General features: G+C 41.2%; 2 protein-coding genes across 3 annotated transcripts; one reads left to right on the top strand and one right to left on the bottom strand.

Moving 5' to 3' along the window:
- Positions 1 to 29466: 29466 nt before the first annotated feature.
- PROK2 (prokineticin 2) lies at positions 29467 to 43668 on the top strand. Of its 2 annotated transcripts, XM_087431345.1 has the most exons (4): positions 29467 to 29632; positions 32995 to 33120; positions 41089 to 41151; positions 42465 to 43668. In XM_087431345.1, exons 1-4 carry the CDS (start codon positions 29537 to 29539, stop codon positions 42567 to 42569), a joined length of 390 nt encoding a protein of 129 aa, XP_087287471.1. In that variant the 5' UTR covers positions 29467 to 29536; the 3' UTR covers positions 42570 to 43668. The 2 variants fall into 2 exon arrangements, with proteins under 2 accessions (XP_087287471.1, XP_004419979.1); XM_004419922.3 differs by lacking the exon at positions 41089 to 41151.
- Positions 43669 to 55578: 11910 nt separating this feature from the next.
- Positions 55579 to 58114, bottom strand: GPR27 (G protein-coupled receptor 27). The gene has a single exon (XM_087431340.1). It carries the CDS (start codon positions 58039 to 58041, stop codon positions 56911 to 56913), a length of 1131 nt encoding a protein of 376 aa, XP_087287466.1. The 5' UTR covers positions 58042 to 58114; the 3' UTR covers positions 55579 to 56910.
- Between the last annotated feature and the right edge of the window lie 13975 nt (positions 58115 to 72089).

Below are 72089 nucleotides of genomic sequence, written 5' to 3'. Positions count from 1 at the left end.
ACCAGCAAATTAGACCTTTCTATCTCTTTATTTAACATCCAGTTCCATGAATTTATCAGAGTTCATTACAAAGGTGCAAAATTTAAAGAAATGCTGCTAAATTCATTTATGATTAGAATTAATGACTTTGAAAAAGACTTCTCATATTTTTAGAGACAGCCATTATTTATTATTGAATTTATATGGCTTTGGGTAATAAACGTTCAATCTTTTCTCACTTACTTCTGTTATTTATAGTTTGGATTTTGTAATACAGCCACAAAAAAATCTCAAAGAAATCAACTTTTTCTTCCAAACACATCAACGACATTCAGAAAAGCAATAGCAAAGCTTTCTTCTTGGCCATGTTAGTGGTTTTCAGTGGGGGGAAGGAGGGACAGACTTTGCCCTTAGGGTATATTTGGCAATTTCTGGAGATGTTTTTGGTTGTCACACCGTGGGAGGGTGCTACTTGCTTCTAGTGGATATAGACCTATGGATGCTGCTAAACATCCTAAAAGGCACAGGACAGCACCCACAACAAAGATTTATCCAGCCCAAAATATCAGTAGTGCCAAGATTGAGAAGCCTCAGCCTACGTGGATATATCTCATTCAAAGAATGCTCCATTTAATTCAATGTTTTCTTAAATGAGATCACTTTCCATCTTGTGACATAGATTTAGAGCAAGACCAACTAAACCGATGAATCTGGCTCAAAGGATCTTTTTTCCCTAATAGTTATAGTAATAATGACTTTGGCATCTGGAACCAAGATGGTAGAGTTAAGTGCTAAAATGGAACCCTTAGATATGGATAAGAAAAATGACTTTAATTTGTCCAAGCATTTATATTATTTTCAAGGAGCCATCTTTCTCATTTTAAACTGAAAGCGTCTGATGACCTAATAGGTTTCAAGTTGTTAGCATACTGGTTCATGGTGTTTAAAAGAAATCTAGTTAGGATTCTGATTTAAATGAGAAGAATCTACTTCCAGAGTCAAGAATGACAGCAAACAATGGAAAGATCAAAAGGTCGGATTCACTGTAACTCATATTTGCTTGCAACATTATTTATGGTCAGTTTCAAGGTAGAAATTCCAGACTTTTGATAGAGATAGATATTTGATTTCAATATTGTAGAATTTCTTTTTTAATATTCTAGACTTAGCTCTTGTTTTAATCTGTCTTTCATATGTATGCATAGGGAATCTGGTTAATTTGATATAATTTAACTTGGTACTTTTAGTACCCCTATGATAACAATGATCAAACTTTTTATAGGTCTTATTTATTTAAAGGAAAATCTAATCATTATGAAACAGCCCAATGAAGAAGAATGAAAGAAACTGAAATTCTTCTCATCCAAAAGAAAATAACAATCAAGTATTACAGAGTAAAAAGATTAGAATCCCAATTTGCTAAACTTCTTCAGAACTAGGGTATTCTGAAGGAAACCTGGTTAAATATCTAACATATGTTGGTATATTCTTTGATCTTATTAAGTAGAATGAATATAATTGAAGCATTCATAATTTAAGCATTGTGTAGCACGATATTTCTTGTAGTGAGGGAAATGGTTTAATGGTTATGTGCTTATTGTCAGGGATTTTTAGGAAAATAAATGTTATTAGAATATCAAATCCATGATTTCACTGACATTACTGTTCTCAAAAATGCTCTCTTGGTATTAGACCCAACTGAATTCAAAGACAAATATGAAGTAAATAATAGTACAGGTGGTATGCAGACGTGGCAAAAATTGCGAGTGGTATGCAAATACATGAAAGCCTGGAGCAATTCAAAGTCATGGTTCTGAACATTTTCACTGTGTAGCATTTTGGGTAAACAAAGGAATAGGAATAGAGGCATGATGACCTCAGCATGCATCTTTATGTTAGTTTTTATAATTAATAACAATTCATGTTTATCGGGCCCTTGCAATGATGCCCAATAACACTTATATAGTGCTTACTACATGCCAGGATGTTGTAAGGATGTTGCTTGTTTGTTGTTTTTTTCAATTCATTTAATCCACATAGCAACCCCAATTAATCAGTCACAGCTAGTCCATGGTGAACCTGGGATTTGCACCCAGGCGTTGGCCTCTGGAGTCTGTACTCTTCACAATTATGCAATACTGTGTCCCTTGTGATAAAACTAAGTGCCACGCACCGTGTCAAGGGCTTTCACATGTTATCTCATTATACCTCATAGTGCTCTTCGGCTGAGCCGCATTATCTCACTGAATACACAAGGCTGGTGGGACGAGCCAATTCATTTCTCACTAAGTTGTATAGAGAGATACACTTACAATGACTGAAGAAGTTGATGAAAAGCAAAGTGGAGAGGACACAAGAAGAGCCATTGAGATGTGAGAAGAAAAAGAAAGTAGAATTTTGATGCACATTTATTCCTTACCTCATCCTTTTCAAAGTTCATTCTTTGTGTACGGTTATAATGTATTCATAAATCAATGCAGTAGTGTGTGATGTAATTTATAAATAAATATACATATATTGGCAGTGCTTGAGCAAAAATTTTATACTGATGGATACATATTTTACAGTAGCTCCATATTTTCTCCCTGCCTGGGCCATTCCCTGAGCATATACAAGTCAACTTGAAAACTTACATTGTCTCCTTAAGGCCTGTATGTATGTATGACTTCATTTACTATGTGCACATTTAAATTCATTCACTCAGCACATTGTCACTAATTCCCAGGGAGTACCTCAGACATGAAAAGAATATGTCATTTTGAGGTTTCATCTACAAAATGAAACCAAAAACAAAACAGCTGCTCAATTTGGAGAAAATATCCCATTGCCTAAAGGAATCCAAGAGATTAGATGAGTGAGCCATTGGGGTATCCATTTAACAAATATTTATACAGACTTACGCAAGGCACAGCAGGTGCCATACCTGTGTGGGCTCTGTCTTCATGTTGCTGACAGTCTAGCCCAATGGTTAAGAGTACAAATCCCTGGCTGTATGCCTTTGGGCAGGTTATTTAGCTCCTCTGTGCTTAAGTTTTCTCATTTGCACAATGGACACACTAACAGCACCTACCTCAAAGGGTCGTAGTGAAGAAGGAGATAAATTAACATATATAAAGGGCTTAGCACAGTGGTTTCCACGAAGCACTATATTCACATCTCTGTGTGATGGTTAATTTTATGTGTCAACTTGGCTAGGCCATGGTGGCCAAATAGCTAGTCAAACATTATTCTAGATGTTTTTATAAAGATATTTTTTTGATGAGATTAACATTTAAATGAGTGGATTTTGAGTAAAGCAGATTATCTACATTGTGGATGGGTCTCATCCAATCAGTTGAAGGGCCTAATAGAAAAAAACCTGACCTCCCCCAAGGAGGAGGGAGTTCTGCCAGCAGACTGTCTTTGAACTTGAACTGTAGCTCTTCCCTGGATCTGCAGCCTGCTGGCCTGGCCTGCAGATTTTGGATTTGCCAGCTTCCACAGTCATGCAAGCCAGTTCCTTAAAATAAGTCTCTCTCTCTCATTCTTTCTCTCTCTACCTATATACACACACACATTCTATTGGCTCTATTTCTCTGGAGAATCCTGACTAATATACTGTGGATAATGGTAGCTAGCATTAATTAAGCCCTTCCTGCATGTTATTTAACACTTCTAATATGATCTGACTTATTCTTCATAAAAATCCTATTACCCCCGTTTTACAAATAAGAAAAAGGCACCTAAGAGAGGCAGATGACTTGCCCAAGGTCATCCAGCTAGTATAGGGCAGAGGCAGGAGCCAGTGCCCTCCCCCTCCCCCACCCCAAGGAAATGCTGCCCTTGTTTAATTTAGGATTAAAGGTTAGGACCGCTAGTTCTGGGTGGAGTGATTTGTCTTCAGCATACCCACAATGCCAGGTAGAAATATTGATGTGGCTATTTTAACCCTTTTTAAGCTATTGAGAGATACTAAACGACAAATAATAAATGCCAAATGAATTTTGCCCACCTCTAACTGTAATTCTTGCCTTGGTTGAACTGTGGAACTGCTTCAGCGAAGTTGTTCATAATATCATAGCCAGAAGCCAACCAGACAGCAAAGAACGTGGAGACCACCAAGTCCCCTCATGAGGGCTATTTGACAAGTTTAACATCTTAAGTGAAATTAGCCAGGGTTTCTAGAAGAGCAACTGTGGTTTTTGGAGGGAACAAATGTCTTTTGAGTTAGAGGGAAGGATCAGGTGTTTGAGAATGGACTTTCAAGACCTCTTCCCCATATCAGTGGAGCACATTATGGAATTAGCAAATCCAATCAGGCCTCTTCCAGTAAATAACTCTGATTACTGAATGAAGCTTATCTGAGAGTTCACCAAGAGCATTTAAACCAGTCCTAGAGCCATCAGGCAAAACCAAATTAGCTAGCATTCACAAACAATTTCCTTTTACATGCAAAGCTCTTTCTAAAAAGAAAATTAAGAGTTCAAAAGAGCTGTAAGGGAATATTTTCACAATCTGTTCCACTGGGTAACAGATTGAATTTAGCCTCAGCTGGTGATTTTTGTCTCCTTAATTATCGGCAATAACAACACTTTAAATTGATACGGTGCTTTTAACTTTGCAAAAGATGGTCAAGTTCATTTATCAACTGATCTACTTTGTTGTACTGTGCTATAATTTTCAACTGACAGTCCAAGACAGCAGGCTAGCACATTATGAAGAAGGACATGCTAAGAAGTGTTGTCAATGTCTGGTTTTTTTCTAAGTATAATTTAGGTAATGGCATGATTTTAAAATATTTTGATATCTGATATAACTTATCTAGTCCCTAGAGCATAAAATATCTAAATGAAGGTAAATGAACAGAGAACACTTGATAATGTGAAATAAAAAAAATTTTTTTTTTATTTCACATGCACATTCTAAGTATAAAAATGAAAACCAAAGCCAACTAGGAATGATTGGGGCACTTTCATTGCTATGTATCTCTCTCTGTAAGTTTAGGTAATTGAGAGTTTACTGTACTCGAATGCTTCCAATCCAAAAAATACTGGAACAGGATTAAGAGCAAGGGGCTTAGAATTGGCTTTTGAAAGATACATGCTGTGCCTGACTATAGAAGCATCTTTCTCTGGTTTATAAAAAAATATTCAGATACTCACCATAATAAGAAAGTGATAGTTATGTCGGCAAGCCCTTCAACTATAAAACTTGCTAAATGGTGTTTAAAACAGCAGGAGAGCCTTTGCCTATACATTTTGTATTACTGTTTTGAATTGTATGAGATAAGATTATACGGCATATTTTTAAATTACGTGATAAAGGAAGGCAAAACTCTTAAAATATATGAGGCTCTAAACTTATATTTAGATATTTCACTATATAAGAAGAGAAGTTTGCAAAATGAAATTAATAGAGATATGCTTATGCAATTTTGGAAGGTAAATCAAAGAGCTAAGGCTATATGATGTGGAATTTCCATTCAGGAATAAGACGAAGATAAATTAGTCAATGAAAGGTACACGTATACATAAAGTATGTACAGTATTGGATTATAGTCTTTCATGTTTGAAAAGAGAAAGACATTATCAAATAACTATAAATGGTATACTGCTACATCAGAATGAACTCTTCTAGCAAGGATTTTTATACCAAAATTGCAAAACAATTACGTCTGTCTGTAATTAGTCAAAGTTCACACTTTGGTCTCCATCCATTGTATTTCCATAATTCTAGCTATTCCTGTTCCAAATTTGGTGCTGCACACATCCAAGCACCAAACTGGAGGTTTGTTCTCCTTGCATGTGCTCAGCAAAATTACTGTTGTCATTGCCCATCAACCCAAGAACAATGTTTCTGTCTCTCTCTCTCTCTGTATCTTCCACAAGCTCTTTATCTGTAATGGCAGAAGGAAAGACTCCTGTTCTGGGGACAGAACCCAGGTCTGTAGCATTGTACAACTCCAGGGGTAACATTCACATTTTAATCTAAGTAAATCTCTAGTGTCGTTCATACAGACTACCATGTGAATGGTACCCTTGGAGTGAAGCAAATGCCCTCAAATTGGCATAAGCTATAGAAATTAACAAAAGAGGGTAAGGTTATATCCAGAACACAGTGTTTCTCTGCTGTTGGGCTTTCTCTCTCCACCTTTACAAGGACCAGACACCTCCATCTCAGCCCTGGCTTTGCTTGGCCACACAGTTCGGGCATGTAATAGGACTGACCAGATTTGAAAATCTAAATGGCCCAACATGGTATCCACTTCTTGGCCCAATTAACTGCTGCCACAGAAGTGGTTTTGTGTGGTCCACTTAGCAAGAGATAGAATCTTTGAGAAAGGGGTATGGATCAGGCAGGCAAGTTGGCTACTGGGCTATCTGTGGTTACATAGGTAATGTGGGATTTTGTCGGGAGAGTTTATACTAAGAATATTCTGATTATGCAGGAGTCATTGACCCTAAGATACTTACTCTTCCATAACAGGAAACCTGCCTTCATCAGTAGATTTTATTATTTATTTTAAAATATTTGCTTCCCTTCCCTGTGAGTAAATTATAGTTTCCTGCCCCATTGAAACCAGGCTTGGCCATGTGACTTGCCTTAGCTAATGAAATACTAGTGAAAATGATGGCTGTCACTTCCGAGTAGAAGCTTTAAGAGCTATTATGCACTTTCCCCATTGCTCCTTTCCTTATACAATCGTAGAAACAATGTTTTAGAAAGTTCTTCCTGTAACTTAGGTCATGGAGCGATGAGACAGAACCAGATGTGATTATCTCTGCCTTTTGATGGGAGTGTTTATCCATTAATATTTAATGTAATTATCAATATGACTTTATTTAGTTATATCATTTCATTATTTTTTCTGTGTTCCCCTCTGCCTTTTGTTCCTCTGTTTCCTCTTTCCTGCCTTCTTTCTGGTCATGTTATGGAAACTCTTGATTCTGTTGTATTCTTACAAAGAGTGTTGATGGTTCTGTTTTAGCAGGGAATTAACTGGGACAGACTCAAAGTGTGAACTCTGTGTGGCGTATGGAGGGCAGCAGCTCAAATCTCAATGCTCCTCTTAGCCTTCCTCCAAGCTGCTTTGAGTCTGCCTCACGCATGCATTGTTCAAGGATCAGAGACTTGGGCAAAGTCTATGCACAGAATTTGAGGCTACTCTGCTCCAGCTCTCTCTTTTCTGGGATTCCCGCCTCACTTTCCAGCAGCAGTGGCTGCCCCAGAACCTTTGGTTCTTCAGGCCAGAAAGACAGCAGATTTTCTAGTGGAATTTTAGCCCACCCATGCTGAGACTGCAGCCTGATCTCAGAATGAAGCTGTAAAAATGGGAAACTCATGCTCTGATGATCCCTTTTCCAAGCTTTGACTGCCTTCTGAAATCTGCCTGCTTTTGCTCACTCTCCAGAGCCTTCAAGTAGTTGTTTTTTTATGTAATTTGTTCAGAGTTCAGTATTGTTACCTGTAGGAGAAGCAGGCTATAAGGAGCCTAATCTGCCATACTGGAGGTAGATCTCTCTAAAGCCAGTTCTGAGATAGGTGTATAATGAGAATTAGAAATAAGCTTTTGTGACTGAAAGCCATTGAGATTTGAGGGCATATTTGTTTCTGCACCCTAACTTACCCTAAACTGACTAATTAGCCAGCTAGGGCAATCTGGAATATCACTAACCATTTCACACCTCTACTGGTAAAATCTATTCAAGGACAAATGAATTTCCCCAAATTGTTCTGATTTTATGAGTTTTACTTTTCTACTTACACTGTTAAGATACTTTAAGTGGTATTCTTTCCTTCTTAATCTCATCTCCAATCATGAAGAATAACGTTCTTTAAATTTGAAAGCCATTCTTTATTCCTTGTTTCCACATTCCGTCCTTATCACTGAAATCACAAGGCTTGGAGACCAGGATTCACGGATCAAAATTGAATGCACATCTACCCTACTGAGTCGCTGGCAGAACGAGGCCTGGTAAAATTACGAAATAGTTTATTTAAAAATATATAATTAATTGAATTCTGCTAAAATGTGGTTATATAAAGAAGCTGTATAAAGTAAAGATAAAAGCAAATTAGGCAAAGGAAAGTGTTTTTCTTGGGAATTGCCATTTCAATGTTCACTTCCCCTAAAAATGATTCAGTAGAAGGGAGGTCTTTCTTCATACAATACAGCCAAACAGGTCTTTGGCATAGATGTTATGTGTTCCTTTAATAAAAATGCAAGATTCTGGGGGCCAGCCCAGTGGCGTAGTGGTTAAGTTTGCATGCTCCGCTTCGGTGGCCTGGGGTTTGCAGGTTTGGATCCCCGGCACAGACCTACGCACCACTCATCAAGCCATGCTGTGGTGGCCTCCCATAAACACAATAGAGGAAGATTGGCACAGATGTTAGCTCAGGGCTAATCTTCCTCAGCAAAAAGAGGAAGATTGGCAACGGGTGTTAGCTCAGGGCAGATCTTCCTTACCAAAAAAAAAAAAAAAAAAAACCCTGCAAGATTCTGAATGTGCAAGCTTCAAACTTTGAGTAAATACTTCTCTCCTTTAGTTGATTAAAATCATGATTATTATGATTTTGTTATTATTATAATTATTATTAAAATCATTATTATCGTTAAAATCATACATACATATATATACACACACACATACATACAAACACATATATATTTATATTTTTTCCCCTAAGCTGATTACTTTGTAGTCTGGGATCTAATTGGTAACAAAATTTCTTCATAAAAGTCTATAGGAGAGTTGTAGATTAGAAAAATATTTTTGAAATGCATCACTGTCCTGAGTATTGTTGATTCCCATTTAAATTAAAAGTAAAGTCTGGGAGGCTGACCACAGGTGATGTCTTACACTCATCCTAACCTGCTCTTTCTTATTTGAACACTCATCTATAATTATTTTGTAAATAGTCTGGACACAGGTCCATATAGCTCAACTTATTATTTCTATTTTATATTTTTCCTTTACATATTTTAATCAGATTATCCAACCCTTTATTCAACAAATATTTATGGAATGGCTCCTTTGTGCCAAGCACTGAGGATACAGGGGTGAACAAGGCAGAGTTGCAGCCTCCATAGTGCTTCCATTCTAGAGAGGAGGCGGACAAACAAGCACACACTATCATTTCAAGCTGTAAAAGGTGCTGTAAGAAACATAAAGCCAGGTACGGGGCTAAAACCCACTGGAACTCTCTTTTTCTCTATAATTTCTTTACCTTTGCGTCATCACTAATTACAGTGACTGTTCTGAACTGTAAGTAAGCCCTGCACAAGAGATCGATGCTTTATCCACATTTTGCTTCTATCCACCCCAAATCCAACCCACTCCACTGATGCTGCTCTCAAAGAGGACACAAAAATCTCCTTGTTTCTAAATCCATTGAACACTTCTCACTCTTTCTGAGTTGACTCCCTTGCAGCATCTGACAGTGTTCCTGCGTCTCCTTGAAAAGCTCTCCTGCCCTGGGAACATCTCTGGTCCTGCTGTCTCAGCTTCCTCTGGAGCCTCCTCTTTGTCCTTCTAGTCATTATACACTGGCATGGCGGGGCCTCGGAAGGCTGGGTCCTTGACCCTCTTTGCTTCTCTTACGTCTTCTCCTTCATATATCGCATATATCCATTTCTCTAGCTGAGATATTGCTCCCAAACTCCAGACTAGTGTCACCAACAGCCTCAGAACACTTCTACTTGGGTGTGTCTCAGGCTTCTCAGATTCAAAATGTTCAAAACTGAATTCACCCTCCCTGCTTCCTCCCCACCCTACCTCACCTCCGACCTGTTCCTCCCTATCCATTCCCCATCTCAGGAAATGGCACCACCATCTAACTCTTCAGCAGCCCAAGCCAGGAAGCTGGGTGCCATCTTCTTTCTCTCCCTCACCCTCCACATCTCCTTAGCTACAAAGTACAATCAAATTGACTGCCTTAGTATTGCTCAAATCCATCCACATGGCTTCATCCATCCACCACTCCCGCTCTCTTAGACCAGGCTGCAGTGTAGTCTGTATGCTCTTGGATTTGCCCTTTCCAATTCATTCTTCACACTGCAGCCCAGACGAACTGTCTAAACTCTAACCTGATTGTGGTTGTCCTAGGCTTGAAGCTCTTAATAGCTTCTCTCAGGACTGTATTAGACATAAACCTATGCACCTTCTTAGATTCTTTCAACTTCCTCCTTTCTGAAGGAGCTTAGCTCTGCTGGCTGGGCCCAAGTTGAAGTGGTGGACTTGTGTGGCCTTCAAGTCTCACACACGAACCTCTGTTTTGAGCCATCCCTCAACTTCCAAAATTGTACAAATGTCACGTGATGGGGCATGAGATCTGGCTTCCTGGGCAGACCCCAAGGTCCAGATGACACAACCCAGAAGTATGAAGAAGTTAACTCCCAATGGATCTTCCTCAAATAATGGGACACAGAGATTGAGGGGAGCTGGACAGATAAATTTCCCCTTCTTTCTGCCTTCGTGGACTACTAAAAGAGGGGGTTTCTTCTTATGCCCTTTCCAGAGAAGTCCCATGTCCCAAGCATATTCACCTGCTGAGTTACCTGCTCTGCCTCTTTCTGGCTCATTGTAACATGGTGGCCACCAAGGTGATGTATTACAGTTTTCTTGCAATGCTTCGCTTCTTCACTTGCCTACTTCCCTTTTTAACTTACCCTCGCTGCCCTGTGCGTGCATCTCCCAAATTCAGTCAGTGCTTTCACTCTTGCCTCAGGCTCTACTTTCTCGAGGACCTACGCTTAGACAAAGACCAAGCCTGGCCACTGCTTACCTCCGGAAGTCTGTCTCTCTTCCCATCTCTCTGAACACTTTCCTAGCTACACACTCTTGGCAGCCTTGTGGACGTGCCATGTTCTCTCTTTCCTCCTGCAGGCCTTTGTACGGTCCCTCATCTCTCTCCTGGGAAGTCTTATGTCTCATCTGGGAAGCATTCCTTGACACCGTTGTTGCACCAAACTGGTTTAGGTACCACGTACAGATGCTCCCATGGTGCGGGCACTGTGTTTCCCCTGTGAAAGTGCTTATTGCTCAGCATGGTGATTGCTGTTTGCTTGTCTGTCTTTCCCACTAGACAGGAAGTTACTCACTATTGTTCCTCCAGCACCTGGCACAATGGCTGACACGTAAGGGCCCAATGAATATTTGATGACTGACTGAATGAATGAATACCTGTTTTCAAAAGGGGACAAATTCTGTGAAAAAGGGTACACTAGCAATAAAATTGTGCTAGTGTTCAATTATGTGCTAAGAAAGATTTAGTACATTTTTTTTTTAAACTGAAGCATATTCCATTGTTTTGGTTTTTTGTTGTTGTTTTTCTCATTGTAACCCTTCATAACAGTAAACACTATGTATTTTAATGGTTAGTTTTATGGTTGGGTATAAGTTTGTCTTCAGAGCCAGACTGCCTATGTTTAAATCCCAGCTCTCCCACTAACCTGTTTTGGGATGTGTGTGCGTGTCCTTGACATACACTTGGACATAGGTTTACTCATCTGAAAAATGAGGTTAATAATAGCCTCTACCTCATAGGATTGTTTAGAAGAGTAAATAAGTAAAATAGCTAAAGAGCTTGGTTCAAGGTTTACCACATAAAGATGAGTAAGAATTGGCTATTATTACTGTCATAATTTGAAGAAGGCACTGTTAGTATCACCTCCTAAATAATTTTCCAGGCCATTAGGTGGGATGTTTCTGGCTGCAAGGTACCCAAAAGCCCATCCTAAATGACTCAAACCATAAGGAAATATATTAGCTGACATAACTGGAAGAAGTGGAACCATTGTAGCTCAAAGATGTTGTCAAACATCTGGTTCTATTTCTCTGTTCCATCTTTCTCATGATGGTTTAAGCCTAATTCTGGAGCACCTCTTGACTGCAAGATGGCCGTCAGTGGCAAGTGGAGCTATATGCTTCTTTGTTCTCAACCACCTGGCGGGAGAGGGAAAAGCCACACCCCCAAGCACGAAATATGAATCTTTCCTTCATTCTAATTGGACCAACCTTAGCTATGCGACCAATCAGAATCTTGGGGGCAGGGCAGGGAGGAGGGATGGCATGTGATTGGCTCAGACTGCTCAGGATCCACTTCTAGAGCCTAGTCCTGGGTTACATTCCCCTAAGTAATGGAACATGTGGAACGTAAATACTTGACCAGAGTCTGGGTTCTGTTAGGAAGAAAGACGGGGGTGAATGGAGGCTGTTTGGGCAACCAACAATGTTCACCACAGTGTTTACTATTGCTGTCAGGAAATATGGACGTGCCTCTATTAATCAAGAGGATGATTTCTAACACGTTGAACTGTGATTAAAGACTGTGTTACTGGGGCCAGCCCCACGGTGTAGCGGTTAAGTGCACGCGCTCCACTGCTGGCAGCCTGGGTTCGGATCCTGGGCGCGCAGCGACGCACCGCTTGTCAGGCCATGCTGTGGCGGTGTCCCATATAAAGTGGAGGAAGATAGGCACAGATGTTAGACCAGGGCCAGTCTTCCTCAGCAAAAAGAGGAGGATTGGCATGGATGTTAGCTCAGGGCCAATCTTCCTCATCAAAAAAAAAAAAAAAAAGGAAAGAAACTACATTACCAAATGTAAAAAATAAAAGTATATATTTATACATATAATTTATACATTTATAGCTAATAATTATTGAGAGATTGCCTTGTGCCAGACACTATGTTAAATCCTTTACACTCCCTATTTCCTTCAACATTCACAAACACCATTATTCATTTAATTAGCAAATACCTATTGAGCATCTACCATATTTCAGGCACTAACTGGGAATATAGTAACGGCCAAAAAAGACCAAAACTCCTTGCCCTCATGCACCCAACATTCTGTAAATAGGAAACTCAGGCCGAGAGAGATTGAGTGAATTGCCCAAGATCGCAGAGAATGTGGCAGAGCTGAGATTTGAACTCCAGGAGTCTAACTCCAAAGTCAAGAGTGGGTTGTAAAAGGAAAATGTTTGCTTGGCTCTAAGGGAAATAATATAAATGTGAGGTAAGATATTAACTGAAATTCAGTCCGAGTGCTCAGCCAATCCCAGACTCCCTTCTTTCAAGCCTCTGCTTCTCCAGAGATGGCTCTCTGCAGCGTGGAGGAGGAATTGTTCCAGGGGTTGGGCACCATCACCTGCAGCGGAATCCCCACTGGAGACCACCCAGGACACTGAAGGGTAGAGAGCAGGCCATGGGAGAGTCCACTCGAACCAGGGGTGTAGTGAGCAGACTCCATGAGCATGAGGCCACACAAGAGCTCTGCACAGGAGAGGTAGGCTCCCAATAAGAACTATTCCTTCTTCCTGGACCTCCAGCTCTCATTTGTAGTAACTGCAGCTAACGCTACCTAGAGCTTCGCTTCTGTGACCGGTGTAGCCAGCCTGCTCAGCAAAAGGGGAATTTTGTGGCATCTAGTAGGGTGAGACTTCTGGACTTCTGAGTGGGAACGTAAGCTAATCGAAGAATTATACACATTAAAAAAAACCTAGGCCCTCTCATATTATAATGATGTGTGACCTCAAATTTAAGTAAAAATTTAATATCCAACTTTGACCAGGTTATTCGGAACTTGAGTTCTATTAGATAGAATCAAACCCATATGGAGAGTTAGTTACTAATTATAACTGAATCATATGAACTTGACTGAGTCAAATGTGTCTTTTCACTAGAACTGGTTGTTTGATTAAGTTAACATTGTTTGTTTGTTTTTTTAACCAGTCTTGCAGAGGTTTTCAAGCACCCACTATGGGTCGTTAGGAAAACAAAACCCCTGGTTTGTGAAGCCAGAGGAAGTTGGATTTTTCTGTTACATGCAGCTAAACTTATTCCCAAGTGGCTCCTAAACCTTGGAGGAGGGTTGGCCTTAGAGAGGAGAAGTTCAATTTCACCGGAGGGAGGAAGCAGAAGGTAAGTACAAAAGTAGGTAGAAAGGCTTCTCCAGTGAGCTTCTTTATAGAGATGCAGGGTTATCATGACACTTTAATACAGTAGCACCAACAGAAGAAGTAAAAGGACGTGGTTTCTTATCTTTGTGGAGTCTTCACCTGCAGTAAAGGGTTCATTTAACCCAGGGTTCTCAACCTCAGCACTAGTGACATTTGGGGCCTGACCATTCTTTGCTGTGGGGGCTGTCCTGTGCATTGCAGGATGTTTACCAGCATCTCTGGCCTCTACCCACTAGATGCCATTAGCACCCCCTCCCCCTAGTTGTGACAACCAAAAATGTCAAATGTCCCCTGGGGAGCAAAATCGCCCCTAGGCGCAAACCACAGTGGTTTAACTTGTGACCTTTTTCTTTCATAAAGCTATTTAAAATCTGTAAGTTTTATCTTAATTATCTACAAACTTTACCATCAATGATACGTTATATCCAAAAGACAAGAGAGCTGTGAAGAAAATAATCTTCTTTTGGTTCGATAGGCCTACCTTCTTTTAAGTAAACACAGTCTGCAATTACGTACACTTAATAAGTGTACCTTAGGGAAGTCATTTCTCGCTATGTGTCTCAGTTTCTGCATCGATAAATGGAGAAACTTACGTAAGATAGCTCAGAAGTATTTCTCTCCTTTAAAATTAAAATTATTCCATGATTCACTGAAAAATTTTTTGAGTTACCCTGGACCTTAAATGGTGATTCAGTTTACAAAAATGTGATTTACATGCAAATTTGGGGAAAATAGGTCTCTAGAATGAGGCATACTGTTTTTCCTTCTTTGTTGAGGAATGTAATTATTTTAAGGTAGGAAAATCGTCATTGATATATATATATATTTTAAAATTCTACAAAGTAATTGTACTATCATTAATTCAAGGCCAGCCTTTTACATTGTTATTTTCTGAAAGCATTCATTACCAGGTTCTTTGCATTCTTTTACAACTGACATGGCCTCAGTCAAAGAGAATATGCCAAGAAAAGGTCAGTAAATGCTGAGGTGAATCAATTTGCATAGGAAAAAATAAAGGAGGAGGGTGTTTCCATGGCTTCTAATAGAAGCCAAGAGAGAAATGTGAAAAATGAAAACTAGTTTGCAGTGGCAAACAAAATGAACTGGTCTATAAATATTTCATAATTTTAGCACCATAAAGTCTCATTGTTTGGTGGTTATCTTTATTATGAGTAATCATGGGTTGCTTTTTTGTTTGTTTCTGGCTTTTTCTGCTGATCTCTGTGCCATACATCTCTGAAATAGCACCCACTAATTTCTTTTTCATTTACCTCATTCTGGTATAGAGAGAATATATGTAGTCATCAAGTAGGAAGTTAGAGACATAACTATCCAATTTAAACATGTAAAGTACATTATTAGAGTCAAAGAGTATGGTGTATAAAAATGAAAACCCAAAGATAAAGTCCTCAGTAATGTTTTCCTTGTGAAAATAGAATGATTTTTAAGATATCCTCTGTTTTCCTAAGAGGGTGAGAAGGTCCTCATAGGAGCCGTTATATTGCTGCTTCTGTCTCAGGAGGGTGTAGCAGAGATGTGTACAGAGTAACCCTCTTTGCTCAGAAGTGGGCCACATACCTCTTGCCTTTACCTGTGCATGTCCATCCTCTCTTCCTTTGTTGACAGCATTTTTGTTCTCCTGAGGAGCACCACCCCTTTCTCACCCTAAGTTCAAGTAGTCTGAGTAGCATGACCCTCATATGTGCATCATCACACCCCCATATCGCAAGCCTATCCAGTAGCACATTCCATCTCTGTGGCTATAGTGATTGGTTCAAGGATGAGCCCCTAACCCAAAATGGTCCACTGAGACTCAATCTGGGGATTTCTGCTGAAATTATTTGGGGGCAGGGTGGGGGGGCAATTAGGGCCCCGCTTTGGGTAAATGAGGAACAGAGAGAGTGTCAGCCTGGAGCTCCTGGGCTACCTCACTCAGCAGAGCCAGACAAAGGAGACCAAGCCAACCCAAAACACGACTGAAGAGCAGCCTGGACCCACCCCTGGTCTCTTCCATTTCTAGAGTACATAAATTCTTTCTCTTTGCTTAAGCCAGTTTGAATTGGATTTCATTACTTACACTTGAAAGATTCCTGAGGAATTCAGAACGTCAAGTTCTGCAGAACCTGGAGAAGACTAACGGCTCAGAGATGCCTGTGGAATGGAGTAGAAGAAGAATCCATGTTTGTTTAGGGATCTGTACATAGCTGACAAAACTACCAAGACAAGTTAGGAAACACTTAACAAACAAAAAAATCAGGATATGTATTTGGGGAGGAGAACTCAATGGGCAGTGTTCAAATGCTGAAGCTGGGTGTCGGCCACATGGGCACTTATTTTACTATTATTTTGTAATGTACATGTGAATTTTATACTTTTATGTATAGATTATATATTTCAATTTTTCTGAGGTTAAGAAACTTGCACAAAATCACAGGGCTTATAAACAGGGTAATATTAGTACTTATTTCACAGGGTTGTGAGGATTAAATGAGGCAAGGCACACTAGGCTTTAGCATCATGCCCAACACACAGCAAGTATTCAATAGATGTTCGATGCTGTCCTAATAATAACTGTTTGGGAATGTTGGGAGGATTATAGAAGATAATACATATTAAACACTTAGCACAATTTCTGGCATCTAGTAAGTGCTTATTTTAATGTTTGCTACTATCATTTTTATGAGAACTAGTTAATATGTTTTCCTGGCCAATATATCTTCCATAGAAGCAGGTCATCCGTGGTATTTGTGGGCTGAGCCTTTTTCTCCTACTATTCAGGCTGTCGTGGTATGAGGCTTTCTGTTCTGAAAGGATACAGGTAGAGATATTGGTACATCTTTTGTATTCTTTTTCAGCCTTATGTTTTAAGAATCTTCACAGCAGTGTAGAAAAATTTTAACTTGTACCTGTATTGTACAATACAGTAGTCACTAGCCATGTGTGGCTACTTGAATTTAAACTCAATGGAAAATTTTATTCCTCAGTTGCACTAGCCACATTTCAAGTGCTCCGTAGGCCTATGTGGCTAGTCGAACTGTCATGGACTGCGTGAATATGGAATATTTCCATCACTGCAGAAAGATCTATTGGACTGCACTGTGCTATACTGGGAATGATTAAAACCAGAACTGGAAAAGCATCCCCTCCCAGCTCCCTCAATTTGCAGAGCTGGGAAGGGATTTACTTTCTGGGGAAAGCTTCCTGAATGTGTCCCAAAAGAGGTCACAGAATGACCTCACCTTGATTCGATGACAATAGTCCAGTGTCTACCTAAGACTTGCACACTCAAAGCCTGACCTGTCTGCACCTCCAGAGAGGGAGCAGGGCACTTAGGATAACCAGGCCTCCTCTGTTTGGGTCATGAAATCAGAATGCTAATCTGTCGATATAGAATGAAACCCTCACTGCCCAAGGACTGGTGCTCAGACCCTCTGGCTCCCATGGCCTCTCCCTGCATGTGTAAGCAGAGAGCTGCGGTGATCCAGAGTCAGAGCAAGGGCAATGGTGTGTGTGGTCTGAATGTGCTAGTCCCCAAGTTCAAGGGAGACCTGCCTGTCACTGGACCTGGACAGGCACATGGTCAGGCCGGGAGCCTCGGGCCTGATGATGGTCAGCATTGCTGAATTGTACTCTAGGACCCCCTTTTCCTTCCTTCCTCCCTTCCTCCCTCCCTCCCTTCTTCCCTTCCTCCCTTCCTCCCTTCCTCCCTTCTTCCCTTCCTCCCTTCCTCCATTCCTCTCTTCCTTCCCTCTATTCCTTCCTTCCCTCCTTCCTTCCTTCCCTCCTTCTTTCCTTCCTTCCTCCCTGCCTCCCTTCCTCCCTTCCTTCCTTCCTTCCCTCCTTCCTTCCTTCCTCCCTCTCTCCCTGCCTCCCTTCCTCTCTCCCTCCCTCCCTTCCTTCCTTCCTTCCTCTTCACTTTGAAATAATTTTAGACTCACAAGACATTGCAAGAATAATAGAGTTCCCTAGTAGCCTTCCCCCACCATCCCCCAACAGTAGCATCTTACATAACCAGAGTACATTGTCAACACCAGGACATTGACGTTGGCACAATACCCTTTCCCTTTGATAATCTCAAACGTTTTATCGGCTCCTTACACTGCACCAGGCATATTGTTGTTTAATTCTTGTGACCAGCCTATACTGCAGGTATTATTATTATTAGCTCCATTTTATTGATAAGAGGACTGAAGCTCTGAGAACTTAAAGATCTTTGCCAAGGCTAGCCCGGCTGTAAATGGCAGAGCAGGGACTGGACTCCATCAAATCTGACTCCAGTCTTTAAATACGAATTGAGGTAAAGACTTTAACAAGAAGGCCTGTCTACTTTCACATCCTACATCTCTGAGTTGATTCAGTACCTGTTAAATCTGCACCTGCCCCAGTAGGGGGAAGGGAGAGCAGTTGACTATAGTCCCAAATTCTGACAACATGTTGCTAAACCCAAAATTTACTCAAACTTTTAGTAAATTTATTGTAATGTTTAAGAAAGGTGAATAATAGCATTCAAAATATAAAGTGTTCTGCAGAGTAGTTGTACATTTTATACTCTTTGACTTCAAGAGCTCATCGTTTGATATCATGGCTCATTATAATTCAGGCAAAAATACCTACCAGACGCCTAATATTGGGGAGAGCAGAAAAATTATAAACAGACTTACATTTACAAACTAGGACTATAATAATAGAAAGGAATATGCAATGATAACGGCTAACAGTTTTCAAACATTCTTTTTTTGTGTGTGTGAGGAAGATCAGCCTTGAGCTAACATCTGCTAATCCTCCTCTTTTTGCTGAGGAAGACTGGCCCTAGGCTAACATCCGTGCCCATCTTCCTCCACTTTATATGGGACGCCGCCACAGCATGGTTTGACAAGCGGTACGTCAGTGCATGCCCGGGATCTGAACCGGCGAACCCCGGGCGGCCGCAGCGGAGCGCCCGCACTTAACTGCTTGCGTCACCGGGCCGGCCCCTCAAACATTCTTATATGGCAGGCACCGTGTTAAGCACTTTAGATATTTAAATATGTCACTTCCTTTATTCCCTACTCCATGATGAGATCATTGTCATCATGATCATCATCATCATCATATAATAGTAACAAACAAAGATTGGGTGCATACTGTATGCCGTGCAGTCTGCAAAGCACTTTACATGATCTCTTCTAATACTTTCAGTCCTTGTTATTCCCTACCTGTCATTTCCTACCCTTTGGGTAGGTGTGAGGATACTGACAGCTCACATGTATTGAGCTCTTATAATGATGCAGTAGATGGATCATTTTGATTTCTTATTTCATTTAGTTCTCATAACAACCCTCTGAGAGTGGAACCATTATCCCCATTTTACATACGAGGGAGCTGAGGCTCAAAGACATGAAGTAACAGGTAGCAGGTGAAGGAACCCTGATTCAAATCCAGATGTGCTTCTCAAGCGGTCGAGGGGTGCACTCCACATGCTCTCAGATTTTAGAAAAGACAGTGCAATGCGGGCTGCAGTCATTTAAAGAGGAGGCTGTGCATAGCTCTGGCCTTGAAGAGCGAATAAGCAGCGAGACAGGAGAGGGACAGTCCTGCAGGAGTGAAGGCAGAAGCAGGGATCCTCATGGCTTGTGTACCGTCAGGAAAGAACCCCATCTGATTAGAATTCGGAGGTGAGACTGCTGAACGGGGAGACTGGGTTGAAATCACAGAGAACCTTGAATACTTTTCAGAGGGGTGCAGACTTAATGAGATGAGCTATTAGTTTAGGAAATCAGTTCAGGAATTTGAACATGGTGATGGTGAAACCGTTGCTCTAAGAAGAACCACCTGGCAGCAATGTGCAGTGTAGACTGGTTCTCACAGCACTTTCTCCCAGTGCCCACAGGCAGAGGCAGGGACCCAGTGGGTCTCTGGTGAATGAAATTGCCTGTGCTCTCCCTTCTCAGTTCCCCCTGCACGATCTGCAAATAGAAGAGCCAGAAAAGAAAGGCAACCAGGAAGAATTTTATCTGACAGGGTTCTTATCAAAACTTGGGTGTTCCACTAGGAAAAAAAAAGTTTGAAATCTGTTTTACATCAACAGAATGTACAAGAGGTCAATTTACAGATCAGATTGGCAATTCGTTAATTTAAAAATAACTGAATAACTAGAAGCACTTTGTGCTGGGATAGGATTTGGGGGTTTGCATCAGCTTTAAGGAAGACTGTGAGCCCCTCCATCAAGGCTGAATTCTGGAGCCCCACCCACCTTGCAAGGAAAACAGGTCTACTCAGGCACCCCAGTAAACATCTCCTACCCCCTCTCCCTCTCTGTACTCCTCCATCTCCAGTTATTATGACGGGGGTCTATTAAACAGACAAACACAAGAGAAAATGGAGGGGAGAATGCTGTAATAAGATCATAAAAGCACAATTACTATGGATCATTGGCTAGGGCTTGGAAATACTTTCATTATAGTGAATTGCATCTGTTGGCTCGAAACGTTTTAGAAGTAAACAAATGAGTAGCAATTTACTACCTAGGATTCTCAAAGTGAGAGTTTATCCCACCAAAAGTAATTTTCCAATCCCTGCCCCTCAAGCCTACGCTATCCTTTTTGCTACATCATGGGCCAAGGGTTGATAATACTTCTGTACATTTAGCAAACCCAACGTCTGCCAGACTAAGTGAAGTTATCCACCAAATGACACCGGTGGGTAGAGACTCAGGGTACTTCAACATCAAATGCACAACTTGATCGCCCTCTCTCACTGTAGGGACAGTGGGACCAGCAACTGCAGTGACTCAACATAGAGGGCAGGAATCTCCATAAAGAGGCCTCTGGTTTTGGAAAAAGTGTTTATAACTGTTTGTAGATGGGCACCCATATCTCAAAGAGGTGTACGTATAGTTAAAAACAACTTGAACTAGGGAGCAGGAGAACCATGGCCTACTCCTAGCTCTGTCTCCTAGTTCCTCTGAGATGAAATCTTTTGGATTCTCAGTTTCCTCATCTGTAAAGCAAGTGGAATGACTTAGAGTATGTCAACATTCCTTGTATTTGACTGATGAGCTCATCTAAGACTGGCTACGTGTTCAAAACACTATTCTAAATTCAGTGAGTTATTTGTTAAGGCTTGCATGTGGTCAAGATAAGAAATTTAGATTTGCCTAAAATTTTATCCCTGACACATGCAAAAAGTTCTCTGTCACCAAATATTTTGTACACGCTGGGTCACACCAAGTTGGCCCGGTTTCCTCTTGCAGGACTTCTCAGGGCCTTTAATGTATTGATACAAATTATGACTCCTTAAGAGGTCTCCAAAATTATTTGATCATAAAACTCAATATTTTTCCAAGGAGAAACACTCACTGGCAGATGCTATGCTGGAGTCCTCAGCCTCCAGTGTTAGGCTCAGTCTGCTGACCCTTCTGCCTAAAAAAGCAAGCAGGACGCCTTTAATAGGCTACTTACCTTAGGAGAGCAGAGGTACCAGTCTTCTCTCTGAACTCTGACAAACGAGCATGCAGAGCAGAAACGCTGATCGCCTATTTCCTTTACAAGAAAATAATAGCTCTTCTGAACCTGTTCTTGAGGGAATCACTCCAGAAAAAATTCCCTCCAAACAAAAGGTCTAGGGTTGTACCTGTTCTCTGCCATTTTTTTTTTAATTTTATTTATTTACTTTTTTCCCCCAAAGCCCCAGTAGATAGTTGTATGTCACAGCTGCACATCCTTCTAGTTGCTGTATGTGGGACGCAGCCTCAGCATGGCCAGAGAAGTAGTGTGTCAGTACACGCCTGGGATCCGAACCCAGGCCACCAGCAGCGGAGCGAGCACACTTAACCACTAAGCCACGGGGTCGGCCCCCTCTGCCATTTTGTTTTGAAGTCTTGATCTCTGACTTGAAGGAGAGAGAGAGAGAGGAGAGGTTTCAACACGAGTTTGAGGAATATTCACACCATAGTGAGTGTTTCTTGCTTCTGGCTATTGACTACCTAAATTTTTTATGGCAACATTTAAGTAGAGAGTATAAATAGGAGAAGAAGCTATAGTACTGAAGTATCTGGCAACAGACCGACCTGACTTGAAACCCAGCTCTTCTACTCAGAAGTTACTGTGATTCTGTGTAACATAGTTAATCTCCCCTCATCTCACGTTCCTCATCTGTAGAATGAGGATTGTGATGGCAGCTACCCCATAGGGTAACTGGGTATTATGCGAGATGTATTGAGATTTACTGAGTACCTGCCATGTGCAAGCAGAGAGAGAGTCAGCCTTTATGTTTAGAAATGGAGGCTCTATTAACTGGTTTGTGCCTTAGATTCCTATACCCAGATGCCTTATTATTCCAAGTTCTTTTCCTTGGTAGAAAAATAAATATGATTCAAATTTAGAGGAGGAAAACACATTGCTAAATGAAATTTACTTGTGTGGAATCGCTAATAAATGTTGATCTAAAATAATAAAGAAGTAATTACCTAGCCCCAGGTTTTATCTTAAGAAAACTCTTTACTCTTTGAGACGTTCTCGTTCTCTCTTTCTTTCTGGAAAGTTACCAAATATGCTACAGATTTGCATAACAATCTCTTCCTTTTAATGGCATACACAACATATAAGGCCTAGCCTTAAGGCCCATCTTTAGTGCTAAACACGAATATTAAATATATTCAGCATTATAATGAATAAAACCTAAATCTTTTAGAACCAAATGTTCATCCTGACCCCTCATACTATTTCAAATGTATTTTATATTCATTGTTTTAAGAAAACTCTTTCTCCTGGATTAATATTTCAACGATTTAAAAATAGGTTAACTTTATTGTACATTATCACTTGAATAGACCAAATAATTTTAGTGCCTCCAAGACAATTGGCTTTCAAACCAAAGCATGGTGATTTATTTTTAAAAATAAAGAGAAATCATCAGCATTGAAATACATTAAAATAGGTGTCTTATTTAGAATTATAAAAGCAATTCCATTTTTCATGTCACATTTAAAGCATGATTATTATTTTTAAAAGATATTTCAGACTGATACTGTGGGTTTGTGAATGAGAAAAGCCACCGTGTAACAGTGATAAAGGATAAAGGGTGAAAAAACAAGCAGAATATCTATTTAACTTTTTTTGAACCCATCTAAATGAAAATCATTTATGTAAAAGACAAATGGGACCTAGCTATGAAGTTACCAGGCCCACCTATTATGCTGTAATAATTAGAAGTCATATGAAGAAGATACACAAAAATAGCAGTCCCCCAGCAAACTGGAATCAATTTTAAAACTAGAGCTTCATATACAAGAGTAATAAAATTCTCTTCATTTATATAGTTGAGACAATGTTGCAGGCTTCCAGTTCAAGAAGGCAAACCGAATACACATGTATTGCCCTTTCTCCTCAAATTCCACCACCAAATATTTATTGAGCACCTACTATATAACAGGCAATTGAGATGAAAGTGCATACAAGGTGACCATGCTAGGGGCCCATCAGGAAGCCAGCTCTTGGGGCAAATTCCCAAACTCAGGAAGCAGATGAATTAAACTGAGGAGCCAGAGGGAACATCAAAGGTACAGCCCGTACAGGCCCAGGAGAATTTGGTGGTAACATATTTGCCCTGAGGAGCAGTAGAGAAACTCCAGACTCCTCTTCTTTATCATGTAGAGCCGGAGTTGGCAAACATTCCTTAAGGAGTCAGATAATACATATTTTTGGCTTTGCAAGCCACACAGTCTCTCTCTCAAAAATACTCCACTCTGCCGTTGTAGCGTGAAAGTGATCATAGACAATATGTAGACACGTGTGGCTGTGTTCTAATAAAACTTTATTTACAAAAACAGGCAGTAGGTCACAGTTTGCCAACCCCAGATCTAAATTTTTACCATTGTGGCTATATTATATGAAATGGAGAAATTAAAAACAATTTTAGGGGGAAACTACCTTGCCAGAATTTTATCTCCAGCCCAGTCCCTCCTCCGCACCTCAGGCCTGTTTGACTGCCTTTCCCCCCACCCAGCAATTTCCAGCATCCCCGATGCTGATTAGTTATACAAGGTGAATCCTGGGGATGCATCTTGACATTTCCTTCTCCACTCTTTATCTCAACCAACAGTAGACTCTCTACCTGTTTCCCTTTGTAAGTGAGTCAGTTCACTCTTTACTGCCAGTGACTTTAGCAGAAGCCTCCCATCAGATCCATTCTCATCTACTGTATCCTGCCTCCAATCCCTTCTCCACATTTTCAGTAATTTGTTCAACAAATGTTTATCGAGCGTCTACTATGTGCCAGGCACTCTTCCAGGCACTGGAGGTAAATTGGTGAACAAAAAGACATTTTTTAAACATCCCTGATCTCGTGGAGTTTATATTCTGGTCTTTGTGTGGGGTGGGTGGGGCAAGGCAATAAACATAATATATAGGAAAATAATAGAGGATGCTATGCTAGAAGGTGTGAAGTGCTATAGGACAATGCAAAACACGAAAAGGAGTAGAGTAAGGAATATCCGGAGATCTGGGGCAGTTGTGAATTTAATTAGGGTGGTCAGAAGAAGCCTCTTTGAGAAGGTGAGATTTGAGCAAACACTTGAAGGAGGTGAGGGAGTCTGTCAAGTTCTTGTCTATTTGGGGGAGGAGCAATCCCAACAAAAAGAAGTTTCAGGACAAAGTTCCCAATGGAGGAGCATGCTGTGTGTTCTAGGCCCTCCAGGACGCCAGTGCGGCTGGAGCAGAGCTGGTGGGAAGAGATGCAGTGGTCACAGTACATAAAGTCAAAGATCTCAAGTCTCTGTGAGGGAAACGAGAAACCACTGCAGGGTTTTGAGCAAAGAGTCTGACTTACATTTAAAAGAAGAGCTAAGGCAGTTGGGGTGATGATAGGATGTAGGGGGCAAGGGTGAAACCAGGGGGCCTGTCAGGAGGCGATGACAGTAATCCAGGCTGGAGACGATGGTGGCTCAGAACAAGAAGGGTGGCCATGACAGAGGGCAAAGCGGAAGTGGTCACATTCTAGATATATTCTGAAGGCAAAGTCAACAAGATTTCCAGATGGATGGGACATGAGATATGAGAGAAAGACAGGGTCAAGGGTGACTCCAGGGTCACCTCAGAAGGATGGAGTTGCCTTCAACAAAGAGGTTTGTGGTGGGGGCCATGAGGAGTTTGGTTTTGGACATGTGTCAAACTGCAGTGAGGGCCTTCTTCTCAAAATCTTCTCCTGTCGTGCCTGGCTGTCCTTATGTTTCCCTCTTCCCTGGCCATATAAAGCCTGAGATCCTCAGTGTGGCCCAGGTAAGGCCCTGCATTGGGTCCCTACCACCTCTCTGGCTCCGTATTTGTACCAGACTTCCCTTTAGACTCGTTCTTCGGGCCACACTGGCCTCCTTTCAGCTCCTTGAACGTGGATGCTCTTTCCAATCTCCAGCACAAGCTGTTCCCCTGCCTGCAATGCCCCACCACCCTCTACTCCCGCTGCCCCCATTCTTCATCTCAGTTAAATGCTGCTCGAGCTTCAGACCTCAGCTCACACTCCATCACTTTAAGGAAACCTTCAGGTCTCCTCATATGCTCTCTCCTAGTGCACGACATTTGTTTCCTGTAATTATATAATTGTATGATTATTTGATTCACGTACTTCTTCCCACTAGACTATAAGATCCCAGGGGGCTGGATTCACATCTGTTTTGCTCACGTTATACCTCACGCAATATCTGGCATATACTAAGCACTTACTAAATGTCTGTTGAATGAATGAATTATGGTTTGTTACCCAATAAAAGAAAATGTCAGCTTATACATTTACTCTCTTTCAGAGTCTTTGTATAATTCTAATATGAGGACTACTGAACTAGAAAAAACACAAAGGAACTAAAACAACATTATCATTTATAATAATTACTAATATCATTATGCTCATTAAGGATCCAAACCATGACTGATCCCTTTCCTGTAAACTGTGGTGCTGCTCACCAGATTTCTGGTTCTCCTCAGAAACCAGCGTGTATTACACATTTGCATTGTCCATCCCCTTGAAGACAAAGTCACCTGACTTGTTTTGGCCATTAAAACATGAGCAAAAGTGATGTGCATCAATTCCAGGCAGAGGCATCTGAAAGCTGGTGTGTAACCCTCCAGCCCCACCCACCTCTATTCGTTTCCTGTGGCTGCCATAAGAAATTACCACAATTGGGTGGCTTAAAACAACAGAAATTTATTCTCTCACGGTTCCGGAGGCTAAAAGTCTGCAATGAAGATGTCAAGAAGGCCATGCTTCTTCTGAAGATTCTCGATAAGAATCTTTCCTTGACTATTCCAGGAATCCTTGGTGTTCCTTGGCTTATAGATGCATCACTTCTGTCTCTGCCTCCATCGTCACATGGGCCTCTCCCTGTGTGGCTCCTCTGTGTCCAAGTCTCCCTCTCCTTTCTCTTATAAGGATACCCGTCATTGGATTGAGGGCTCACTTTAACCCAGTATGACCTCATCTTAAATTGATTACTTCCGCAAAGACTACTTCCAAATAAGATCACATTTACAGGTCCTGGGGGTTACAACTTGAAAATAGCTTTTAGGGGGAAACAATTTAACCCATTACACCACCCTGCAGTGGCAATCATGAGGTACACGTCAGATGGAGCCTTCATCAGCCTGGGTCCCCGAGTGACTTCTGTGAGACAGGTTTGTGTCTCTCATTTCAGTCACATGTCCACTGAGTAGCGTGGCAGGCTGAATCACCTGCACCAGGTAAAATATTTATCCCTCTAGCTTTTTGACAACCACATTTAATTGATTCATGTAAATTAAATGTGTCTACATTGTATATATTTTCTTGTGGCCTGTCTCTGGACTGTCCTCCATAGGATATATTCCTGTTGATCATCAGTTATTTACTGAGTGCCTGCTATATGCCTATCATTGTGCTCTGTGCAAGAGGGATGCGTGGGGAATTAGACACAAGGATCCTAATCACATGGTGTATACAATCAAATCTGGTGGGTAAGACAGAAAAAACTATATCATTATTAGCTGAAATTCTCAGAGGACACCAAATAATACGACTTAATAAGGGGTAACCCTAAGAGGGCTCCCAGTCTGTTCTAGGCACTGTGCTAAGCACTCTACAGGTATTATACTCTTTAAACCCTGTGGAGGTTGTACCCCAGGGGGTTGGTTTTTATATCCATTTTACAGGTGAGGAAACAGAGGCTTAGAACGGTTTAAGCAACTTGCCCAACGGTCACTCGGGATTCCAATCCAGGTCAGTCTGATTCAAAAATGCAGAGTCCTATGGACTTTCCGGTGCTGCCTCTTCAATTCAGCCCATCCTTGATGGTCTGCTGGAATACAGTAGTCTACACTCTGAACTACACAAAGTTAGGTTCTCCTTGTACAGTTATCCCTGGGCTGAACAGGTCATGTGGTGATATCAACAGCTTGCAGTAGTAAGTAGAATAGAATCATTAAGCTACTCTTCGATTTCTGTTTCAGTGTTGGCAGGTTGGCCTTCCTACCTAATTGATTTTTATGAACTAATCCAAACTCAACCTTTCATATTTCCCTTTATAAGATGGAACTAACTTCCAGACTTCAATTTTCTAACTTGGCCATGGATGCAAATATTCGTCATATCAGGGGCCTTCATTTCTCCTCTAAAGCATTAAAACAATTAAAAGAAACAACAGGAAACCAAACCAACCTTATTCTTAAGTGTTTCCAACCTTGTTTCAAAACAGCCTTATGAAGTTGTGTTTTTCCAAACAGCCGTGTATGAAGCTATCCACTTTTGAAGTCTGATTTTCCTATATCCAGACATATCCTGTTTTCTATGCTTGGAGAAGCAGGGAATACCCAAGCTGGCACTCAATAGTAGCAAATATGAAATAGACCATTGAAAAAAGAAAAGTTGTAGGAATGTTCAAATCCATGTTGACTGGTTTTTACATTTACCCGGCAGCAGTCCCATGCTAGCGTTGGCGTGGAGACTGGAAAGGGAAACTTTCCACCAATCTGTCACTTGCTACTGTTTCCACTTATTTTACTATAAGTCCAGTTTTAACAAGTTTTCAAAAGTTAAAAAAGAGTTGGATTCTTTTTTTGTTTTCTGTTTCAGGACGTTTCTCAAACATGAAAACACGGGTAAGAAAGGTTTTCAAAATCAAAGATTTGGTTTTCCAGATATTCAGCTGTTTAACATTCAGATGACTGTCTGCTTTTTTCTTTTCCACGTTTTGTCTGAATGCTTTGGCATGGGGGAGCCCCGCAGTCTGAAAGTAACTTTGTCCCAGCTCTCCTCACTGTATTTATTAAAGAGGCTGAAAGATGCAACTGCTTTTCAACAATTTGTGGTCCTGAAGGGATCAGGGAAAGCCAGAGGTTCTGGCGATTCAGGAATAATTCGGGCTTCTCAAAACTGGGGTGGGAGCAAGTGTGGCGTGGTCACACCTAGGTATTCTTAAAGTCATCTTCATTGAGGAAAAACAGGCTGAGATTTGGAGCTAGGCTACTGTTAGAGATGGGGGGGGTGCAAATATGTCACTAGTCCTCTCATGGGCGGCCTAGAATCCAAGAGGTACTCAATTCATGTTTACACAAATGAACGAAACTCAATAATGCTGTATGGCATCTTATAACACTGAAGGGTGATTTTCCTGGGCTGGAAAGTAACAGAAGAGAGAGCTGCCTACCTAGGGCTTAAGGGGCCTCAGGCTGGCACCCGAAGCCAGGCGTTCTCATTTCCCTTTGGCATCATCCTGAACTGCCTGAAGCTGGCGCGATGCTCAAGAAGGGAGGAAACGCATGTGAGGAAAATCAGAGACGAGAGGGTCGGGAACAGATGTGAGCATAAAGGGAAAGCATTTGAAATGAAAGAAATAAATTGGACTCCCACAGCTGGAAGGACAAACCCCTCCATGTCGTCAGGGATGTGGGATTAGGGGTGATTTTGCTCTCTCTTTGTTCTTTTTCCCTGTCTTCCACGTTTCCAGTCAATGTGCTTGATGTCTGTCTTTTCTGTTCGGTTATTGGACCAGGAGGACAGACCCAGTGGCAGTACCTGGCATACAGCGGGCGCTCTGGAAAGACTTGCTGAACAAATGAGCACATTCAGAGGCTCTTGTCCCCCTACCCCCACCCCGCGCTCCCGCCATATGGCCAGAGCGCCTGGCACGTAGTAGGCGCTCCCCAAACATCTGTACAGCAAATGGGCTGCAAGTTTTCTGCGCTGAGCACGTGGAGCTTGGGAAACCAGGACAGCAAACGAAGTGTGTCTCAAACCACAAAAGCGATCCGGGCGCGTGCCACAGGCGGCGGCGGGCGAGAGGCGAGAGAACGGCCGGGAGCGGGGCGCCCCGCGGGGGGCGCTGCCTGCGTGGCGCCCGAGGCGGGGGCGCGGGGAGCCGCGCGCCAGCACGTGCTCGTCTCGGACGCCGGCGGGGCCGGGGTGGGCGCGCTGGTGTGCGTGCGGGCGTGGGGTGTGTGCCCGCGCCGTGCCCCCCGCGCGTGCTGCCGGGCGGGCGCCGGCGTGAGTCACGGCGGGGCTCGCCTTTATAACGGCCGGGAGGCGCGCGGGAGCCGCCCGCTGCTCCGCGCTCCAGCGAGCGCGCCCCGGCCCTGCGCCCCCAACGTCCCCCAACCGCCGCCCAGTCCCGAGGGCGCCATGAGGAGCCCGCGCTGCGCCCCGCTGCTGCTCCTGCTGCTGCTGCCGCCGCTGCTGCTCACGCCCCACGCCGGGGACGCCGCCGTCATCACCGGGGTAAGCGGCCCCGCGCACCTGTCTGCCCGGGATGCGCGCCCGCTGCGCCCGGGGGCTGGGGAAGGGGACGCGAGGGGCACGGGAGGGTCGCCCCGAGCGGGGACACCTGCCTCACTCGCCTCTTGGCGCACTTGGAAAAGTGCTCCGCTCTGAAAGCACCAGATGGCTCGGGAAGAAAAAGTGACCCAGGTGTCACCCCACCACCTTCATCACCGCCTTCTCCCGCTTGCTTCCCCCTTGTCTCCCTACAGCCTCTCTCCTCGTGTTTGCTCCCTTTTTCTGTTAAGCTGAAAGAAGTTTTCTTTCAGAGTCTTCTCAAGCACTTTTTCGAGACTTTCCAGCCTCGAACCTTAAAATTTGAGGGCCTCTTTCTGACATGCAAAGGAGCAAGACGAATACCCCAAATCCCGAGTCTTAATCCCATAGGCAAGGAGTTTGCTCCCCAAAGCATCCTCCGCAGAAACCCTTTGAAGTAACTTGGTCCGAGGCCGTGTGTGCGCTCTGGAAAGCCATGTGGGCGCTTCTTCTGGGTTCCAGGGCTGTTTTTCAGCGTCTTGAGGTTCCCCCTGTAAAAGTTTTCTATTTCCAATCCCGATAAAGCAACTCCAGTGCTCTGGCATGATTATGGAGTAGGTTGCCATGTAGATGTTTCGACTTATAACGTCTTCAGCATTTTTGGAAGTAGGAACTAATTCAAGTCTATACTCTCACCAGCAATTTTCTTTGTGTGGTTCTGAAGGATGAGTTTACAGTGCAAAATAAAAAAGTCTAGTCTACTTGACATCAACAATGCAAAACCGCTACCATTTCCTGGTGGTTCAACTGCTGCACTCTTTTTTTTTTTTAAGTCTGAAATTGTTTTACACCTCCATTAAATTATTTCAGATATCTAAGTGCACATTATAGGATTTAAATAAAACTTCTATATTGAAATGATGATACATAGATAATGAAATAACCTTTACATTTAAGGGAAATGTCATTGTCTTGAGAAAATAAAGCTCTGTTGTCTCCATGTTAATTAATAGGCTTAGAGCATATTGAAGCCCTTGTACTTTAACAGTATTTAGTTATATCCAATAGATATTTAGTTATAAGCGTTGTGGTGCATCGTGTTATTTATTAGAATAATTTAGAGATTTTTTAAAAAATGTATTTGAATAGCTTAGTCAGTAGCCAGTCCATGTGGTTGAAAAAAAAGTTTTTACAGGTCTTTCTAATACATGAGAATTGAAACATGATTGGTTTTTTGCCTCCCCTTTTCCCCTGCTGGCTCATTTTAAATTTCTCCTAATCCTCTGAGCCCCAAATTCCTTTGCAATATAAGTATCTTTTTGTTCCATTCGCAGGACAACACTATTTGAATAGATCTGCCATGGGTTAAGGATAAAGGGCATTAGGAAACAGCTGTCTAATTAAAAATATATAAACCTATGCAATTCTTTGTAAATATTTCCAAGAACTGAAGCTTTTTGTTACAAAATGAAATTTTATCATATTGGATGTTTATCTGCGAGAGAGGTTTAAACTGAGCTTATTATATAGTTCTGTGTGCTGTTTTTGTTGTTTTAACTCAGTGTTACAAAAAGAGAATTAAAAAATTTCTCTAAAGCAACATGGCAATAAAGAAATGTAGTTATGTCTCCATGACAGCAACCATCTGGAGTCAAATGAAAAACTCAGTAACTTACCTAGATACATCGTGTATAGGATGTTAAACATCCAAGTGATTGATTGAATTTTAAAAGATTTTGGCTGGATTTTTGATTGTCTTATAAAAAGAGCTAGTGGGGCTCCAGAATTCCTGGTCTTGAGCATCTGTTGAAATAAAATATTGCCTGAAACCTTCACCTTACATATTTACTTCTTTTTGGTAATACATGTAGTTATTTAAAAATTGATTTATATGTCCACGTAGATTTGTTAAAACCATATTGGAAAAGATTGTGTACTGAACATCTCATTTATGGAATGTAATGACCACGTATACATGGTTTCTGGCATACAGATAAAAATTGGAAAATGGAAATGTTTAGATATTTTCCTATAAAGGTCCAAACACCCCCAGGTGAAAATTGTAGTCTTGGTCCAAATATTTGTTTTAAATAGACAGAAAAAATTCTAATGGGGGAAATAAATCAATTGTAAAGCAAGATAGTTGGTCACTTTTAATGAAAAATAATGAATAAGAGTGTGACCATATGTTTATGTTTTGAGAAGTCCCCAAAACTAAGAATTTTGAAGGAATGTTTTAGTTGTTTCCAATAAATGTACATTTAAACTTGGGTCTAAATTATAGACTTTTTAGTTTCTTATATGTATAGTACAGGATGTTTTTACCTTGTTGTTAGCAAAATAGATTAGTGCACACCATTCAGACAAAGCATCCTATTTTTTGTTGCTTCTAGAAAAGAACAATAGTTCTTCAGATCTATTTCATGCAAATAAGTTTAGACTTCATTATTTCTATTTAGTAGAGTATGGAAATTTCTCCATAGTTGATTCTCTGATTATATGTATTTACAGTTTTTATATTGGAAACAGATGCCTTGAGTAGTCACTGTTGATAATTGCATCTGTCACTTGCATTTCTAAATCTGATGGATCTTATAGAGTAGTTCAGCTGAGTTTGCAATGTATACAAAGGTACGTCCTAAGCCAGTAATTTCCTTTTTGCAGGTTACTCACCCGAAAAAAGAGTAACATAAAGGCAAAAGTCTTGGTCTGTCCACCCTCAACCTATGAGATTTCTTTCTTTAAAGAGGAAATGGTGAAAATCAAGTCAGTGGTGTGAGAAACATCAAGTCTCATGAACCAAAATGCAAATATTTGAAAGGGAAAATGAGCACTTCTGAAATTTACATCAGTGCCTTTATGGGTCTGGAGCATTTCATGCCAGATTTAGAGACCATTTAAATCCCTTTTTAAAATTGGGCCCAATGTATTCTGCAGTTAATAGTCATAAAATCCTGTGATTCAGTTTATGTCATTCCTAATGGCCATGTATGGTATAAGACTAATATAGACTCGTTCTTCAAGTTCAAAGCCAATTCAGCCATAAAGCACTAGGAAAAGAGAGCTGATTTTGTTTTTTAAAAAAATCTTGTATTTATTTAAGATTTTCATAATGTGTGGGCCATTATCTAGGCCATTTTTTAAAAAGTAGGAAAATCTCTTCTGATCAGATTTTATTGTAAATATGTGCAAAACAAATGAAGGTTACAGTTCTTTTTTATATATGTGATTATTAAAATCATTGCAGTTGGATATTTAAAGAGCATTTTTTACTGCTAATTTTATATTTCCTTAGCCTGAGTCTTTCCCGCTACCTATATTTAATCTGTTTGTTTGTTACATTTCAGGCCTGTGACAAGGACCCCCAGTGTGGTGGAGACATGTGCTGTGCTGTTAGTATCTGGGTTAAGAGCATAAGGATTTGCACACCTATGGGCAAAGTGGGAGACAGCTGCCATCCGCTGACTCGTAAAGTTAGTATATATATTTGTATGCGTGGTGAGTCTCTTATGTTGCAGTGCCTTCACTCCAAGCAAGGCGTATATGACATGACCCCAGGGTGATGTGCGTGAAATTGGAAGTTAGAGAAGATGACATCAGAAAATCACCTACTCTCTCCTTCCATTTTAAAGAATTGTGCTTTCTGCCCTCCTTATTCTGGTGATCATTTTCATGTCATTGCTCTCATGGCGTTAGAAACATTTCATCAAAATAATTTCAAACACATGAATTTGCTTTAAAATTATTTAGGACCAAAATATATATATATATTATACCGTGTGTGCTTCTTTGCAAAAATCAGAGTCTAGAAGTTCTCAAAAAGACTTTTAATATCAGCCCTACAGATGAGGCAGAAGTAAATAAGTTTGTGTTTTGTGTTTTGCAGAAAATCATCGATAATACAATTACTCTTGTATCTTAATTTAATTTTATTTATTTATTGTTTTTCCCCCAAAGCCCCAGTAGATAGTTGTATGTCATAGCTGCACATCCCTCTAGTTCCTGTATGTGGGACGCGGCCTCAGCATGGCCGGAGAAGTGTCGCGTCGGTGTGCGCCTGGGATCCGAACCTGGGCCGCCAGCAGCGGAGCACGCGCACTTAACCGCTAAGCCACGGGCTGGCCCTCTTGTATCTTAATTTAAAAGTCCTATGTTTTGACTCTATCTATAGAAGATTGTGTGTAATCCTAGAGGTTAATGATATTTAATTTTTCAATTTATTTTATTTTCTAATAGCTCAATAACACAGTGACCTAAACAACACTTTTGAGAAGTAATTGACAATATGTGACATGACCATACGATGGCAGGATTGAACAGGGCTCCAGGGGCTATGTTGCAGGCTCTCCTGTCTGCAGGGGGCGCCAGGCGAGTTTGCATTACATTAGGAGGGGTGGGTGGGAGACAGGAGGGAGCAGAGAAGTATATGGAGCCTGGAGAGTCCTTGCCCTTCAGATTCACAACTTTTGAAACACAGTATGATCTCAGCAAAATCTCCCAGGGAGGCCAGGTTGCAGCGTCTTGCTTCCCTGCTCCCACCTCTTTGTCTTACCCACCAGGACAGTGAAGTCCAGAGGCGCCAAAGGACATGTCCCAGGCCGGACGGCTTGTGGGAGGCCGAGCTCAGTCCCTCTGCCGTGTTCTCTCTGCACATTGTATATTCTCGTTTTAACATAGATTGAATGTTTTCAAACCAACCCGAATTCCACCTTCTACCTTTTTTTTTTCACATGTGGCATAGCGTTTAAAACTGTAGTAGAGCCAGCCATCTTTCCTGTACTCCACAGTTGCAGATAACAGTTACTATTCTGACTTGCTTGGAATGAACCTAATGAAATAAATGGGCTTAGGTTTAGCTCTGTGAGCTGTAATAGGCACTCGGGTTGTTTGGACCCATCTGAAGACTGAATTTGGCTTTCCTGTGGTTTTCTTGAGAAATACTTCCTGTTACGTGTAGACCGTGCCTCCCCGTGGTGGTTTTGCCACTCGAGACTGGACTGTCATTTTTAAACATGACATGTACCTTCTATTCTTGGCCATTTTATTTTTTTTAATTAATTAGTTTATTTTTTTGTGAGGAAGGTCAGCCCTGAGCTAACATCCATGCCAGTCCTCCTCTTTTTGCTGAGGAAGACTGGCTCTGGGCTAACATCCGTACCCATCTTCCTCCACTTTATGTGGGACACCGCCACAGCATGGCCTGACGAGTGTTGCATTGGTGCACACCCGGGATCTGAACCCCGGGGCCGCCAGCAGCGGGGTGCAAGCACTTAACCACTACGCCACAGGGGCCGGCCCCTTGGCCATTTTAGAACAGGAAAGGTTCTAAACCGTTAGTCACCTGTCTCGATGCCAAACTCCCCACGAGGAGGTGAAGCTGGCCCGGCCCCCTTTGGCACTGGTCTGAGTTTTTTCATCACCCTTATCGAATATGAGTCATCTTTTGTACATTTGAGTCTCTGTTGTTGAAAATTTGACTCTTAACTCAGCCTTCTCCTTTAAGAATGATGTTGTTTTTGTCCAGTGTTAGTATAACTTCACATGCCCTAGGTAGTAGAATCACTAAGCCTGTTTGCTAAAACAAGTGAAGACTGACATATTCTGTGGAACTATTTTTATATTAACAGCAATAATAGTTGCCACTTGTCGCCATGATGTACCAGATACTCTGTACTAAATGTTATTTTTCTTATTTAATACTCACATCAAGCCTGTGAAGTAGGTTTATTTTTGTCATGTTCTCCGGACAACAACATTCAGCCTCATTCAGCCTCAGAGGACTTCGGTAACTGCTTGAGGTCACAAGGTGATAGGTCAGAGGGCAGGCACTGGACTTCACGTCTTTCTGGCGCTCCATTGTCTGTGCGGTCTCAACCACTGTACTCTTCTACTCCGTGAAAGCTATCGTTGTGTTTAATTTGAACATTTTTTAGTCCCGTTAACCAAAACTGGTTTGTGTGGGTAAAATGGTCACTGGAATAAGGGATAAGAGTCCCGAGTGGGATTTCGTCTCATCCTGTAGTTCCGATGAGTTTTCCAAATCTGAGATATTTTTAAAAGAGAACCAAATTCTATTTCCCCGGTTCCTATATAGTTTCTAGTTCAGGTTTAGTGCAAGGTTAGTTCTGAAAGTAAACAAAATCATTCTTCTCCCATAAACCCAGGGACAGCTCTACGCTTTTGTTTTTATCACAGTTTTAATAATGACATCTTTAATAACGGATTATGGTTTTCATAGTAGAATGAAGTGAGAAAAGAAGTGAAATACTAAGAAAAATAAGGTTTTATGTCAGATCTGAACCTTCATCCTGTGTAGATGCCCACTTGAAATGTGTTTCTAGAACTCAATGTTACAGCTTTTCATATTGGTTATTTTTTCTGTCTTGAAAATACATTTTCATAGGTCATTTCAGTGACCTATTTTTAGTCCCAGAGTTGTTACTTGTTCTGGATGAAATTAACCTATCCTGGTGAAAATCTAGTTTCTTCCAGAATATCTTTTGTCTATATTCTATTCAAAATAACCTGAGGAAAAAAATTTTCTAAATATATCCTAGTGCAACTCTACTCTGAATTTTAATGGCTCATTAGTAGATGGTGAAAATGTAAACACTCTATAGAAAATTCTATTTTAATGTGATGTATTCATTACTACCCCCCCCCAATTTTAACAAAAAATGGATTAACTAGTTGTAGTCACAGGGATTAGTGTTTTAAAAACACGAGGCTATGAGTACATGAAGATAACACCTGTTCAGATTTTAAACTTTCCGTTCTGGTTTGGCTTAGTCATTAGCCACAGAAGTCTGTTTATTTTAATAAAGTGAACAATATTTGATGAATGAAATTGAGAACCATAAGTAGGAATTGATAGCCATTGAGTTCAGCTTACTATTTTATTTCACATGCATCAATTAATTTGTAGAGTTTACAGTCACTTCGAGGCTTTAATTTTGTAATTGTATAGTTTTTAACTTTACATTTGATAATTCAAAAATAAAAAGTCTACCTAAGAAGAACAGGATGCATGTTTTTTAAACACATTTTTAAGAAAATAATAGTTTTAGCATGTATTCATTTTTCACAATTAATTTTTAACACTGAATTAAGAATGAGTTACTGAATCATTTGTTTACAGGGAATGTTTCACTGTTTTTAAAGATTTTATTTATTTATTTTTCCCCCAAAGCCCCAGTACATAGTTGTCTGTCATAGCTGCACATCCTTCTAGTTGCTGTATGTGGGATGCGGCCTCAGCATGGCTGGAGGAGTGGTGCCTCGGTGCGCACCCGGGATCCGAACCCGGGCCGCCGGCAGCGGAGAGCACGCACTTAACCGCTAAGCCACGGGGCCGGCCCTCACTGTTTTTAAAGAAACATTAATTTCTATTAATACCTACACTTTTCAGGGCCGGCCCCGTGGCTTAGCGGTTAAGTGCGCGAGCTCTGCTGCTGGCGGCCCGGGTTTGGATCCCGGGCGCACGCCGACGCGCTGCTTCTCCAGCCATGCTGAGGCCGCGTCCCACATACAGCAACTAGAAGGATGTGCAGCTATGACAGACAACTATCTACTGGGGCTTTGGGGGAAAAATAAATAAATAAAATTAAAAAAAAAAAATACCTACACTTTTCAGAGTTTACAAAGATTAGCCATTTCCATCCCATTCTGATTACTGATTGACTTTGAAAGTTTATAATTATGTAATTAATACTCTTATTTTTATTGCTTATTATTTTATGAATTTTTTCAATTTAAACAACTGTTTCCTCCAAAAAATTAATCTTGTTTTTTTATTTTGCTCCACTTTTTAGCATTAGTTTTGCTTTTTTTAGCTGCACTTTAAGAGTTGACCGATACATTTTGCTTTTCTGAAGAAAAAAATTTCAAATTAGAATCTGGATCTTGTTTGGGTAAAAAAGAAAAAATGGAAGATTTAAAAAATTATTAGCTGTTTTTATTTTAGAACCAACCTATGATGAAACATTACAAACATAATTATAATTTCAGAATCGAGAATAAAATTTTTTTAAAAACTAAAACGCATCTAATATAACTACAAAGTTTATTGAAAGATGGGTGGTAGCAAGCGTGATATGCGAATTTCCTCATCTTTCTTATCACGGATGTTAAGAGCCACTGTCTACATTTGAGCTCTTGGGGCAGCATCGTAGCTGTGATTACAGTGTCAAATTGGCAGAGAAACAAGACATAAGTGTGCTGTAGTGTGTAATACAGGGGTTATCAACCTGGGCTCTGACTTTTTAGGCTGGATAACTCTTTGTTGTGGAGGCCGTCCTGTGCACTGTAGGGTGTTTAGCAGCAGCCCTGGCCTCTACCCACTAGATGCCAGTGGTCTCCCTCTCCTGGGTGTGACAACTAAAAGTGTGTCTAGACTATGGCAGATGTCCCCTGGGAGGGTTTGGAGGATGGAAATTGCCCTGGTTGAGCCCCACTGGTCTAATACCACATTTACTTAGCCGTAGAGGACACCGTATAGGAGACGCAGCATCCTCATTTCATTGGGAACTCAGCAGCTACCAAAGCACACAGCTTCTTTTGTCTTCTCTTCCACACGGGGTGCTTGTGGCTACCACAGAGGAGAGCCAAGGTGTGTGGGAGCTCCCGCTGACCCACGGAAGCTACTGCCCTTATTTCTTGCTAACCTTTTATGTCTTCCTAGTCCCAGAGCCCCAGAGGCATGCAACAGCTTCCCCAACCCAATGAGGCCAACCCACCGTTCCCTGTTCTCCTTGACTCTTTCCCAGGCCGCAGCGCAGTGGGAGGCCCAGGTGGGTGTCAGGGCAGCTCCATCAGCCAGGGCCCCACATTAACCCTCTACTCACAAGAGGGGAATAGGTGAATAATTGCATTATTTAAGGTGATATGAATATATACTTATTTGAAAAAAATTTGAAGAAACAATTTGAAACTTTACCAAATTAAGATACGATGGCACTCTTCGTAGTTATTAAAACCAGAAGCTGTGGGAGTATAGGACTTTTAGTTTTTACTTTATGCACTATCATACCGTTGGAATATTTTTAAGCTATGTACTTCTGTTGAAAAAGTTGTAACAAAACTGATTTTATCAAAAATTATAGTAAGACCAGTGCTTTTTATGTCACATGACTGGGCTTTTTTTCATGTATCCTGTTGTATTTCCTTCTAGGACATAATTGATTCTGTTTGGAGATAAATCACAAATAATACTTTTGTTTCATATCAATACTATTTTCTCTTTTAAAGTGTTGCAAGTGGGTAAGAATCATGCCTTCTTGAAAGTGCTGAAGGTTCTGCCTTGGTAATTTCTAGAATTTTCTGTTTGGAATTCTAGGTGATTAGAAACTTTGGACTGAATGCACAGTTGATTCTAAAGTAAAGCATCAAGTTTGGGCTGAATGGTTAGCTCCTTGGCTGTATTTGTACGTCTGAATATGCATCTTCTGTAAACACTCTGTCATGCATTTGTGACTATCGGGTTTGTCACACAGTGTACGTAGATCTAGAAGTGAATGGGCTCTTTGAGAAATTGGCAAGGATCTGCTGAGTGTATCATATCAGAAATTGTGGTCTTGGTCATTAGGAGCTCACAGATGGAAGGGGAAGAGGGAAACTGCTATGGGCTGGTGCAGTTAAGAAAGGCTTGCGGGAGGGAGGGAGGGAGAAACACAGACTGGATCTTGAAAAAGGGAATGGATTTGTTAAGAATAAGAAAAGGGCATCCAGGTATAAGGGGACCTACAGGACAGTCTAATGATTATGTTAAGGTTGGTTAGGACACATCTAGGTTGAGGCTTTTACTGTCTTGGTGCCCTCGACAAGGAAACAAATAATACAAAGATATTGTTGAAAGTTCCACAGAAACATGAGCTTGTGAACAGATTGCCAGGGCCCCTTCTAGGCCCTGGAGGGGTCTACGCAAGTGAGGGCCTTCAGCTTCTTTGCCTTCAGGGTAAGTCCGTCTCTGAGTTTGGTGGCGTGAATCATGTTGGCCCTGCTCAGTGCCAGGCAGTGGTATGGGGGGACAGGGGAAGCCACAGGGCCTGAGAAGGTCACCCCTTTACCTTCAGGGAGTTCACAGCCTATGGTGGGGGCATTGGTGGAGGATAGGCATTTAACAGATCTCTCTTCTCGTGTGTCTCCTACGTACCAGGCTAAGTGCTATGTGCTCGTAAATAAGAGTCCCATTCTCAAAGAGCCCGAAGTCTGGGAATGGTGCTATTTGAGAAGAGAGCAAAATTTGGAAGAAAGTGGGACTGGGTTTGACTATGACATGTTCCCTTTCTAGCTTGGTGACTTCAGTCAAGTGTGTTACTTCCTCACCTCACCTCAAGAGGAAGCCACTTAGCTTATGTCAAAACACGATGAAAACCTGGCACACGGGTTTGGTGTGATGTTTATACACGATGCCTTGTGACGCCTGGCCCATGGCAGGCCGCCAGTCTTGTTTTTCTTTTCTGCTGTTTTCAGGGCACTGAGAACCCACATGACAGGCCAAAGAGTGACCATGGCGTCATGATGCACCAAGCACAGGACTGTAAACACCATGAAGGCACTTATTCGTAGTTGAAACTATCTTACTGGTTATCTATCTTTCATCATTAAAATTTAAGCTCTGCGATGGGCAGGGGCCTTTTCTGTTTTGTTCGTCTTTGTGCCCACAGCACCTAAAACAGGGCCGCATATGTTGGTGACATTCAGTAAATATCTGTTGAAAGAATGAATAAAAGAAACGTGCTTGGTGTTTTCCATGTATAACAATGTGACATGATCATTATAGTTCACTTGTTTCAGGCTCCTTTTACTTGGATATTGCTGCCTCTGCACTATTTGGCATTTTAGCCGGATAATTCTTTGCTGTGGAGGGGTGTCCTGTGAAATGTAGAATGTTTAGCAGCATCCCTGGCCTCTACCCACTTGACATTATTAACACCCCTTCCTCCAAGTTGTGACAAACAGAAATGTCTCTGGACATTGCCAGATGTCCCCTGAGGGGCAGAATCACGCCGGATTGAGAACCACTGGCCGATGCAGTAGTTTTAGACTTAGCGAAAGGAAGCTCTTAAAGTCTTAGGGTCAGAACAGATCGTAAAGGTTGTGGGTTATCACTTCTCCACTATCTACCTGTAATTGTCCAAGCCAATCCAGCTGTACCCACCTCCTCTGACATATTCTCGGTGCCAACGAATGAGCCAGCCATCCATGTACCCTTTGACTCACACAGTGACAGAACCATTCTGAGCACAAGTCTGCATGGAGCTGACAGCCATGGTGCCCACGTGTAGACACTGTCGTTAGATCTTTGAAAGTAATGCCCTTGCAAAAAGACGAAGGAGCTGGGATGGCTCTGCCTGATTGCCATATACATTCCCTGCCCTCCTACTGCTTCCCTTTCTTCCCTTTGTATTTATTGATCTCGATCATCTCCCTGGCCCTTCCAGAACCATTTTGGAAATGGAAGGCAGGAAAGAAGAAAGAGGAAGAGAAGAAAAAGGAAAAAGGAGGTAAGAAGAACCTGAGCATGGTACCACCCAAAGATAACACCCAGAATAATTAGCCTTGACCCTTGTGGGACTGTGTAGACTTGGATCCGTCCTATCATTCAACCCAAAAATGAGGTTAGAATGGTTCTGCCACTGTCTGCAGACAGCCTTTCTCTATGTATAAAGAAACTGTTTAGAAAGTATCTGGAAGATGCATCTCAGATTTTCTCCTAAGGACAGGTAATTGGTCTGGGGCGGCCTCTTTTGGTGGAATAGAATAGGAAATGCACTCGAATGATACAGAATAAAGCATTTGAGTTGGGAAACAGGAAGGATGCAGTTTTCTGCCATGTGTAAACTGTAGAAGGATCCCTGAGGCATGAGTCTGTAATAGCTTACCTCTCTTGCATTACCCTGAATCGGAGTAATTTGCCATCCATTTCATTGCCAATCAACTGCCTCCAGGGCCTGGGGTTAAACTTTCTCCCTATAACTTGCAAAGCGGGCAGATTCTCAAGAGGGTGCTGTTCCCAGGGGAGGGAGGATGATTTTTGCTATTCACCCTAGAAAGCGTACATATTTTGAGGGTGGTCGACTTGCCCCGGCACGGAGAACCACCGTGCCGGTTACTGGTTGACCTGTCAACCCGGCTTCACTGGTGGCAGGGGCAGAGGGCTCTGAGAAATATCGGTTGAGTGACCCTTAGAATGAAGCCGACCTTTCACTGCTGGCTCTCCCTAGGCCGGGGTTTGGCTTGTTCCATTTCTGCAAATCGAGCTTACCTCCTTCCCTAATTTTCTTTTGCTCTTCCTCCCATCTCCCGGAATTCTGACTCTTTCTGACATCTGTGTGTGAATTTATATATTGCTCATTGTCAGTGAATTTATATTTGCTCATTATATAGATGTAGTCCTACCCATAATGTTATGCTCTCCTTAAGGAGCTTCGGCAGCAAGACACCATAAAAAGAATTAAAATGAGAAAAAGTAAAAGGTGGTATAGCTTGGTGGTTAAAAGCTTGGTCTTTGTGGTCCAATTGCCAGCCAAGCTTCAAGTTCTGGATATGTGACCTTGGGCAAGTTACTGATCTCTCTGTGCCTCAGTCTCTCAGCTATAAAATGGGTATAATTGAAGTACTTTCCATCTTCACAGAGTGGTTGTAAGGATGGGAAAGGATAATACGTAAAAAGGTGCTGAGCATATTGCTTGGTAAATAGTTAACACTCAATAAACACTAGCTATTATTATTCAAGATATTTCTCAAGAATAGTTTGGCTTTTTTTTTTTTTTTTTTAATGTTTCCTGCTCTCACTCAGTTTTCTTTTTTATTTTAGGTTCCATTTTTCGGGCGGAGAATGCATCACACGTGTCCATGTATGCCGGGCTTGTCCTGTTTACGGACCTCATTTAATCGATTTGTTTGTTTAGCCCGAAAGTAATCACTTTAGAGTAGAAATTTGAAATGTGAACAGCCGCGTGATGTCTGTAAAGTCTATTTACTTGTGATTGTGCCAAACAAATAATATGCCAGAAAGAAATGCTGTTGCTTCCTCAACTTTCCGAGTAACATTTCTATCTTTGATTTTTAAATGATGTATTTTTTTTTATTGAAGGAGGATTTTAGTTTTGGATAGAAATGTAAAGTGCAAGGCATTATGGAACCAGTTCTCATGTCCCTGTTTGTGTTTTGGTTTGGTTTGGCTTTTCTTTATGCCAATAACTCACCCATTTTTACAAAAATGAGGACAATAAGAATTTGATATTTTGTTACAGAAACTTTTTTTCTTAAACTCCCATCCCCCCAGCCCTGCCCCAGACACACACATACACACACACGCACACATACAGCCCTTTTGGTCTCTCACTCCTCAAAGAATTTTAAGTCTGTCACTCTATTCTTTGCCGTTTCCCTCTCTGACCCTCTAGCATTTTAAAGTGTGTGCATGGGGTCCGTATCCTTTAACTTGCTGGCGGAATCACTGATAAGAATCAAGCTTTTTGCCTGATACTTAAACAGTGAAAAGAGTCTGTAGTTGAACCAGACACTCCAAAGTTCTCTTATATGGAGTGGAGGTGGGGTGCTTCTAAACTTCCACTGAACTTGTCTATGCAAGTGGACTTCAGGTCTGCTGTTTGACTGGTGTGAGGACAGAAGACATGGAAAGTCGGATTAGTTTAGTCCAGATTTGTAGTTTGGGTTTTTTTTAAAAAAGACTTTTCCAATACAATATTATATTTATTTATTTCTTTTTATAAAGTTTTTTTTTTTAAGTCTCATAGTTAGAGTTGTTCCAGAAAATGTCACTTGAAGAGGAAGCATTGATTTTAATCTGGCATAACACTAGTTAGCCTTTTTAAATCAGTATTAAGTTGTAATTTAAACTTTATTTGTAACCAAAAGGTCTATTGTAATGGATTGCCTGACATCCTGCCATTTGTACCTGTATCAATATTGCTGTGTAAAAATTCTGTATCAGAATAATGACAGTATTGTACATCATTTGATTTATTTTAATATTATATCCTTATTTTTGTCAACGTTGTCGTCAGTTTTTATTACAAGTATATTCCTATACAGCCCACATTCTAAAATGGGTAAAGACTCCAAAGTTGGTAAAATAGCACTAACAGTATGTGCATTTTCATTTTACATACAGGAAAGTTCTGTTTGCATGAATTTTAAGGTAGTACAAAAAATAAACAATGTGTAAATCTGTGAGGTTTTGGAGCATGAAGGAAAATTATGACATGCAAAACTGATTGTAATCAGGAATGGACTCATGGGATTTCACTGTGTTGATTCAGCAAATAATGATGTAGTGTTTATCATTGGTGGTTAGGCAGGTGCGAGGTGCTAGCCGGACGGTGATGCCAATGTAGCCTGGCCTTGAAAAACCCACCAAGTATTGTAAATGGATCCAACATCACAAATAAACAACTTATGGAATGTGTTTAACTGGCTAAACTTGACAATGCCAACCCACTAACCATTGCAAAAAAAAAAAAAAATTGTCCATTTTGTAGTTATTTACTCAGCCAGGGCTTAAGAATTGTACATTGTGTAGAACTTTACCCCTGGGGCTAACATGTCCCATAAATGTATGGGATTTTGCTGTGCTAATTACCATACTTGGTCATGGAAGTATTATTTTCGGTTTAGTGTAGTTTATGTTCAAGAAACATTCCTCAGCGAATTTGTTGGAAAAAAATTAGACTTCAGCAAGTGGAATTATGGGTAAAGAAACAGGCACTTCTGCAATTTTGCTAAATGTTGTTTTCATATAATGTTTGATACATCCTTTTTCATAAGTGGTAAAAACTTCCTAGGGCCAATCATCCATTTTCACCCCAGTTAGAAAACATATAACTTTTTTAAAATTTTACTTTTACAGATACCACCTCAATTTTTTTAAAAAATCACGACCTAGAGAGGTAGACTATATGTACATAGCCAAGAGAACGAATGTGAAGTTTGTGTGACAACTTACAACTGTACCTACTGACTCACTCACTGCCATCCAAAGAAAAACAGAACTTTGTCATTAGAATGACAAAGTTATAAACCCTTTGGTTATTATTTTTATTGAGGAATAATGCTCCCTTTTTTTAGTGTACAGTTCTATTTGGTTATTATTTTTTAGCTTGTTACCAAAGTTAGTTTCAAATAATTGTTTCAAAAAGCTTGTAATCACGCTTCATGCAGATTCATACAAAGTGTTGTGCTGTAAAGATCATGTTGCCGTTTCTTCCAGCCCTTAAGATGGTCTCTCCCTGAAGCTGGGACTTCATTGGGCAGAATTTCTGCAAGGTAAGGCAAAGTGAGAATTTACACAAGAAAAACTAAGTCAGCAATCTACTTTGATGTGAATATTGTGAATGGATTCCATTCATTCTAAAGTAGAAATAGATCTTATGCCAGAAGGTACTGGCCAAACTCAAGTGCACCTTTGGATTTCTTTGCAAACTGACTTTCATGAAAAATGTCATTTCTGACTTTTACCTTTTTTTAAAGGAACATTTTTTTAACCATAGAAAAATTTGTGCCCAAACTGTTTCTTTACAAACCCTCTTATCTAACTGAAGATCTTCATCCTTCCAGCATTTCAGTGTACATAGTTCTTTTGTTGGAACTTGACAAAGTCCAGTGATAGATCAAACACACAAACCAATTTTCCTCTTCATTGGTTTTAATATCAGAAATCTCATCCCACTCTTTTCTAGCTTCATTTTGTGGAAGATTAAAGTTGGGGACCATTTTAATTTAAAAAACAGGACATTTTTGGTATTCAGTGAGGGTCACTGTCTGAAGTTCACTAGCAACGTGTTATGATCTTTTGTTTCAACATGTTGCCATGTAGTTCAGGTGGTATCCTCAGAATTAATATTTCTTTCATTCTCTAATATCTTCCCCCTAATTTGTTAATCCTCGGTGCTTCTGCATTAAAGAGGACTGTATTTCTTCTATAATGTTTTCATGTATCCCAAAGATGACAATCTTTAACAACATAATCCTTAAATAAACTTTATTACCTCCCTCCCTGGCACTTTCAGAGAACATAGTTCCCAAAATTAGAGGTGCCGTGAATATGCTCTTCTTGAAGTATCATTCCATTTTTTCCATCATTCACACCCTGGGAGATTCTGATTCCATTTGTCTGGGGCAAGGCCTGGGTGTTGGGATTTTTTTTTTTTTTTTAAAGCTACTCATTTGATTCTAAGATGCACCCATGGTTGGCAGCCCCTGAGAGAGAATAAAGGAATACGCTTCTACAGAAAGGCTACTGCTTCCATGTGACATCATTTTATGAGACACTTTTCTAGTTAAATTAGAAGTAAAGAGAGCAGCTAAATGTCTTTGTCTTTTCTTGCCACCCTCAAAAGTTCCTGTGATCCTCAAGCATAAATAAATGAATCCATTTTCTTTCTCCCACCACTACTTCTAGAGGGAAGCTCGCAAGGGGGGGGGTCCCACTTGAGAATTTTTTTGTGTGTGTGAGGAAGATCGGCCCTGAGCTAACATCTGCCAATCCTCCTCTTTTTGCTGAGGAAGACTGGCCCTGGGTTAACATCCATAGCCATCTTCCTCCACTTTATGTGGGACGCTGCTACAGCATGGCTTGCCAAGCGGTGCATTGGTGCGCGCCCGGGATCCAAACTGGCGAACTCTAGGCCGCTGCAGCGGAGCGCACGCACTTAACCACCTGCGCCACCGGGCTGACCCCCCACTTGAAAATTTTAGTGGCAGTTGGGTAGCTCAGTTGAGGAGTCTGTTCAAGGTTCCTTAGAATTAGATTAGGGAAGCAGGCCTGGGTCCAGCCTAGCTAGTCCCTTGCCTCTCCTGCTGGCCTCACAGCAGGGCATGGAGCTGTAGCTCCCTGGGTTTCATGACCTCTCTTCCTCCAGGTGGCCCCTCCCGGGTGACTCAGCCTCCAAACTCCCAAGCAGATACTCCCCACTCCCAGGCCCACTTTCCCATACATCTCAGGATTTCAGTCTATTTTACTGGGCCCATAAATCATCAAAATGCTTTAGAAAGTCCAATATTGCCGCAAATTATAACTAACTCGGACTAGTAAGCATTTCAATAAAACATATATATGTCACAAAAGATTAAAAGCAAGAAAGTGGAAAATTATGGTGTGAGCATGATTTCTGATGATAAAATGTACAGGCTAACCAATATTTTGTACATACAGAATATGTATCCTTGTGTCCACCGGAGACTTCCATTATTATGAAGCCTGGAACACTCATTCATGGGTTGTGCCAGCTAGGCAAAATCATGGCCTGCTCCTTAGAGTGGCAACTGCGAATATTTCCAGGCATTCTCTCTCTTTAGTCCAGGGTTTCTCAACCATGGCACAACTGACTTTCTGGGACAGATAATTTTTTTGTTGTGGGGGGCTGTCCTGTGCCTTGTAGGATGTTTAGCAGCACCCCTGGCCCCTACCCACTACATGCCACTAGCTCCCCTGAGTTGTGACACCCAAAAATGTCTCTAGACATTACCAAATGTCCCTGGGGGTGTGGGTAGGGGTAAATTGTCCCACTGGCTTAGAACCACTGGTTTAATCTGAAGATATTTTGTGTCTGCTTGTGTAAAATTTGTTTCAGCATCAAACAGAATTTGAAATGACAGTATTAAAAAAATTAAACCTCCAAATGGGGCTTTACAAAATTAGCACTGTAAAAATAAAAAAACACTATCATTTTGTGTTCAAAGTAGTGGAAAGGTAAGCATTTGAAACACTGTAATAGTCAGTCAAAGAAATATCAGTTATATGTCAGCTCTGTAGTTTACTGTTTCAAGGAAGAAATTTTTATATTGTCACTCTAAAGCTTAAGGCAAAGGCTCAGATAAATTGACTTCAATCATAAATGAAAGATTTCACATCCTTAGAGCACACTTCTAAGCAAATTTCCACATTGTTTAAATCCAAATTTTCATCTTGATTAAAATGTGATGTAATTTATAAAAAATGTTTTTGTTGCAGAAACTCAAAAGATTTACAAGAAAAATTGGAAAAAATTATGTTTTTGGATTTGAATAACTGTTGAGAAGTTTCACAAATTGAGTTTTTCTCAGTGTGTCTGTTCCCTGTAGACAAGATTGAGGCTGGCATGAGTATATTTGGCTCATTCTTAAAAACAAACTAACAAAACAACAAAAAAACTTTTTATTATGGAAAAGTTTTAAACATAAAGTTGTACAAGGGAGTGTCATATATCCATCATCCAGTATTTTATTAACGATTAGTTATCATCTCAATGCCAGTCTTGTTTCAGCTCTACCCGCCCACCCCCAACCTCCACCTCTCCTGTATTGTCTTGAAGCAAATCAGTTTGGTCCCTTCTTGATAGGGTCCACAAGTCACTATCAACTATGGGAAAGACAGCCACATTCTTGTGTGTTAGCAATAACATCAGTCTTTTTTCTTTTAATGCCGGCTCTCTGCTTAAATGTTTCCAAGGTCCTTTCACTGATCAACCTGTACTCTTGAGATATATTTTTGAAATCCCAAGTTGAGTTTGAAATGGAGGAGCAAAATATTTCAGGCCCACGATGTGCACATGAATGAATATTTGCTCCTGTGTAAAATTTTAAAAGAAAATATTTGCTGCTCAAAGTAAAAGACTTACAGAGAATATTGCCAAGAATGGTGGTGTGATTGGGTTCTGGGGAGTTGAATGCTGTCTGTAATCATTAGTCATTTGGACAGCAAGTGTTAATATTCTCTAGTAATTTTCCTGGATTCGGTTAGGAGAGGGAAAATCCCTGAATGGCAGACATGGCTGGTAGACTTCAGTTGTTTCCCACAATTCATTCATCCATTCTCATTTTCTCTCTCTCTCCCCCAACCCACCACCTAATAGTTTTAGCTGGGGACATGGCCACGTATCTAGACATCTAGAGACGCATTTACCAGTAGCCCTTGGCTAGGTGTGGCCTTGTGATTAAGTTCTTAGCAATAAAATATGAGCAGAAGTGATCTGCCTCATTTGCTTCATAGAAAATTGCACTCCACTTCCTCTCCAGTGAGGAGATGCAACAATGAATCTGTTTGGACCCAGAGAATGAAGGCCCTTGGGGAAGAGAGTAGAGTTGATCCACCAGTTGGGTGGCTGGATGATCTCCTGAAGCAGTCACCCAGAACCCCAGAGAAACAATTAAGCCACTCTTATTTTGGGTCTCTGTTCAAACACTTCCACGTCTACCCTAACCAATGAAAAGTGCATCATTTTGTTATACTTTATACTTCATTTTGTTGTCTTTAAAATGTCGTTTCTGTGTTCTTGTTTAGTGGTTGCCCTGCAGAGGGTGGGGTCAACCCCCCACCCACAATGGGTTTGGATGTTGGACTGATGATACGGCGCACATTAGGAGGATGGAACAAGCCTCATCACTCCCAGCGTGGGATTTTGTGGTGAGAATACAGGAGGTGCAAGCTGGTCCAAGTGGCAATAGCGAAGCAGTTTGGTTGGTTTTAGCTTTTTTTGTGGCCAGGACGCAGGGCCAGGTCACAGTCCCTACCTGGTGGGGCTGGCTGGCCCAGGTGCGGGGCAAAAAGGAAAGGGGAGGGTGAGACTTGAGAGCTGTTAGTGTTCAAACATCCAAAATGGAGTTTTCCTCTTTATAACAATCCTGAAATAATATCTTAATAAGAACCTGATAACCAGATGGAAGAATAATCTTCAAATCAGAAATGGTTAAACTGACTTATATACTTTGGTCACGAGAGCATTAGCATTCCAAACACTAAGAAAATGTGTAAATCCATTTCTTGCTGCCACTGTTCCAGATTCTGAAAGCTGTCTACCCATGGATTAAGAAATGTTGGAGACAGGAAAAGTCACTGAGGCCCATTACAACGGTAAATTTTCTTATGATGTGTAAATGAATTTTAATCTCGCCAAGAGATGCTAGAAGAAAAGAAAAAGAATAAACTTTCAATGACAAACTTTCAGTGAACAAAGCTGCTTTTCAAACTAGCAAAAAGTAAAATAATATGCCATTAGCAGAAGACTAATCATGCCTTTGTATAATTGTGTTCCTTTCAATAGAGGCAAGTTATTAAATGTATATTTAAAAGTGTTTGGTCCTAATATCTTTATAAAACTTACTAGGTAACTCACAAATTTAAAAAAATCTTTTGTCAGACCACATGTCACCGTACTTATAAAGGATTAGAACAATTATGCAAATCAAATTCTAGAAATAGCTCTGGGTATCCCATAATTCCTCAAGATAGATATGCAAATTAAGCTGATCATGACTGTGGGTTAAAGAATTACACACTGTACAGTTACACTCTTTTATATCACTCTGCAGACTGAATACCTGTGACAGGGGTTCTTTCCTATCTCTCCTCCACCTTCGTTTTCTACCCAGCACATTGTCATGCAAATTGGTCAATACTCAGGAAATACATGGGGAAAATATATGGGGGGATACAAGGAAAAGAAATAAATGTTAAATGAAAAAGACAAGGAAAAGTTTCATCTTGTGGATTTTAAATTTCATCATCTCTAGAGAATATTTTAGTAAGTAAGGTGTGTATTTAGTTGGCACTGAAACTTGAATAATTTTTCAAAGCCTTTTGAAATTACAGCACATCTGTATCTTTGAGAAAATGAAAACGTTTATTGCACTTTCCAGGTTCCAACACAGGTTCCAATCAAAAAACAGTGTGTGCTACTCAGATACCACATCCTGGCAGAAAATAAGGTCTCCATTCTAGAAAGCTACACAGACTGGCGTGATTCAGGTAATATAAATGTATCAGGGAAATTTTTTTTTTTTCCCCTAAAGCCCCAGTAGATAGTTGTATGTCACAGTTGCAACTTCTAGTTGCAACTAGTCCTTCTAGTTGCTGTATGTGGGACGCGGCCCCAGCATGGCCGGACAAGCCGTGCATCGGTGCGCGCCCGGGATCCGAACCCGGGCTGCCAGCAGCAGAGCGTGCGCACCTAACCGCTAAGCCACGGGGCCGGCCCTGGGGAAATTTTTAAATATATACTTTTCCAACAGTTTACATGTTCTCCACCTAGAGTAGGCTGGCCACTTAAAAGCTTAATTGATAAATAACTTACTCCTCCTAGAAGCCACGTAATAACAGCTTTAATTTACCTGTCTCCTTCATGTAACAGAAAAATAAGAGTATTGCATTTATGCCTTGACATTGCAGTTTAAAACATTTTGTATGTTTTCTCTGTGTAATTTGAAGTGACTTCAAGACTTCAGGCTTTCAGGTATAAATTTCAAGCTGTTTGTCTTCAGTGCCTGCAACCAGGATACATGGTGGGTTGAGTACCTAGTAAGCATTTTCCCCCTCTTTTCTGTTGATCAAAAGCACAAAATACCCTCTTCTGTAGTGTAAACCCTCTACTCCCCCTTCCTTTGGGAGAGGAGCATAGTGGTCTTGTTGAGGGCTACCTGTGTGATTTCTATTCAGTTCTGGCATTTCTGATCAATAGCATCTTTGCTGGCTCTCTTTGCAACATGATTTTATGTAGCAAACTTCCTCCATTAAAATGACCACATTCCTACTGGCACTTGAACATTTGGATCGAATGGGAACAGAACACTTTGAACAGAGAATTATGTGCTTTTATTTCACTTAGAGGAATTTATTTTAAAAACGGACTCCGGAGTGAGGAGAACGTGGGAGTCAGAAAGAAAAGTAAGAACCCAGGGGGAGGGGGAAGATGGAACCTGGACAAGTTTTGTTCCAGTCTTCTGGTTTTTCCTGCTTCCTCAGTTGGGTAACCAGAGATAGAATGCCCAGGGCCCTCTCCAGACAATTGATTATCTCCCAGCTCTTTGTCTAGATCCCTCTGTTGGCATCTATCATGTTCTGCCTTGATTTATGGTTTGGGGCACATTTGCCAAGTTTCTCTGATTAGCTTGATGACTCACTAGCAAGAGAACTGGACCTTTCTTATCCCTGTGTCCCTCTGCACTGCCCAACACAGAAACTGGCTTCTTCTTAGTTTACAATACCTATTGATTAGATGGATTAATTCAGGTAGTTTTCCAGATTCCTATAACTAGATTTATGATATCAAAAAGCTTAAACATACACTGATCAAAAAAGTTTTATAAAGTGTAATTAAACTGAACCAGCCTAGTAATAGGTATCTTTTTAATCTTCTAAATTTATTTCAGTCTAAGAAGTCAAGTCAAATCTATCTTACTATTTTTCCAGAGGCAGGTCAATTTAACAGTTAACAGCAGGCTGACTGATCTGATACTTGGAAAAAGTGAATTAAATATGTCTAATTTTTAAAAAATTTGTGAATACGGTTCCAGAATATTAAGTCTACCTATGAAAGGAGTAGAGCGGATGGAGTAGTTTTAAGTAGTGTTGCAGTTAATTTTTGCTTCAAATAACAGCTACCCTAAATATTAGTGCCTGAAGCAATAGTAGTTTTTATTTCAAGACTAGAAGTCTAGAGATATGAGGTTGCTTTTTTGCAGCTCAACAATGTTAAAATAGATGCCTGCTCTTTTTATCTTTCTGGTTTGCTATCTTCACTGTGTTGACATATCTCTTCTCGTGGTTGCAAGATGGCTGCTGTGGCTCCAAGCATCATACCCTCACCAAAAACATCCCAAAAGGAAAGAAGAAGGAGGGCAAGAGGGCTCTCTCTTCATGGGCTGGGTTAGACCCTGAAAGTCTTGTTCAAGTTGGGGAAAAATCATAAAGGATCCCTTGGCCTCAGATCAAGTTTGCTTTTACTTCTGTTTACTCCAGAAACAGCTAATTAACAGTACAAAGGATATTGATATGGGTTTAGAATGTGGGTGGGTGGAGACAGTTTCCCATTACTTCCTTTGCCCCTCATAGAGGGGATCCTGAAGTTCAGCGGTCTTGGCAGATCACACAGAGTGACACATCTGCCAGGTGAATGGAGAACAGTATTTGGGGTCTGCTGCATTTTATGACCCCAGCCACCTCGGTGCACAGACAACTTAAAGTGCCAGTAAGACAATAAGTCTGCTACTCAGATTGCCATGGCACTCGGATATAAAGACTGAGTTTGGAGCCTTGAAAATTTTGCAGGGCCTGCACTGGGACAATAGGCTAGTTCACCCTTTATGTCTAGGGACAATAGGCTAGTTCACCCTTTATGTCTAGGAGCTTACCCCTTATGTCTGATAGCTTAATAGCAGTTGAGTTGGGGAAAGAGGGAGTGAGGACTTTGGACACAAGAAACAATACACGCAAAGGCGTGTTGATGTGACACAGTATGATCTGTTCAGAGCACTGCCAGTGATGTGGCGTGGCTGGAGTACAGGTCCTTAGAAGGGAGTGGGAGTGGGTGAGACTGGAGAGGAAGCCAGGAGCCAAAGGCATGTACCAGGCACAGGAGTGCAGACTTCACGGAGGTGAATACAAGGTACCCTGAGAGCACAGAGGAGGGGTGACTGGAACAAGAAGGGCTTCCAGAAGTATTGGATCTGGGTCCAGCACAGACCCGATGTTCAACCAGGACCCAGGGTTACAGTTGTATAGGTTAGTTACGCCTGTGCTATCCTAGTTATTAAACATTGTGAATGTCGGCTCTGCTCTAGAGGGGCTGGTGAGGGATTCCCAGGCAGAGAAGGGGGATGGGCTTTCCAGGGAGAGCTTATACAAAGGTAATCAGAGAAGGGAGAGATGGAAATACAAGGGGAGGATGAGGCCTGGGTGGTGGAAGGGCCAGACCATGAAAGGCCTTCTGTTGCAGGCAAAGAAGTTTGCAGTCCATCCAGTAGGCCTTGGAAGGACAGTAAAGAGTAGACCCAATCCCACCAACTCAGCAATCCACCTGCAAAACTAACCCTGGCTCAGCACTAGGACCCAGGACCCTCTTACCTCTTAGGGGACAGGGCATTTGAGAATGTAGAGGGCTGATGGTGAGACCAAAGAGTTGGCAGAAATAATTGTCATGTTTTATTTTTAAAAAGAGAGAAAGAAAGAAAAAGAAGAAAGAAAAGGGAGGGAAGGAAGGAGAACGGGAGGAAGAAAAGAAAAAAGAAAGAGAAAGAAGAGGAAAAAAGTGGAAACCAATATGGCAAAACTGACAAGATTTGGCAACGCTGAATGTTGGATACAGAGATTATTATTCATCACTATGGTTATTGATTTGTTATATACTTCCCCACTTCAAGATCTTTCATTTTTAAAAAAATGAACAGTGTCAGGTGGCAATGTACATATAGTCTTTCTGCAAAGCTATTTGGTATCAAAAGACCTAAAAATGCTCATTTTTGACTCAATAATTCCATGCCAGGACATGCAGATGAAGATTTATATATAAGAAATCTATTTTCATTGCTTTAAAGATGGTGACAACTCTCACCCTGGGGGGCAGGGGTGCTAAATTAACTTCCCAAATAAACTAAAGGAGCTATTTTAAGGGAAGTCTTCCCCACATACACTGTACCCATCCTGGTACGAGTCGAGTATTCTGAAACACAACTAACCTTTTCCTGATTAGTTTTTATTAATATAATTAACAGTCAAAGTACATGTTAACAGATTCATTGATCCAAAAGGCTGCTGCAGTGTGAGGGGCTTTTCGCCCCTGCACACTTTTCCCCTAGACGCCTTGTTTCTCTGCCTCTCTTGGTTCTTCCTCTTTCGAGCTGGCTGTCATTTCTCATTACTCTTCACCTGAACTCTCATTAGAAATCACCCATCAGAATAAAACAAAACATGGGCCGGCCCTGTGGCTTGGTGGTTAAGTGCGCGCACTGCGATGCTGGTGGCCCGGGTTCGGATCCCGGGTGCGCATCGAGGCACCGCTTCTCCGTTCATCCTGAGGCCGAGTCCCACATACAGCAACTAGAGGGATGTGCAGCTACGACATACAACTATCCACTGGGGCTTTGGGGGGAAAATAAAATAAATAAAATCTTTAAAAAAAAAAAATAAAACAAAACAAAGCAAAACCAGATAACCCAGTTTGTACATAGGTGTCTGAACAGAGGCCTAGAGGAATGCCTCCAACCATCTGGGGAACTTGATAAAAATGCTCTTTCCTCGGTCCTGCCTCAACCCCTCCTAGTAAGAATCCCTGGACCCTGCAAGCACTTAAGGTAGTTCTTATGAATGCAAAAATTTGAGATTCACTGGCTTATGGGTTCTCTTATGAAAAAATTTCCATGAACTCAAGGCCAGATAGAGCCAAAGGATTGTCTCTGTGTAGTCGAGCTGCTCCCTAAGCTGGAGTTGTTCAGGAGCTGGCCCTGATGGCTAGATTCCTGTGCCATGCCAGGTGCTAAATATTCTGAATATCACACGGGCTTAGTGACTTCTATTTTTTGAACTTGGATGACTTGGGTGGGTGGGGGGTTAGATGAGGAGAGATTTACTTCCTGTCCTCTCTGTCTTTAGGTTAGCTGAGATTTCTGATGATTGGCCCTTGGATAATTAACATCTACCTGGTCTCATGACCTGGGGAGAAATCGGGTAATAATTACTCATATTTTCCAAATATGAGACTGTCTGCCCAGACTCACTGACTTTTACAGACAAAATAAAACAATGCTGACCACTTATCAGAGATAAATTGGCCACATCCTCTTATTATGACTTATCACTCCTGGACTGAACACTTAATAGTTTACATTATGCTCAGCTAAAATAAATTTCAATATACTTACTGCACCCATTTTTAATTATTATTTTTATCAAAACGATTTCTTTGTTGACACACTCATGTTTTATATGTTCATAAAAAAGTTTTAAAGCAGTGTGTATGTCTACTGCTTCTTCCCTTTAAGGAGAAGATTTGCAGATTTTTATCTTGCATTTTAACAAGCCTCCAAATGTCTTAGATATGCCAATAGTCAACCAAACTAAACAACATGCACTAAAGGATAATAGAACATGAGTACCATACTTAGATGTATATTAGTACCAGTCACAGCCTAAAACAACAACAGCAACAAAAAACCACTCCAGAATGAAAATACTGGTATATTTGTATAATGCAAAGAGAAATACATATATAAATCCTCAAAACGGAAGGTACATTAATAAAAATGTAGCATTATAAGCAAAAAATATTATACAGTACTTGCAGAATTTAGTCTTTCAATTTAAGGTTACAACGTGTCTAACAAAGAAATATTATTTGAAATTATAGTTCTCATTATTAATTTAAAATAACCATCAGTAGAACAGCACAGCTTAACCTAGCAAACATTTTAAGGAAATGCTTCATCTCGTAGAAGTAGAGTATCATTATATTCCATTCATTTATACCATGAACAACAGAAGAACAATTTTCAAAGTGGAAATTAGTTTCATAAAACAGAATAAAACTGGGCTCCTCAAAAAGCACAAACTGTTTCCATAAAATTATTTTAATTTTTATTGGCAAAAAATACCCAAACAAGTTTGATTTAGTATGCTGCTTCTCAGAGCCCTCCCAATCCATGAACCACAACCAGCACGTAGAAAAACATGCAATACCGTATTTTCTCCACACCATTACTAACCAAAACACTTCACTCTTTTAAAAGTTACAATTTTACAGAAATGTTTCCATTCTAGATTGGTATAATACAGAGAGCAGTTGTCGCTGATGTGTATCTTCTAGTAGTATCAAGTAACGTAGGAAACAAATCTTGTTACTTGTCACTGCTTAAAAAACGACTGCCTTGCTTCTCACGCCCATTTCTGCTCTTTTCATACGATATCAATACTGAACAAAGTTCTCAACACTTGCAAAGAACCAGGGCAGCACAACTGACGCCACGGCTGGCAATTCAGAGGGAACTTAAGACAATTGTCCCCCCGTTCTCCTGCTTCCAACAGAAGACCCTCAAGAAATCGAGCTTGTGAAGTCCCCCTAGATTCCTCTACTTCACTGCAAAATGTAATGCCACTTGAGGTTGTCAAAAATAGCTTCTGTAGAAAACTGGCCATGGTCTTTAGGAAACGTTGCATGAAGAAAATTAGTTTAGCCTTTATTTTTTTAAAAAAGAAAAAGGAATAACACATGGAATAAAAGACGTGAGTACCAGTACAAAGACTCCACGGCCTATTGTCAGGATGAAAATATATTTAGGAGGACCAATGCGTGGAGCTGGGGTGGGGCTGCAACGTGGAAACCCACCCCTCCCCCGCGAAAAAAGGAGTCTGTACAATCCAACTGTTTATCCATTTTGAGAGTCATTTTGAAGGCAGCTTTAAAAATTAAAAAGAGGGCAGGAGGGGAGAAACGACGTCACTGTCCAAGCCAAAGGGAAAGGCCGGGTTGGGGTGCACGTGGTGGGCGAGCCCCTCATAGGCCAATGCCTTTCAAGTCGCAGGGGAGGGTGGCCTGGGTGGTCTGGGGGCTCTGGCAGCAGGGGAACTGGGCCCTGAAGCAGTCCCTCAGCTCCCTGTTGAAGAGGAAGCACACGACCGGGTTGATGCCGGCCTGCGCGAAGGTGAGCCACACGGAGGCCGTCAGGTAGGCCTGGGGAACGGCGCCGGGCCGCACCAAGACCCGCAGGTAACTAGCCACGACGTAGGGCCCCCAGAGGAGCAGGAAGAGCAGCGTGACGGCATAGAACATCTTGCACAGCCTCTTCTCCGTCTTGAACTCCTCGAGGACGAGCAGGCGGCGCGCGCCGCGGCCAGGCCCGGCCGGCCGGATGCCCACGAGCGCGGGCGGCGTGGGCCCGCGGCCGAAGCCCGCCGTCCAGTTGGCGGCCGCCTGGCCGGTGGCGCCGGGGCCGTGGAAGGTCCAGTCGTGGCTGACGGCGGGCACGAGGCGCGCGGGCCGCATCTTGCGGCGGTCGTGGATGAAGAAGAGCAGGCGGAGGTAGACGAGGTGCGTGGCGCCCACCACCACGGCCAGCAGCAGCAGGAAGCCGAGCGCTCCCGGGGCGCCGTCGGGCCGCTGCTCCAGGGCGCACGGCGCGTCCTCGTCGTCGCCGCCGCCGCCGTCCAGCACGGGCGGGAAGGCCGCGGCCAGCGCCAGCGCCCAGGCGGCGCACACCAGCATGGCGGCGCACGGCCAGCCGGCCAGGCGCTCGGCGTAGAAGCGGTGGTGCGCGATGGCCAGGTAGCGGGTGACGCCCACGCCGAGCAGCAGGAAGGCGGCGTGGAAGCAGAAGAGCGCGGCCAGGAAGGCGAGCAGCTTGCAGCCGAGCGCGCCCGGCGGCGCCCCTGTGGCGGCCGCCGCGCGCCGCGCCGCCAGCATGACGGCCGGGAGGCAGGCGAGCGCGCGCAGCCCGTCGGCCAGGCACAGGTCGAGCAGCAGGTAGTACGGGGCGCGGTGCAGGCTGCGCTCCCGCACGATGAGCAGCGCGAACAGCACGTTGCCCGCCAGGCTCACGCACAGCAGCAGGCTGAGCGTGGCCAGCTTGAGGCCCAGGGCGGCCGCCTCGCCGCCGCCGCCGCCGCCCGGCTCGCTCGCGTTCGCCATCGCGGCCTCCCCAGGCCGTGCGCGCCGCTCCGCTCCGGGGGGCCGCTCCCGGCCGCGCCGCTCCGCAGGCCGCCCGGCCCGGGCTCGGCCGCCGCGCGGGCCCTGGGCGAGCTCCCGGGCCGGGGGGCTCAGCCCGCGCCCAGCTGGCCCCTCCTCGGCTCCCCGAGCCGCCGCCGCGCCGCCGCCATCTCAGGAATGATGCGCGCAGGAGGCGACGGCCACTCCCTGCGCCTTGGGCACCGCGGGCTTCACTGCGGACAGGGCCGCGCCGCCCGCAGCCCCCCGCATCCTCCTCCTTCTCCTCCTCCTCCGCCGCTGCCGCCGCCGCGCCTCTTGGCTCTGCCCCCCGCCGGGCCCGCCGCCGCCGCCGCCGCCGCTGCGGAGCCCCCTCCCCTCCGCCGGAGCGCGCAGCGCGGCCGCCGCCGCCGCCAGCTCCGCCGAGGCAGCCCGCGCCGCCCGTGCCGGGCTGGGCTGGGGGCGCCGCCGCGGCAGCTGCGGGGCCGGCAGGCGGCCGGGAGGGAGGCAGGGCCCAGGATGCAAGGTGGTGACAAGTCGCGTTTGGCCCCAGGTAACGGGGGTCTGGCGGCGGGGTCCGGCGCCCGCCCTGGGGTCACAGTGGCCGTGCGCGGGGTGGGGAGGATGCTTGGGATGGCAGGGTCGGGAGGCCTCCGGGGGGCGGGGGGCAGGAATATCTGGGATGAGCATTCTGCCTGCAAGCTAGTAAGAATTTACAGTAGTAATCATCATCATGTAATCGCTAATATTCAGGTGAGCACTGATGTGGGTGGCAGTGTTCTGGGGAGGTGTACAAACATCATGTCCCTCAACGTTCACAGTAACTACAAAGTTGGTTGTCTTCTTAACCCCACTGGTATCTGAGGAAGGAGAGGCTTGGAGGTCAAGGGAGTTGAGAGCCGGTAACTGGCGGTGCTGAGATTGGAATTTCACTAGGTCTGATTTCCAGGGCTGGACTCACAGCGACTCTGCCTCGCCTGTGGTCTCAGTGAACACATGTCAGAGACAAATTCAGCCTTTTCTCTTAAGTGACTTGGAAGGTGAACCCCATGACACCTTCCTCCCAGGGTATCTATTTTCTGGGTAAGCCTGAAAGGGCAGCCCCTGTTCTGATCCTCAGACGCGCCAAATTCTCTCAAGGCTTTGCACATGCTGTTCCCTCTGCCTGGTCCAGCCCCACAGCAGCCTCCCCATCCTTTGGGCCATCCTTCTGACCAGTCTTTCTTACTCTGTATCACTGCCCATTCATTTCCTTCTAGCACTTGTAATTTATCATTACATATTTTTATTGCTTTTTAAAATCCTATTCTTCCAGCTAGTCTCTAAACTCCACGAAGGCAAGGGGCCATGTCTCTTTTTTGTACCATTGTATCCCAAATGCCTAGGATGGTAACGCCAGTTTTAAGGAATATTTTGTTTCTCAGGTTCACTAATATATATATATTTTTTAATGCAGAACATTAATTATTGCCTGCCTGCTAGGTGCATGGCAGGCATTTCGATGGCCATTTCTAGCACAACATGAGATCATAGAAGGCCTTGATCATTAGGCTGAGAAGTCTAAACTTTAGTCTGTAGGTAGTAAGGAGCCCCTGAAGGTTTCTGAGGAGAGTGACATGATTAGAAGATGTGCTTCAGGAAGATGATTTTGGCAGTAGTGTTTAAAAGGAATGACAGGGCATAGCCTGGAAGTCTAGTCCAGAGCCTCCAAGTTTAACACGGAAATCACCGGAGATCCAGGTAAAATGCAGACTCTGATTCAGTAGGTCTGAGATGGAGCCCAAGATTCTGCACTTCTAACAAGTTCCTAGGTGATACTAATGCTGCTGCTGCACAGACTACACTTTGAGTAGCAAAGACCTTGAAGACAGTTGGGACATTTTGCAAAAATCTGTGATGGCCAGTGATGACCAGACTTAGGACCTCTAAGTGGCCAGGGGCAAGTGGCTGACCAGGCAGCTCTGCAAATATTTGTTGATAGAAAAGAAAAATATATTTTGGAGAGTATTTTGGTTAGGAATTGCATTTTGATAATAGTAGCTAAAAAAATGTACGTGAGTTTATTTTCCTCATGAAACAAGAAGTCTGGAGGTCAGTGGTTGCTGTCATTGAATTATTGGCTCAAGGACTGAATCTCTGAAAATCTTTTAGCACTTCCCTCATGATCACTAGGCCACTGACACGCCAGTCATTGCTTCTGCATTCCAAGCAGAAAGAAGAGAAGGAAAAAGCAAAAGTGTTCCTGCTATCTGAGTAGGCCCCCTCTGAAGATTTTTAGAAGTCCTACATTATAGCAAACACTTACCTGTCACTGGCTACCACTACCAGGAAGGGAGTTTGGGAAATGGTTTATTTTTTTAAAGCCAGACACAGCCATAGAGAATGAGATCCTATTGTGAAGTGGACCTTAGCACTTGTGCTGCTTCTGCCTTCTTGTAACCTACACAAAGACACCAACTCTGGTTCCTCTATGATGATTTTTATGGCATGCTCCATTTACTGAGCAGTTGCCGTGTGCCATACACTGTACTGAATACTTGACGTGTGTTATTTCATTTAAGCATTGTAAGGGCCACATGTGCTAGGTCCTGTTACAATCTTCATTTTGCAAATGAAGCAGGGAGATTAAGGAATTTGTTCAGGCTTTCACCACAAGTAAATGTGGAGCTGGGATTGCAAGGCAGAAAGTCTGACTCTACAGCCCACACTCATAACTACCATACATATTGCCTCTTAATCATAACTGCCAAGAAAGTTACTGAGTTTCTAAAAACAAACAACAAACAAAAATTACTGATGTTCATGTTCACAAAATTATAGCTCCTTCAGAGAGGGAAGGATTTTTCAACGCCATGTAATCTAACACTTTTATTTTATCAACAGACTCAATGACTGAGTGGGAGGTAGAATCCAGGTCTTCTCAGTCCTAGGTCAGTACCCTTCCCACTTAGTTGAAATAATAACATTATTTGTTCTTACGAACACATGACATTGCACAAGTCACTTAACCTCTTGGAATCTCAGATGTTCCCATTTACAAAATAGGACATCGGACCAAATGATTTCTGAGGGTCCTCAGCTCTGAAGTTCCATTTGTGTAAGAGAAAATGAAAGTTAAATAGTTATATAATCCCAAGTGGGGAGAAATTTATTCTTCAGAAAAGGACACAAAAGAAGAGTCATTGGTCCCTTTTAAGTTAGATTTCTCTGTGTTTTCTACTTCTCTCTATGGCTCAATATGCTTCTCTTTGGGATTTGAGAGTTGGTTTAGTCATTTGCCCAGGATCAAATAGCAGAAGCAGCAATAGAAAAGATATAAATCATGGCTCTCAAGCATTTATATGCCTGCTTCTTTCATTCTCAACATTTGTTTGGTAGATTAATACATAAGGAAAGACTATTAACATTTCATTGCCAGAATCAACTTATTTTCCTTTTATTGTTTCTAAGAAGCTTCAGACAAGAATTTTAAAAAGTTTCTTAGACACCAAGTTATGTGTCTGCATCTCAAAGCAGAACAGCTCTATGAGATTTTTCCCTATAAGAAAAATTTCCATTTTGCTTGTAACCAAATTCTTCCTTTTGCAATAGATAGAGAAGTTGGGATTTTCCCCCAAAATCAGTTTATGTTACTTCTGTGCTACACATATAGATGGTGTGAATGGTAATGGAAATCTGGACTATTCAGAGGAACTGGTTGACACACCTTGAAAGATACAGTCAAGGCCATGGGTGCCATGATCCTGGGAGTCAGTTTGGCCGATGTCTCCTGCCCAACCTCAGGCTCCTGGCCATTGAACAGCAAGTTAGAGAAGGTTGATTTGACCTGTCCCAACTCTTAGAAAACATGAGCCAAAGTCTACGTCCAATGGATGTTGGGTTATCAAAAGATAGCACTGATTGGCCTCTCCATGAGAGGAAGTCATGACTTCAGGAATGAAAAGACTTGGGGTTAGGTGTACCTCAGTTCATATCCAAGTCCCAGCAATTACTAGTGTGCATCCTTAGCCAAGTCCCTTGCTTCCTCAGAACTTCTGAACTTCAAAGGCCTGCAGTGAGGAAGATTCCATCAAATGTGATCCATTTACAAAGAGTGTGGCACAAGGTGTGCACACAGGTGGTGTGTAATAAATAGTAACTACAGTTATTCATGTTTGCTCTTAATGCACACATGAATGCAGACTATAAATGCCTTGGCTAACCATGTCTTGATTGACTTTTATATTCCCCACCTCAACTTAGCCTAGCAGGATGCCCTATACATAGTGGGTTCTCGGTATTTATGTGGCAGGTACGAATGTCAGTCTATACAATCAAGGGTGCAAGAAATATAACTGCTTCCTAGAAACCTAACTTCTGACTCCGAGTTGCTATTTTGCCTTCCTGGTGGGGAAAAAAGTGTAACTTTAGTGCTTCTTGGGTTTCATCATGGCCCCTTGCTTCTTCAGGATGTGACGTAATTCCAGGGTGGTGCTCAGATTGCACAGTACATAGTCATTCAGGATAGTGTGTGCATGCGCATGGTGGGTATCCCATCTGATGTTTGGTCAGTTGTTGCCATATTGTTCCTGTCCTTATAGGCCATTGTGGTTTAGTGATTCTTAGCTGCCTCATGCCAGACTTAGGGTTGAGAATCTTGGCTGAGGATGCATGTGATATAGATGCATCCACACCCACTCCTCTCAGCATTATGTCTGGGAAATGGGGTACAGATCCCCTCTCTCTTAGTACCCTCTTCTCCCTTCTGCCTTCATCTCTGGGGACTCTCTGTCCACTCTGGCAGAAGGGAAAACCAGTTCTTTCTTGTTTCTCTGGGCAATATAATCCGTCAGTTCCCCTGGGAATCTATGGTCCCAGAATTTACATGTTTGGGAAAACAAAGACCAGGAAGCTACTTTGCCATAAACCTCTCCTAGGCAAGGAAGCCTGGAGCCTGCTATATGCTTGAATGTTGGGAAGGAAAGGGAAAAATAGAGGAAGAAAAATCATTAGTTCATAGCTCAAAATATTGTTCTTGATGCATATATTTCTTGAATGAATGACCGAATATGTGTATATGCATGGCATATTGTCACACTTCTGTGAAAACTCTTTAACAGTTGATTTTCTCCACATGCAAAAGAATGAAATTGGACCCCTACCTCACACCGTATACAAAAATCAACTCAAAATGGATCATAGACCCAAAAGTAAGAACTAAAACTATAAAGCTCTTAGAAGAAGACATAGGAGTAGATCTTCATGACTTTACATTAGGCAATGGTTTCTTAGATATGACACCAGAAGGACAAGTAACAAAAGAAAAACATAGATAAACTGGATTTTATTAAAATGTCAAGTTTGTGCTTCAAAGACCTCCTTCAAGAAAGTGAAAAGACAGTCTACAGAATGGGAGGAAATATTTTCAGATTGTATATCTGATGAGGGATTGTATCCAGGATATATAAAGAACTCACAACTCAACAATAAAAAGACAAATAACCCAGTTTAAAAATGGGCAAAGGTTTGAATAGGCATTCCTCCCAAAAGATATACAAATAGCCAATAAACTCAAGCAAAGATGCTTAACATCATTAGGAAAATGCAAATGAAAACCATAGTGAGGTACTACTTCACACCTACTAGTTATCAAAAAGACAGACAATAAATGATGTGGAGAACTGGAACCCTCATACAATGCTGGTGGGAATGTAAAATGATGCAGCCGCTGTGGAAAATAGTTTGGCAGTTCCTCAAAAAGTCAAACGTAGAGTTACCTTATGACCCAGCAATTTCACTCCTGGATATATATTCAAGAGAAATGAAAACATGTCCACACAAAAATTTGCACACAAATGTTCATAGCAGCATTTTTCATACTAGCCAAAAGGAAGAAATAATCCACATGTCCATCAATGAATGAATGGATAAACAAAATGTGATATAGCTATACAATGGGATATTATTCACTCATAAAAAGGAATGAAGTACTGATACATGCTACAACGTGGATGAACCTTGAAAACAATGTGCTAAGTGAAAGAACTCAAAAACAAAAGATCATATATTGTACGATTCCATTTATATGAAATGCCCAGAATAAGCAAATCCATGGAGACAGAGTAGATTAGTAGTTGGGGGCAGGGGAGTAGAAAGAATTGAAGAGTGACTGCTAATGAGTACTCGGTTTGTTTTGGGGGTGATGAAATTGTTCTAAAATTAGGTAGTTGTAATAATTGCACAACTCCATGAATGTCCTAAGAAACTACAGAATTGTAAAAACAAAAAACCATTTCATATTAAATTCAGGTTACCTGTGTGACCTTTGGAAGTATCCTTATTAAAAGATGGATAGGGGCCTGGAAAGTGATGTAGACTTCCTGTTTGTGCTTTCTGAGTGAATGTAGGCCTTTAAGGTGTGAATTCTTGTGCCCTTCCCTGGGGCTGGCCACAGAAATAAGTCATGTCTTACCATACGGTCATGTGTTGCCCCTTTGGTCTGCTTCGGCATTTACATGCTTTGATGCTGAAGTGAACTTGGGGGGGGATTAAGAAATTCTTATTCAGTCAGTAGCTTTCTATTGAAGTTGTCTATCCACTAGAAAAGCTATCATTTTTTTTGATTCAATAGTGCACTAAGGTGTTTTGCATACATTATCTAATTTACTCCTACAAAACCTTGTACCCCCATTTTACAGATGAGGAACCTTGAGTCATAGTAATTAGAGCAGTTAATTACATAGTCTATGGTCACACAGCGCAAAGTGGCAAAGCAAGGTTAAAATTTATTGTGTCTGGCCTGAAAGCCTGAATTCTTAATAAATATACACAGAACTGTGTCAACTAATACATAATTGAGGGAAAACCTATCCATATCTTATAAATATTAAACTGGGGGTTGTATCACCTGGTACAGAATTGAGAAAAAACATAATGCTGTAGGCAGTATTTTATTTATTTATTTTGTGTGTGTGTGTGTGCTGAAGATCAGCCCTGAGCTAACATCTGCCAATCGTCCTGTTTTTGCTGAGGAAGACTGGCCCTGGGCTAACATCCATGCCCATCTTCCTCCACTTTATATGGGATGACACAAGGCAGTGTGTAGGTTCACGCCAGGGATCTGAACCTGCGAACCCCGGGCCGCCGCAGCGGAGGGCACACTTAACCGCTTGTGCCACTGGGCCAGCCCCTGTAGGCAGTATTTTAATCACCTGAAAATGAACATTTCCGATATTGAAAAGAAACAGGAATCTACACTAACATGTTATCACCATTTATAATTCTCACTTTTGATATTTCTGTAATAATTTTTTTCAAAGAATTGTAGCCATGGCTCCACGTGAGAAAAAAGCCTTCTGTTATGTGGCGCCTCTCATTTCCATTATATTTAATAGCTGTTTAAACTCCCTCTAGTGGTTAAGTCATGTTGTGATCCTAAGTCTCGCTTTTTAAAGATTGAATGTATCCCCCAGGACAAGGGTGCTTCCGTGAGTGCAGAAGATTATAGGATCAAACCTGTTCCTTCAGTGTTCTCTTCCTGTGTGTGGAATAATGGCATGAATATTATATATCAAAGCTGCTACTGCTGTAATCCTCTCCTCCACCTCCCTCCTCTCATAGTTACTGAAAAGTCATGTAGTGCCTTGATTATTGTTACTTTCTGTTCTAGAGAATTACAGAGACTATACTTTCTAAAATATAGATTTTGGGGGGCACATACTGTAAGCTATGGAACTGAGACCCACGAGACACATCTTTATGGATGTACCTTCTGTTTCTTGAGTTTCTATTTTACCTGTTATCCAATGACTTTCTTGTAATGAAAAATGACAGTTCACCTCCTTAAAATACCTACCCTCTATGTACCTACACTTCCCACACACAGAAATGCTTCCTCTCCTCCCAACACCTAGCTGTGCATTGGGTTTTGATTTAGATAAGGTAGAAACTGTTTCATTGGCCAGAATTATTACTGTTGTTGGGGAGAACATCTGCAAAAATAACATGGAGTCTTACTTTAGAGACAAGGCAGACAGATTTTTATGGTGAAACAAGTCACATAAAAGGTATGACTTTGGCATATTTCTCCTTAGACTTCCATATGACCTTGAGGAGGTTTGATTTCAGTGTCACAGACATTTTGGTTAAACAGCTACGTTTCTCAGAAACCCCCCTGCTGCCACCCTTCCACCACTTTCTAACAGGCATAGAGTAGTTTAATGAGTATAAGTTAGAGTCTGCTTGCATCCATGAGATGTGGGATTGTAAAATTCCACACTGTAGTGTGGTTCACAGCTGAGTCATATATTATAACTACATTTTGTAAATTGTACAACTTTTGGTTTTCCATAGAGCTAATGATTGTCTTTTTTTCCCCCTTAATGTGATATGTGCCTATAAGTTACTTGACCTCAGACTTTTTGACAGAACCATACAGTTTCACTCAGGACAGCCAAATTCATCATCTAATCTATTGGTTATATTTTTGTCCTTGGAGACACCTATCCTGGAACTTTCATTCTCTTACTTCAATCTCATCTGCACAGCTATTGCCCTGTCACTTCCCTTCAACATCATGCTGGTTTCTTCACTCCCTTCCTATGTCAGATCTCGTTTCCTGGAGCCCACATTTTTTCTCTTTCTTGTTTTATTCTTTCATTTCATTTTTAGGGGTTGTGCATACATCAGTGGCTTCCTTAAAAAGGTGCTTTGGAGTAAATGTTTTAAGATTTTACATATCTGAAAATGCCCTTATTTTACCTTCATACTTATACTTAATGGATAGTTTAGCTGGGAATAGAATTTCTACTAGGTCTGAAATAATGACTAATGATGTTGAGCATCTTTTCGTATGCTTATTTGTCATGCTTTCTTTGTCAATGAATTTGTCCATATTTTTTCATTAGGTCATTTTTTTTTATTGACTTTTGAGAGTTTTTTCTATATTCTATAAACCAGATCTTTTTCAGACATACGGTTTGCAAATATTTTCTCCTGGTCTGTGGCTTGTCTTTTTATTCTTTCAATAGCATCTTTTGAATAGCAGAATGTTTTAACTTTGCAGTCCAGCTTATCACTTTGGATTATTTTATGAATCATGGTGTCATATGTAAGAAATCCTTGCTTAAACTACCCTCACAAAGATTTTCTCTTGTGGTTTCTTCAAGATGTTTTATTGTTTTAGGCTTTACATTTAATTCTATGTTCCATATTGAGTTAATTCTTATGAATGGTGAGGTGTGGATTGAAGTCCTATTTTTATTTTTGCATATTGACCTTGTATCTTGAAATTTTGCTAAACTCACTTGTTAGTTCTAGTAGCTTTTTTGGGTAAATTCTGTCAGATTTTCTATATAAATGATTGTGTTGTCTGTAAATAAAGACAGTTTTACTTCTTTTCCAATCTAGACGCTTTTTGTGTCTTTTTCTTGCCTTGTTGCACTAGCTAGAACCTCTAGTACAGTGTTAAATAGAAGTGATGAGAGCAGACCTCACTGGTCTCTTCCCCCATATTAAAGGGAAGGCATTCAGTTTTTCACCATTAAGTGTGACATTAGCTGTAGGTTTTTGTAGATGCTTGTAGATGAAGTTCCTTTGTACCCCTACTTTTATGAGGGTGGTTTTTTTTGTTTGTTTGTTTTTTTGTTTTTATCAAGAATGAATGTTGGATTTTGGCAAATCCAAAATGTCTTTTTTCTGAACCTACTGAGATGACCACATGGATTTACTTTTTTAATTTGTTAAATGATGAATTATAGTGACTGACTTTCAAATGTTAAGCCAACCTTGCATTCCTGAGATAAACCGCACTTGGTCATGATGTACTTGTCCTTTTTATATATTCTTGTACTTGCTAAAATTTTGTTTCAAATTTTTACGTTTATATTCATGAAGGTTATTGGTTTCTAGTTTGTTTGTTTTTTTTTTTCTTGTGCTGGTTTTTGTTTCTAGGTGAGGCTGGCCTAATGGAATGAGTTGGGAAGTATTCTCTCCTTTTCAATTTTTTTTTTTTTTTGACAAGTTTATGTAGAACTGATATTATTTTTCCCTTAAATGTTTGGTAGAATTTACCAGTAAAGCCATTTGAGCCTGTAGTTTTCTTCAACTAACATATTTAATTTCTTTTATAGTTATATGGCTATTCAGGTTATCTATTTCTTCTTCAGTAAACTTTGGTAGTTTGTGTCTTTTAAAGAATTTATCTGTCTCATCTGTGTTATTAATTCATTGTCACAAAGTTGCTAACTTTCTTTTGTTATTTTTTACATCTCTATGGAATCTGTATTGACATCACCGATCTCATTCTTAATTTTGGTAATTTGTATCTTCTCAATTTTTTCCTGAATAGTCTGGCTAAAGGTTTATCAATTTTTTTGATCTCAAAGAACCATATTTTGATGTCATTGGTTTTCTCTCTTTTTGTCTGTTTTCTTCTTTATTGGTTTCTGCTCTGGTCTTTATTATTTCCTTTCTTCTACTTAATTTCAGTCTAATTTGTGCTTCATTTCTAGTTGATTAACATGGAAGCTGAGTTCATTGATTTGAAACCATTATTCAAGCATTTGTATTATAAATTTTCCCCTAACTACTGATATGTGTGTTTTCATATTCATTCATTCATTTCAAAATAATTTCCCTTTTGATTTCGTTTTTGAACCCAGGGTTATATAGAAATGCGTTTGTTAGTTTATTAATATTTCAGGATTCCCAGAGATCTTGCTGGTATTTCTAATTTAATTCTAATATAATTCTTATTTAATTCCATTGTATCAGAGAACAGACTTGTATGACATTTCTTTTTTTTTTTTAAAGATTTTATTTATTTATTTTTTCCCCAAAGCCCCAATAGATAGTTGTATGTCATAGCTGCACATCCTTCTAGTTGCTGTATGTGGGACGCAGCCTCAGCGTGGCTGGAGAAGCGGTGCGTCGGTGCGTGCCTGGGATCCGAACCCAGGCCGCCAGCAGCGGAGCGCGCGCACTCAACCGCTAAGCCACGGGGCCGGCCCTGTATGACTTATTTCTATTAAATTTATTGAGACTTGTCTTATGGCCCAGAATATGGTCTATCTTGCTAGGTGTTCCGTGTGCACTTGAAAAGAATGTGTATTATTCGGTTGTTGAATAGAATGTTTTACAAATGTCAATCAGCTCAAGCTGATTGATAGTGTTGTTAAAATATTTTATATTTTTACTGATTTTGTATCTAATTGTTTTATCAATTATTGAGAGAGAAGTGTTGAAATCTCTGGCTATAATACCAGATTTGAATATTTCTCTTTGCACTTTTAACAGTTTTTGCTTCATGTATTTTGGAGGTATGTTATCGGAGCAAAAATGTTTAGAATTGTTATGTCTTCCTGGTGAATTGATTCCTTTATGTTATTAATTGACTTTCTTCATTCCTGGTAATATTCTTTGCTCTGAAATGTACTTAGTGGGATATTAATGTAGTCACTCGAGCCCTCTTTTGATGTGAAGTAGCACAGTATATATTTTTCTACTTTTTTTATTTTAAAAATTATTTTATGGTAGGATATGCTCATAAAATCAAGCTAAGGATCAGTGTACCTTCTAATTTTGCTTACAACCTAAGCCTGGGATTTCATGGTGTGTGTATGAATATGTGTTTGTGCATAAACACAAGTGTGTGGTTTTCAATAAATTCTCACGTTCTTTTGTTTTCTTAACAGTTTTTCTCATATATTCCTGGTGCACAGTAGGTGCTCAGTGAATATTTGTTAAATAAAAGTTTTTGTATACTACCTGCAGAGAGAAAAATAGACATTTTATCCTTTTACTTTTAACCTATTTCTGTCTTTATATTTAAAGTGTATTTCTTGGTAGGCGCCATTATTGTTGGGTCTTGCTCTTTTATCCAGTCTGACAATCCCTAACTTTCGATTAGGATATTTAGACTGTATACATTTAATGTGAGTATGAATATGATAAGATTTAAATCTATCACCTTGCTATTTGTTTTTTTTATTTGTCCCACCTGCTCTTTGTCCCCTTTCCCTATTTTTATGTCATCTTTTGAATTAATTAAATGTTTCTTATAATTTCTTTTTATCTCCTTTATTGGATTATTAGCTATAATTCTATGCTGTGTTAGTTTAATGCTTTATTTAGGGTTTATAGCATAATCTTTAATTTATCAGTCTACCTTCAAGTGATATTAAGCCTCTTTACATATAGTATAAAAACTTATAATAGCTTACTTTAATTTTTCCCTCCCAACCTTTGTGCTGTTGTTGTCACATATTTTATTTATGTTATAAACCCCATACTACATTGTTATTATTTCTGTTTAAACAGTTCATTGTCTTTTAAAGAGATTTAAATATAAGAAAAATTCTCATGTATTTACCCGTGTGATTACTATTTCCAGTACTCTGCATTCCTTTCTGTGGATCTGAATTCCCTTCTGCTATCTTTTTCCGTCTTCTTGAAGGACTTTATGTAACATTCTTTGTAGCTTGGGTCTACTGGTGATGGATACTTTCAGCTTTTGCATGTCAGAGCATCTTTATTTCTCCTTTTTTATGTTTTACTGATTTTCACTATTGTTTTTCTGTTTTCAATTTCATTGATTTCTGCTCTTATCTTTATTTTTCCCCCTTCCTTCTTCTTGCTTTGAGTTTACTTTGCTCTTCTCTTTCTAGTTTATTAATGTAGGAATTTAGATTATTGATTTAAGACCTTTCTTCTTTTCTAATGTAAGCATTTAGTGCTATAAATTTCCCTCTCAGCAGTACATTAGCTGCATCTAACATATTTTAGTATGTTGTATTTTCATTTTCATTCAGTTCTATGTATTGAAATTTTCTTTGAGACTTCTCTTTAGCTTATGGATTATTTATATGTGTATTGTTTAATTTTCAAGTGTTTGGAAATTTTCCTGTTGTCTTTCTGTTATTGGTTTGTTTTCAATTTGTTTAGGTTTGTTTTATGTCCAGGATGTAATCTATATTGGTGAATGTTCCAGGAGCATTTGAAAAAAATATGTATTGTGTTAAAGTGCTTTATATGTCAGTTAGATACTGTTGGCTGTTTTTGTTGTTCATTTCTTCTATACCCTTGCTGATTTTCTGTCTAGTAGTTCTATCAGTTGCTGAGAGTAGGGTGTTGAAGTTCCCAACCATAATTCTGGATTGCCTATCTCCTTTCTACCCTATCAGGATTTGCATTGGTGTATTTTGAGGCTCTGTTGTGTAGTGCACACACATTTGGGTTAAATTATGTCTTCGTGGTGGGTTGATCCTTTCATCATTATGTAATGTCTTTTGTCTCTAGTAAACTTTGCTCTTAAGTCTACTTTATCTGATATTAATATAGCTACTCTTACTTTTTTGGATTAATGTTTGCATAATATATCTTTTTCCATCCTTTTCCTTTCAACCTACCCATGTTATTGTATTTGAAGTAAGTTTTTGGTAGTAGCATATTGTTGGATCATGGGTTTTTTGGTTCCTGTCATTGTTTTTTGTTTGTTTAATCTGCTCTGCCTGGTGAAGGTAGAAGCCGAAGGTCCCCTCTTGGCCTTGCTGGTTTGGGTGGACGTGGGTTCACAGTTTTTTCCGTGGTGTTTGGCTAGAGTAGAGCAGTTATTGTATAAAAGTTTTCTGTCTTTGTAGGCTGCTCCTTTTTTGTCCTTTGGCTAGAGAAAGCAGACTTTTCTTGGGCTTTTTTTTCCTCTGCTCATTGGCATTTCCAGGTTGCCAGCTTCTCCAGCTCCAAGTCTGGGATATATGAGGCAAAAAGAAAACTCAGGGAGTTCACCACCATGTCATTCCTTGGGTCCCAAGCTCCCTGAGCTGGTGTGCCACCTTCTCGCTACCTTTCAGAGTCATCTTATGTTTGTTTTATATATAATGTTTAGGTTTTCACTGTACTTAGTGGGAGGAATTGGGAAAAGCATGTCTATTCCATCTTTCTGGAAGCAGAATTCTTCTCCATTGTTTCTGAAAAGATATTTCACTGGATACAGAATTCTAGGTTGACAAGTTTGTTTTTTCTTCCAGTACTTTAAAGAGTTTGCTCCAATATCTTTC

This window comes from Ceratotherium simum, chromosome 5 (genome assembly GCF_057802395.1).
Source record: "Ceratotherium simum simum isolate JZ-2026a chromosome 5, ASM5780239v1, whole genome shotgun sequence".
In the NCBI taxonomy this organism is placed as follows: domain Eukaryota; kingdom Metazoa; phylum Chordata; class Mammalia; order Perissodactyla; family Rhinocerotidae; genus Ceratotherium; species Ceratotherium simum.
The sequence above is the reverse complement of the archived record's forward strand: the minus strand, read 5'-3'. Positions and strand labels throughout refer to the sequence as shown.

Coding starts and splice junctions, on each gene's coding strand:
- PROK2 (XM_087431345.1), top strand. CDS start 29,537: ATGAGGAGCCCGCGCTGCGCCCCGCTGCTGCTCCTGCTGCTGCTGCCG. Junction 29,633..32,994: donor ACGCCGCCGTCATCACCGGG/GTAAGCGGCCCC, acceptor GTTACATTTCAG/GCCTGTGACAAGGACCCCCA. Junction 33,121..41,088: donor GCCATCCGCTGACTCGTAAA/GTTAGTATATAT, acceptor TGGCCCTTCCAG/AACCATTTTGGAAATGGAAG.
- GPR27 (XM_087431340.1), bottom strand. CDS start 58,041: ATGGCGAACGCGAGCGAGCCGGGCGGCGGCGGCGGCGGCGAGGCGGCC.